Source organism: Bombina bombina, chromosome 8 (genome assembly GCF_027579735.1).
Source record: "Bombina bombina isolate aBomBom1 chromosome 8, aBomBom1.pri, whole genome shotgun sequence".
NCBI classification, from domain to species: domain Eukaryota; kingdom Metazoa; phylum Chordata; class Amphibia; order Anura; family Bombinatoridae; genus Bombina; species Bombina bombina.
This window is the reverse complement of record NC_069506.1, coordinates 40563227-40631517: the sequence shown is the minus strand read 5'-3', so window position 1 is coordinate 40631517 and position 68291 is coordinate 40563227. Positions and strand designations below refer to the sequence as shown.

Below are 68291 nucleotides of genomic sequence, written 5' to 3'. Positions count from 1 at the left end.
TAATAAATTGGCCCCTAAGAATACACAATGTCCAGCATGGGGGAAAACATGCTACAAATCTGTGTGCAGTATTGGAACTTTGTTGTGAGAGAAACGTGATGTTAAACCCAGGTAAAATGCAAATCGGTGTTACCCAAGTTAAAGGGATATGAAACCTAAATTTTTTCTTTTGTGGTTCAGACAAAGCATTCCATTTTTAAAAAGTTTCCAATTTACTTCTAGAGGCCCATTTATCAAGCTCCGTATGAAGCTTGTGGGCCTGCGTTTCTGGCGAGTCTTCAGACTCTAAAGACCGCTGCTTCGTAACCCTGTCCGCCTTCTCTGATGAGGCGGACAGGAATCGCCACAATTCAACCCGATCGAGTACGATCGGGTTGATTGACACCCCCCTGCTGGCGGCCCATTGGCCGCGAGTCTGCAGGGGGCGGCGTTGCACCAGCAGCTCTTGTGAGCTGCTGGTGCAATGCTGAATACGGAGAGCGGATTGCTCTCCGCATTCAGCGGTCTGTCGGACCTGATCCGCACTGTCGGATAATGATAATTCGGCCTCATATTATCAAATTTGCTTTGTTCCAATGATATTTTATTAGTGTACAGCACCTCCCCCTCAGGAATATTTAATCCTCAAGAGTATCACACAATACTCTTTAATTACATACTAGATAGGGAACTACTCCCAGATAGCTTTTCCTAGTTGGGAATATGGAGCACTATATGGCAAGCAGTAGTGCTGCCATTTAGTGCTCTTGCAAATGGATAACATTCTTTCTAAACTGCTACCATATAGTGCTCCAGAAATGGGCCAGCTCCTAAGCATATATCCAAGCTTTTCAACAAAAACAAATTGGTAATAGAAAGAAATTAGAAAGATGATTAAAATTGCATGCTCTATCTGTATCACGAAAGAAAAAAAAAAATGAGCTTCATATCCCTTTAAATATTTTGGTCACATTCTGTCACAAGATGGGCTTGTAGTAGACCCAAAGAAAATAGCAGCAATACAACATCTGGATCCTCCTAGCTCGAAGAAGGGATTAGAAACCATTCTGGGTATAACATCTGGTTGCTCGTACCTTTTAAGAAGGGATTAGAAACCATTCTGGGTATAACATCTGGATGCTCGTACCTTTTAAGAAGGGATTAGCAACCATTCTGGGAATAACATCTGGATGCTCGTACCTTTTAAGAAGGGATTAGAAACCATTCTGGGTATAACATCTGGATGCTCGTACCTTTTAAGAAGGGATTAGAAACCATTCTGGGTATAACATCTGGTTGCTCGTACCTTTTAAGAAGGGATTAGAAACCATTCTGGGTATAACATCTGGATGCTCGTACCTTTTAAGAAGGAATTAGAAACCATTCTGGGTATAACATCTGGATGCTCTTACCTTTTAAGAAGGAATTAGAAACCATTATGGGTATAACATCTGGATGCTCGTAACTTTTAAGAAGGAATTAGAAACCATTCTGGGTATAACATCTGGATGCTCGTACCTTTTTAGAAGGAATTAGAAACCATTCTGGGTATAGCATCTGGATGCTCGTACCTTTTAAGAAGGGATTAGAAACCATTCTGGGTATAACATCTTGATGCTCGTACCTTTTAAGAAGGGATTAGAAACCATTCTGGGTATGTTTATTTATCTGTTTTATCATTAAGCAGTTTTAGGTTGGCCAACCTGTATGATAATGAATTATAACATTTCATCTTGGATTTTTGATATTTTATTGAGTTCTATTTTTTAATGTTTAATATCATCATTTTTTTTATTGTAAGCATATAGACATCTAATACATTTGTATGTAGTTTTTTTATTGTAGATATTCCATATGTGACTGATTTTTTTTCAACAAAGTTCTGTGAGGTTTAAGTTTTAACTTTTAGTGCTCCTATTTTATTGCTTTCTTTTTTATGGTGTATCTTAGGGAAAGAACCACTAAATAAGGAGTTTACCTCTTGAGTGCAAAACAAGAGCATGTTTAATGACCTGTCAAGTAGACATGTGCAATTCGTTTCAGCCGAATTTAGTTTTCGAACGAATCTGGCCGATTCGGAGATTCGAATGAACCAGAATTTCTGAATTGGCACCATAACTAAAATTCTGAAAATGAATAAATCAGTTTCCAAATTTTCGGATCCATTCTTTATTCATATTCTGAATTTTTCATTGTTCTAATCTAAACCACAGTTCCCCGATATCGCTGACACTAACTAAACCTATTAACCCACAAAAACCGCCATTCCACCAACATCGTCGACATTTACTAAAACACTAAATAAAGCTATTAACCTCTAAACCACCGTTCCCAAACATCGCCAACACAAACTAAACCTATTAACCTCAAATCCACCGTTCCAAAATATTGCCGACACTAACTAACCCTATTAACCTCTAATAGGCAGTTCCCAAACATCACCAACACTAACTAAACCTATTAACCCCTAAACCACAGTACACCCACATCGCCAACACTAACTAAACCTATTAACTCCTAAACCACTGTCCCCACATTGCAACTACCAAATTTAAACTATATCAACCCCTAAACATAACACCCCCCTAACTTTAAGATAATTAAAATAGACCTAAATTAAAGTTACAATTATTAACTAACTACCTATTTAAAAATAAATACAAACTTACCTGTGAAATAAAAATTAAACCTAAGCTAGCTACAATATAACTATTTACTAACTACCTAGTTAAAATAAATACAAACTTACCTGTGAAATAAAAATAAAACCCAAGCTTAAACTAATAAAACCTAACATTACTAAAAATAAAAAAACTAACATTACAAAAAAAATTAAACTACAATTACAGAAAATAATAAACACTAAAATTACAAAAAATAAAAAAACTACCATTACAAAAAATAACAAACAAAATTATCCAAAATAGTAAAAATTATTCCTATTCTATTAAAAAAAAAAAACCCACTTCCAAATAAAAAAACCTAATCTATAATAAACTATCATTAGCCGTTAAAAGGGCCTTTTGTAGGGCATTGCCCTAAAGTTAACAGCTCTTTTGCAAAAAATTAAAACAAACACCCCCTAACATTACAAACCCCCATGCCCCCAAACTCACAATAATGATAATGAAAAATAAAAAAAACTAATCTACCCATTGTCCTCCAAGGTACAGAGTCCTTCAATGGTTAAACAGCGAGTGGAATAATTAAAAAACAGGCAGGAACAGTACTATGATCGGGAGCCTAGCTTTCTAAAACCTTGAGAACTTGGCGATAGAGTAAGGGTAAAAAATGTAGAAGAAAAGTGGAAACCTGCAGTAGTAACCAAAGTAACACGTGCTCCATGCTCATCCATTGTGCGTTCCGAAAATGGCAAAGATTATTGTCACAGCAAAAATACATCTGTGTCATAACATAAGTACAAATACAGGAGACACATATTCCAGATGCAGAGTTTTATGTACCATCAAGTATTTCACACAGTGATATAAATGAGACTGTGGGGTATATTTATCAATGTGCGAGCAGACATGATACGAAGTATATGCTGTCGGCATTTATCAGTGCACCAGCAGTTCTTGTGAACTGCTGGTGCAATGCTGCTCCCCTGCAGATTTGCGGCCAATCAACCGGATCATATTCGATTGGGTTGATTTCTGTCCGCCGCCTCAGAGCAGGGGGACAAGTTATGGAGCAGTGGTCTTTAGACCGCTGTTTTATAACGTCTGTTTCCGGTGAGCCAAACAAGGGGCCTCAAGCTCCATACAGATAAATATGCCCCTCAAAGTTCAAATGATGCCTCAGATGTGAGCAGATGGATATCTAAAGTGCCAAATTCCTACCACACAAGCTCCTCCCAAAAGCAAGATCTCTCAACCAGATCTGAAAAAATGGAAACAGAATATAGGCAATGGAGGAGCACTAATGGTAGCCCCTGGAAGGGGGCTAGTTAGCTAAAGGTGGGATCTATAAAGGTTGGACCCAATTGGAATAATGTTTTTTTTATTTTGAACAAGGGTCAACATTATGTTAAATATGTAGTTAGAAATAATCTTCTATATCATGATAAAATACAAATATTGATACAAATGGAAATCAGATACAGATGGAAATACCATGGATTGAACAATATCAATACAATAGAACTGAATCAAATCTCTCTCTAAAGGCTATAACTGTAGTAACTATACAGGTTGTAGCTGTATGACCTATAGTGATCCTCAAGGGGTATAAAAATAACTCAGGCTCCTTATAGGACCAAAATTGTTACACACATATGAGATGAAATCACTGAGTGAAAGTTAAAGGTGATAAAAGTCAATGGTGATTAAGAGTCAAATACAAAGATAATAACAAAATCAAATGTCCAAATGAAAATCCCAAGTGAAAATCAAAATCCATGTCTCAGTGTCCAATGTGAAAAATATGTAAAAATATATATGAAGTAAAAAAAAAAAATGCAAAATATAAAAAATGTATAAAAAAATAAAAAAATAAGAATAAAAATGAATGTATAAAAGTATCCCAAGAAATAATCTATGGGATAATTGTGAGCAAATTGGATTAGGTGTACACCTAGTGAAGTGAAAATAATTTGACTGAAAAAATATTGAGTGAAAAAAATATATATTGGTGTTTATATATCCAATCATAGGTGGTGAAAAATAAAGTCTTGTATGTAATTATCCTAAAATGGTTTGTGTCCTGATTACGATTATCCTCAAAATATTTGTAAGTGTTGATCCTCAATAGATGATAGAAGATCTTCTAAGCAATGTATAACGGTTTCCTATAAGAAATAACATACATAGTGCAATAACGCTACTAATCTCATTAAGGATAAGTATTATGCTTACCAGTATAAGATGAACCTGAGCCGTTATATCAGCGTTTTTCTACGCGTTTCGGTCCTAAACAGGACCTTTCTCAAGACTGAGAAAGGTCCTGTTTAGGATTGAAATGCATATATATTTATATATTTTTTCACATTGGAGACTGAGACGGATTTTGATTTTCACTTGGGATTTTCATTTGGACATTTGATTTTGTTATTATCTTTGTATTTGACTTTTAATCACCATTGACTTTTATCACCTTTAACTTTCACTCAGTGATTTCATCTCATATGTGTGTAACAATTTTGGTCCTATAAGGAGCCTGAGTTATTTTTATCCCCCTTGAGGATTACTATAGGTCATACAGCTACAACCTGTATAGTTACTACAGTTATAGCCTTTAGAGATTTGATTCAATTCTATTGTATTGATATTGTTCAATCCACTGTATTTCCATCTGTATCTGATTTCCATTTGTATCGATATTTTGTATTTTTTCATTTTATCATGATATAGAAGATTATTTCTGACTACATTTTTAACATAATTGTTCAAAATAAAAAAAAACATTATTCTAATTGGGTCCAACTTTTTATAGATCCCACCTTTAGCTAACTAGCCCCCTTCCAGGGGCTACCATTAGTGCTCCTCCATTGCCTATTTTCTGATGCCTCAGATGTGGACATACAGGAGACTCAGCAAGAGGAACAGTTATTAAGTACAACACCAACATCACAACACTCTGAACAAAGCTCCCATGTGATTCTTCTTAGCAGGACAGAAACAGCACAAGTTGAGCCACCAAGTAGATTCACCAGACATGGACAGAGAATCAAGCCTAATTCTTTGGAATATTATGATACTACATACATTTTGGGTTTATTATTTGTATTTCTTCATAACCAATGTATATAGTATTTTATAGTATTTTATTTTATTTTTAATAAGGGAGATGGAATGATTATCCAGTTGTTTTTGTGTATGCTATATTCTGAACTGAGGACAAGTGTGAGCTATTACAAGAGCGAGCTATTACTATTAATAAAAAGTTCTTGAATTTGAACAATAGTGGATTTGTGAGTTATGTGCATCCTATAACAGAAGACTATTACAAAACATACAAAAAGTGTCAAAACTCTGAATCTAACCTGATTTTGGTCATTTTAAGGTTTAGCCCTCTTTTATTTGCTACAGTAAAATCTGTTTTTATAACAAAGGAGAGTATTTTGAATTGGGTTCACTCTTAGGGCTAGATTACAAGCGGGGCACTATTTATTTAGTGCTCCCGTTCGAGCGTAAACATAGAAGTAATCTTTTTGCATGCATGGGTTTTTGCACGTATACCCACTTTAATAAATCGGCCCCTAAGAGTGCTAACAGAATGCTGCCGTCAATGTGTAAGATTTACTGGGACATTTGTACACTTTTTGAAAATAACAGGTGATGGACTAGTTTTGTTTGCAAGATAACGACTCAATGGCCAGTAGAACTAGGATGCCACTTTGGGTAGCTCAAGATATTCTTCAAAGTGGTCATAGAAGACCTGTTTCACTGTGTACCAATGACTATGTGTTATGAGACACACTCTTTTATATAGTCATGAAAACTATAACCATGAATTATATACTGAATCTAAATACTACATAGGAAGATCCATTACTGATCTATTCCAACCCATTCAGATGCTCATAAACCCAAATGAAATCAACACCTTTATTAAGCTAAATTAAATAATTAAATAAATACATCATTTTGGTAAATGGCCAATAGCTTTCTTTCATATAGGGAGTATTTAGCTTCCAAAAAAGGTGTGAATGTATTGGCAACCATTATAGTATATACTATCTCTCTATATAAGAATTTCACTGCTATTCATTGACCTTTCCCCTCTACCTTCTTTCTCCCTTCCGTTTTCTTTAGTTTGGGTTGTTGATGTTAGAACTTTCCCTTGTTATCTCTTGAAACATTTGGTATGGATGTTGAGCTAAATATTCTGTGCTATATATATACAGTATATATATATATATATATATATATATATATAAATATATACATTAATATTATTGCTAGTTTATATACATACATCTGTTTTTTATTGGATGTTCTCACTTTTCTGTATATATTTAAACAAAGTTGCAGATCCACAGAGTAGCTCTGATAGCATCTATAAAGTTCACTTGACAACCTCCCAAAATCTTACACACGTTTGCTAGAAAATATTTATAGGGACACTAAAGTCAAAATTAAACGTTTATGATTCAAATAGAACATGCCGTTTCAAGAGACTTTCCATTATCAAATAGAGCACAATCTTTTTATATACACACTGTCTGAGGTATACAAGTCTGTAATTGACTGATGGCAGTCACATGACACAGGGGGCCGGTAAATTAAAGGAGATTTTGAAATTCTATTGTTCATTTTTGAATTCAGAGTAAAAGCTATTGCATTGTATTTTTATAATGCATGTGTTTTTTATTATGCAATTCTACTGTATTTAATAGTCCTTAATAGTATGTAAGGCAGGACATAGAAAATTGCATTTAGATATCCTCTTTGTGAATATTTGTTGTATTCCATTACAGCATATAACTTAAAAACTATTATGCACATTATAATTAATTTTCTTATCTCTTACTGATGTTTTTTAGTTAGTTTAGTTTTGTTTTGTTCTTTTCTATGTTAAATATTCACTTTTTTTGTTGTGAACCAGGTATAATGAGTAACATTGGAACTGTTTTTGTGATTCAAAAAAAGAAAAAAAAAAGAAAAAGTATTTTTCTGCTAATTAAATTTTATTGATAGAAAACTCTCCAGTTATACAAGTTGCTAAGCAAAAATTAACTTTATATCTTTTTTCTTCCCATAGTAATATCGATAAGGAGAGGGACAGAATTAAATCCAAGTTGCTCCTTAATTGCTTGCAATTTTCTGGAAAAAAACAAAACATTAAATCAAATATAAAAGATATTTCAGCTCAGACATAAAGATAGCAGACTGGGTATAAAGAACTATAACTGGTCATGATCATTCATGTGTAATGTACCATTTATTTTATATTTCCCTTTACATGAGCAGCAAAACTTAATAACATTTCTCTTAACAAACTATAAAATGTAAGTTGCGGTACTGTATACTAAGCTTATCAACTGTGTATCATTTTTTACTCACCTGGTTGATCCAGTCAATATAAGCAGAGACGCGGGTGAACACTGTAGGCTTCTTGGCATAATTACACCTCAATCCAGATCCAAAACTAACAACTCCATGTACTGACCAACTTCCATCACTTGCCTGGCAGTTCAGAGGGCCGCCAGAATCTCCCTGCATTGACAAAGAGATTATGCATGAGGTCAGCGCATTTTAATGGGACAGGTCAATGTGTGTTTAATTTCTTTAATTTCATTCTATTGTTTAGAAGAAAAAAATGCTTAATTTACAAGTTTTTATGGTCATTTTTTTAGTTGTGTTGTAATTTTTTTTTTGACTTTATGAATATATTCAGCATTCTGATTCAATAATGTCTTAACCCAACAATTTAAACAAATTACTTCAGCAAAAAATTAATATAAGCGGACCTTCTTCAGACAATTCATAAAAAATAAAATTTAAAAAAAATCTAAGCTATAGTGGACTCCACTTTAGGGAATCTCATCCTTACCGAGGGTTAGATTTTTGATAAAAAAATATTCATATTAAAAATCCTTTTAAAAGACGAAGTTTTATTAAAAATCACCCAATGTGTTGTTATATTGAGTTTTAATCTTGTAGACATTTCTGGAGACCACATCTCAAAAAGGTATTAACATTCTTGATATTGTTCAATTTTAGGCTACAAAAATGATGCATATTCTAAAATTAAAACCTAAAAGCAAATGATTCAAGTGCTTTATAGGTATAGAGTAGAGAAGAATAGAGAGATGAAATGATAGAAATCTTCAAGTACATAAAATGTATTAATATGTGGGTGACTTTATCATAAGAAAAAAAAAGTTCTCTAGTTGTAGGGTGGTAGGTTCAGGAGTAATTTGTAGAAGCAAAGGTGGTTGATTCATGGACTAGACTTCCAGTAGAAGTGGTAAGAACAAATACTGTAAGTAAATTTAAGAAAATACGGATTATGTATAAGGCTATCAAAAATAGTGAATTAAGTGTATACTCGGAAAACAATAAACACACTCATTGGGCCTTCTGGCTATTATCTGTTATCCAAGATGGAAAAACTAAAACGCTTTTTCAGAAGCCAAAAGACATTTTAAAAAGCAAATTGTGATATCAGGGAGCAGTTACGCAGACTGAGATTGTAAACCTAAAATATGTCAAACTTGGTGAAATATTATGAAGCATAGAACCCGTAAGAGAAAACTTTGCGAAATACTATGAAGCATAGAACCCGTAAGATAAAACTTGGTTTCTTACATTGCAGCCAGAAACAATTCCGTCACCACCAGCGCAAACCATGGTTGCCTTAACTTGGGTTCCCCACCAGTCGCGCTGAGAGCAAGTTGCGTGATCGACCACTGGGAGAAGAGCTTGCTGCAAGTTGTCAGCAATAGGTCCGTTGGCTGAAACACATCATGTTTGTCATTTAGGATGTCTATATAGATCTGTGTGATCAGAGCTGTCTCATGCTGCATATTAGTGTTTATATTAGCAGTGTGCATATCATTAGGTAATGGTATTAATAATAATTAATCTTGTGATGGATTGACCCTGCAGGCTAATTAAAGGGCCAGTGATAAATGGACTAGATTAGCAATGTACTGAAATAGCTCATTTTAACTTGATTGACATTTTGTTTTGTTCCACTTCTAAATATTTAAAATTAATAGATGGGGAAAGAACCAACTTGTATGTTGATTCAATGGAATTTTTCTAAGTGTTCAATGGATCCATTTTGAGTTGTGATGTATAGCATTAATGGGAGCCCAGGGAGGCGTAAAACAAAGTATTTCTATTGTTGTGTTGTATTGTTGTGACAATGGGAGTCACATAATAAAATTGCAATATAAAGAAAGAAGTTAGATCTTGTGCTGTGGGAGACTCTGTAGCAACTGTAGTTATTTCCTGAACAAAAAATGTACAACATTGTTTAAATTATATATACAAAGCATAAATGAATGCAAGAATGAAGAGCAATAACTCTTATGGCAAATTGACACTTTAGTTGTAGACCCTGATTCTGTATGCATAAAATGTTTGACTCTGACAACTAAATTATTACAGCAAACAGAAAAAAGTGACATCCATATCAATTTGTTCTCTTACTATACAGACGTCCCCATCCGGTCACATAGCAAGGGTAGTTGTTGGCAAGCAATTCTCCATCAGCGGGCAAGCAGGCAGCTTGGATTTTGTCACTAAAGACCACAGGCTGTGACAGTTTGATCAAGGCAATGTCATTGCTATAACAATCAGATGAATGAAATTGTAATTCCAGCAAACGAATAGTAAATAGTAACTCTAGTATAATACTGTGTGATGTTAATAGCATATTCAATATTGTAAATAAAATCTGCATGGGTACATTAAATGCTAAAGAGGGTCCAACAATGCACAGCAAGCTACTCAGGAAGCCAGCAGGTTTACATATGTTTTTATAGGCTGGGCAGGGGCATTTTCTGGGCGAGGGTTTGGGTACAGCAGTATCTATGGCAGCACACAAACTAAATGCACTAATTTTGACTTGACAATAAAGGGACTTGCATAATCCCAAGTACAAAATACAACCATGAAAAGGCTTAGAAAAATTAATGACCAATGTCACTTCATCAGAGATTCAATTTAACGAATAGCTGCAAATGTTTACAAATATTTGATATCAGAGACAATATACAGCAAATTAGATTCTTTGCTCCAATCAATGAAATGTAAAGTGCACAAGAAATCTATTAGATTTGAGCATCAATTTTGCAATTTGTCTCCCAGTTTTACTTACACAATGAGGAAGGAATTCCAGCTTTCATGTACAATAATTGTTTCAGGAGAGATAATAACAGATCCTTCCTCTTCAGTCTGCAGACTGTTTTTACCCAGGACCACTCTGTAGGTGCGGCTGGAGCTGGGGGAGAAAATCAATAAAGTAAGTTTTAACCCTATACAAATAAATGGAATTTAAAAACGTACTCCATCGCTGCACGATTTACCCCCTTCCCTGCGCTAGGTTCTCATGCCATGTGTCACAGCATGAGAATGAGGCTCCCATTGGAGCCTCTGAAAGCACGCTCTGGTGAGGGCAATACTTCCCAGCAATACAAACGCGAGCTTGTGTTTGCATTGAGCTTAACTTGTAAAACCAGCGCACATTAGCGTGCGCTGGTATTACTCAGTGGAGCGCTAATATCGCTTGCACGCAAGCAATATTTAGCACTACACTTGTGATCTAGGCCTAGGTCTTTTAAGGAACAGGGACTGTGATTTTAGTAGATACTCATTAAAGAAGAAATATTGAATGTGGTGGCACTGTGTATCCTCAGGGGATGCAAGCTGCTCTTTTCCTCTTTGAAACCTACCTTTTTGCACTTCCAAAATAAAAGCTCACAATGGTGTAGCACGTTTCCAATAAAATGGTAGGCACACAAACAGGTCATACTCACAGGATATAAGTTTTAAATCAGCCTTTTATCAAAGCCATCACAAGGGTATCTACAGATGCAGCTTCAGATTTTATTAAAATATAGCTCAACGCGTTTCGGCAAAAACAAGCCTTTCTCAAGAGCATAAAATCAATATATGTCAAAGGAGATATTCTTCATAAATAAAATAAAGTTAAAGGGACAGTCTAGTCAAAATTAAACTTTTATTATTCAAATAGGATATGTAATTTTAATCAACTTTCCAAATTACTTTTATCATCAAATTTGCTTTTTTCTCTTAGTATTCTTAGTTGAAACTAAACTTAGGCAGACTCATATGCTAATTTCTAAACCCTTGAGGGCTTCCTCTTATCACATGCTTTTTAAATTCCTTTTCAACACAAAGAGACTGAAAGTACACGTAGGCCATATAGATAACACTGTGTACAGGCGCAGGGAGTTATTTAAGATTTAGCCCAACACAATGCTAACTGCAGGACAATAGATAATAAACAGTCACAGTCATGTGATCAGGGCACTGGAAGAGGGTTCTTAGATACAAGGTAATCACAGAGGTAAAACATGTATTAATATAACAGAGTTGGTTATGCAAAATGGGGAATGGGTAATAAAGGGATTATCTATCTTTTAAAACAATAACAATTCTATGGTAGACTGTCCCTTTAAGTGAGGACTGAGGATACCTGATACAGTGAGCAGCTGTCAGGACCCAGTTGGAAGCAATGAGAGTTCCTCCGCAGGTGTGTCCCCAAGCACTGGTTCCCTGGTACTGCAGTGAGATCTACAAATACAGAGAGTCACAGTTACCTATTGCACACCTGGGTCTTGCTGTGCATCTTCTGAGACAAGCAGCGTATCCCCTTACCTGCCATGGCCAACTGTTTGCCCTCACATCATGTCCTCCAACCACTCTGGACAGAATGGGCTGGTATGTGGGAACACCACAGCTGTGGGCTAAAATATGGAATCAACAGCTCAGTATCAAATCAGAAATAAGTTTAAAGGGATAGGAAAGTTGAAGTAAATTTGCATGATTCAGATAGAGAATGTCATTTTAAGACAATTTTAAATTCACTTCTATTTTCAAATATATTTTGTTCTCTTGGTATCCATTGTTTAAAAAGAATATATACATACTGTTGGGTGAGTGGTAAGAACACTATAAAACTATACATATCTTATTCATCTTTCATATTTCATTTATTTGAAATAAAAGCTCTTATTAAACTCTGTACTGTAATATCACAGATTTTCATTAAGTTCTGAATCCGACATGACCCAGACCCCCCTCTCTATACTCAGATACACATAACAAACCTGATGTCTCAGAGTACAAAAGAAGAAACATTTGTTTAGATAGAAATATATGTCGCTTCAAAGGACCTTTTGATCTCTGTCTAAGAGATATACATCCTACCAGAGATAGGATGCCCCCTGTAATGAGGAAGACAGCCAGTCTGCAGTGTAGGAGAGATTCCAGGATAACAACCAAATTTAAATACTCATTTAAGTGTTAATTAATTCAGGCTGAGTCAAATACACAGATACCCAGACTTGATGGCAGCTTCAAATAATCTTAATATTAGAGGGGGAAGTTAAATGTTTATATGAAATAAATTGTTCATATAATTTGAAAACATATTCAATAAACCGAGACTTATGAATGTGCCAATATATGGGTCTCGGATATATGTCTAATGCCATATACTACATTAGATAAGTGTCTGCTATACAGAATAAATAACTGTATTGCTGCATTTAAAATGTTTGACAAACTATTTCAGAATAAACAACATTTTCTTTATTTCAGAAATATGATGTACCAATATTTACAGAGGTTCTGAACGGATAATACATACTAAATAAGTTGTCCTATGAATTATATCATAATTGTGTTTTATGCACTAAAAATAAGAATGAATGATGAAATAAGATCTATATTATATAAATAATAATAATGCTTTTATATATATATATATATATATATATATATATATATATATATATATATATATATACCTGTATGTTTATATATATATATATATATATATATATATATATATATATATAAAAATATATATCTGTCATGATTTAATTACTACAGAATTATATTGCATGTATGTGTAAAATAGCCAGAAAATGTAACAATATAACAGCAGAATATGAAATGAAATATTAAATTTCCTGAAAAATAATTATGTATGACATAAAATATTGAATTAAAATTCCAAAGTCCCCAAAAAGAAATATGACTCTTAAACTCATCCCTTGAGCTATACTATAAATGAGAATTGTGTGGAAAATACACATCAGATAGTTATATTTGTATTATATATTGACAGATATCAAATTATACCCATGTTTAGTCTTAAAAATACATGTCCAAAAGTGGATAAATAAGCTACTGTATATATTGAATCGGTTAATATTCCTGGCTAATTATAAATTGTTGTAGTAAAATTCAAGTGGGATTTTGAGTTAAGGTAGATTTATAGATTGTATTGTGTCCATAATACAGAGGTACCAGATGATTTAATTGAATATCAGTTTATCTAAAAGTTTTTATAGCATGTTAAATTACTTTAATATTGTAATAATCAATTGATATAGATATCTAGTCCATAGGTGATATTCAGTTTACTACATAAATATAATCTCTGTGTTCATAAAAATTAACTGGTGTTATTGAAAATTAATATCAATAATTGACAATATTATTATTATTAATTATTAATATTCATAATCAAACATACTAACATGCTTGGAGGACACTCCTGAGATGTACTAATATTATTAGAATACATTGCTGAGATATTCTAATAGAAAAAATTATATAATATTACTGGAGGTTACTGCTGAAATCAATATAAATAAATAATAAATAATATTGTAACCTAGATTAAATATACTAAAATAATCCTACACTAGTGGGAGCTAGTTGGATATTGGTGCCTGCAAACATTTGTCTCTTGTAATTGGCTGACTAGATGTGTTCAGCTAGCTCTCAGTAGAGCATATCTGCTTCTTCAACAAAGAATATCAAGGGAATTAGGCAGATTTGATATTAGAAGTACATTGTAAAGTTCTTTAATTTGGATGTTCTATCTGAATCATGAATTAAAAAAATGGCTTTCATGTCCTTTTAAGGTAACAGTAATGTATTATCTGAAATTTTAAAGGGGCAGTAAGTATTGTAATACATAGATGTTGAATAGCATAATGAGACTTTAAAGGGACCTAAAAGTATGTGTTATGCACTACTGCACATCTAGTGAGCCGGTAACAAGAAGCATATCTGCGTATCCACTATTTTGACTTTCCTATTTCTTTAAATATTGTGTTAGTAAACCCCTTGCTTCAGCTGCTCTTTTTGGGACAGACCAGTTGCACAGAAAGAATATCACCACAAAATGAACAGCTAGTTAAAAGTTTTGCTGTAATGGTATTTTCCAGTTCTCTCTAAGAATATTTACACATTTTAAGGGCCTGTATAGTCAAATTTAAACTTTCAAAAACAAACGAAAAGTAATATAAATATATTCTAATTTTATACTAAATATTTTTTATCCATTACAGTAGGTGTAAACTTACCATAGCCCAGGAAGATCGCAAGAACAACCAAATTGAACATTTTGCTTTGTTGGACTGATCTAGTAAAGTCTGTGACTTATATATACAAAGTCATATCTGTCACCTTCTATGATTAAAGGCAGTTTGATAAGAATAGTCCAAGAGAGCGCTGCCAATTCTGATAGGAGGACATCATGCGATTTGGTTCCGTATCCAATTTATCAGTTTTTCTAGTTTGGCATATAGGTGACGATGTGCAATAGTAGCCAGAAAAGACAGCTGTGACTTTCTCCACCAAACTTGTTAAATTAACCTTCAACTTGAAATATTTCAAATTTTAAGGCAGAAGTTGGCTAAGGTTCAAAAGAAAGGATATTATGTATTGCAGCTCTCTCTGGTAGTCAACAGTCTAAAGCAGGGGTTCTTAACTGGGGGCATCTATATTCCATGGGTGTATGGAAAGGATGCCAAGGGACAGGAGTATGGGACAGGATCTCTGAATAATTGAAAAAAAATGTTGCTACATTAGATTAACTTTATTATTATCAATACCTCAGATCAATGATTTGATTTCACAAAAACCACAATAAAAATGTCACTAGTTAAAGCTAGTTGCGTACTTGGGATTTGTTGTTTTTATAGAAGTAAATAATAGCTGTTCTGTGCCTAGCTATCCATATGTAAAATAAAACCAAGCTATTGACATACTGGTCATACTGGTACCTAATAAGACTAGTGATGTTGACAATTTCAACAGTCTGTTGAAAGGGCTATGGGGACATTTTAAGCAAACCATCAAGGGGCTTAAATCATAAAAAAAAAATTAAGAACCCTTGGTCTAAAATAAAAAAAACTAAATTGCAGCTCCACCAGTAATGAGTTCAATATTTATTGAAGTGCAACAAAAATAAGTGCAACATTTTGGACAGTGTTGTCCTTAATCATGCATACTTTGATACTAACACATCTCTCTTAAATACCCATCACATAGCTCCACCCTTAGTGACATCATAGTTTTCAAACCAGCATGTTAGGACATTTTCTTATATTTAAAGTGACAGTACATATTTATAAAAACATAGTCAAATTCTAGTCCTTGTTCATTCCATTAGGGGCCCTAGTTTCTAATTTATAAATCCAAAAGGATTCCATTTGTTTGAGTTTGTTCTCTCTATCACATCCACGTCTGTCTACTGAAATATGCTCAATGATCTGAAATCTTAGCTGGCTAATTTAATGACCTGCATCTTTAAAGTATCATGCTACTGGGGATTTCTCATATTGGTTCCCAATGTTGGACTTATGTTCTGTGATGCGGTCGCAGACACTTCTTGTCGTTTCCCCTACATATAACATAGCACACGGACGTTTAAGTATATAGATTACAAACTTTGTGTTGCAGGTAAAAAAAACATTTATACAAAATCTCTTTCCATTGCGTGGCTGGAAAAAATTGGAGCCCTTTTTAAGACTGTTGCAATTTGCAAAACCTAGGCATGGAAAACCCCCATTCTTTTTGGTGCCTAAAAAGTTTTACTAATTCTCTCTTGGCCAATATCTGATCTAATCAATTGATCCTTCAAGATTTTAGATCTCTTAAAAGCTGCCATTGGCGGCTTCTGAAACTCTACTACGTCAGAGTTTACTATGTTTCACAATATTCCAATGTTTATTAACAATTTGTACAATTTTCTTACTTTGTCTATTACACTTAGATACAAAACTACTCTGTCAAAGACCTCTTTTTTCCTTGTTTTATTGAACTGCAATCAAGTTTCTTTTGTTGTCTTTAATGCCAATTTTTTCTGATTCTTAATTAATATCTCCGGGTACCCTCTATCTTTAAATAGACCAGCCATTTCATCAAGTTTCTTTTGTAGAAGATTAGTATTAGATACTATTCTGCATACTCTTAGAAATTGGCTCTTTTTAAGTAAATGTTTCAGAAAAACTGGATGTGAACACTCATAGTAAAGTAAGTTATTCCTAACTATCTCCTTCCTATATAGGTCTGTTTGTAAACCACCATTTCCTCTATACACTCTAGTGTCCAGAAAGTTAATACTTTCCTCACTATATTCTAATGTAAATGTTATATTTTTTGTAGCTCCATTAAGAGTAGAGACAAAATCCAAAGGGTCCCAATGTTGTCCAGCCACACACCAAAGACAACATCAATATAGCACCACTATGTGGCGCCTTATTGGATAAACAAAGTATTTTCGTATACAAAATGTTCTTCAAATGCATTCATAAATATATTTGCGTGTGTGGGGCCACATTGGAACCCATAGCAGTACCTTTCAACAGTAAATATAATTGGTCTTGAAACATAAAAAAAAATATAATAAAGAATAATCTCCAAAAGATCTATTATGAATCCTACTTTGTTGTTGCTCGCATTACTACTCTGGCTTGTGGAGCAAGGGACTTTCTAAAAATCTCAGCTACAGTCACAGTGAGTAGTAAATATGATAATTGGCCAATTTCAATTATATTAGCTGCATGCATGCTCGCTCGCTCGCTCGACTTTAATGACTAATAACCAAGAACACTGTGAAAAATTTAAATACATTTTAAATAAATGTTCCTTTGACTTAATGGTCCTTACCGTTGAATATCTTTAGAAGAAACTGACCAACATGGATGTAGAGTTGGCAAAGATGGAATTGGAGTTGCGATCTGGCTTGTCAGTAGAAGAAATGGATACATTTCTGAAAGATGTGAATAAAACCATTGCTGACTTGAAGGTTACGATCCAGGAACGGAAACGTTCTAATTTCCAACGGGATGAACATGATTACACGGTGGGGGAAGTATACTGGTGGTGCACCAATAATACTGTCTTCACAATACTTCCGGTTTTAGGCAGAGAAGGAACCGGCATTCTGGTAGGAGCAGAGATGCATCTGAAACCACCTCGGATTCCTCAATGAGAGAATTGAAACTCGAACCCACTCCAGGTGAGGGGGAGAAGGTACAGAAAATATGCCAACAGAAGAAGCCAATTACAAACGGGCCAGTCGGCCCAGACACGGCCAGAGGAAACACTTGTGGTAAATATTTCTGATTATGACAACCCCTGATAAGACGAATGTGTTGGAAAAGGGACTTTCTTTGGGCCCAGAGACTAACTGTGACTGTTTTGCACTACAACAGGAATTATTTCAACTGTTTAGAACTTTGAAACTTAAATCTTTATTTTCTATAACATCCTCTGGAGAATATGGAAATAGTAGAGGTGAAATTAAACAAGCTAAAATATCAAATGATATGGATAATTTATCTATCAAATGATTAGGCTTAAGAAATAAAAGCACATTTCTGCCTTCTTGATATAACCCAAGTATTGATGTTTTTATGAAATTAGTTATTAATGATGTAGAACGGTTAAGAAAAAGTGTACAAGTGTCAGAAAGATCCCCAGACAATAAAAGCAACTTTACCAAAAAAACAGGATGGCCATGGATAGCTTGCATAAAAACAATAACATTTTACTGAAAGAGACTGACAAGGGAGGGGCTACTGTAATTTTGAACAGGGACTACTATGTGAATGAAATTAAAAAGCAATTAGCTGATGAAGAGGTATATTTACCCCTAGATAGTAGTCCCATGTTCAAAATACAGCATGAAATAAAGGTATGTATTGCCAAAGCAACAAAATCTGCTATTATTACTAACAAAACATGTTCAAAATACAACATGAAATAAAGGTATGTATTGCCAAAGCCACAAAATATGGTATTATTACTAACGAAACAGCCACATTTCTAATGGTCACGAATCCTAGGATAACTATTTTTTACACCTTACCCAAGGTGCATAAAAAACTAAAGGAACCCCCGGGAAGGTCCATTGTGGGGTCTATCTTTTCAAGCATTGCAGTATACTTGGACAATCTTTTAGACCATTTGTAGAAAAATCCAATTCCTATATCCAGGATACAAATGACTTTCTAAATAGACTACAATTGCTTGACCTACCCTCAGGAAAGTTCATTCTTTTCAGCTTAGATGTGTCTAGCTTATATACATCCATTCCTCATTCCAGTGGAGTGGGAGCTATAAAGACAGTATTAACAAAATCTGAACAATATTCACAACAACAAATAGGATTAATGATAGATCTTTTGAAGATTATTCTTTATCATAATTTTTTTATGTTTCAAGAACAATTTTATTTACTGTTGAAAGGTACTGCTATGGATTCCAACGCCACATATGCAAATATATTTATGAATGCATTTGAAGAACATTTTGTATAAGAAAATACTTTATTTATCCAATATGGCGCCACATGGTGGCGCTATATTGATGATGTCTTTGGTGTGTGGCTATGCAACGTTGGAACCCTTTTGGATTTTGTCTATATTCTAAATGGAGCTACAAAATATATAAAATTTACATTAGAATATATTGAGGAAAGCATTAACTTTCTGGACACTAGAGTGTATAGAGGAAATGGTGGTTTATAAAAAGAAATACATGTAGCCCTCAGTTTACACCGGGGTTAGGTTCCAGAGGGAATGGTTGTAAATCGAAACCGTCGTAAATTGAATCCCAGTTTATAATGTAAGTCAATGGGAAGTGAGGGAGATAGGTTCCAGGCCCCTCTCAAAATTGTCATAAGTAACACCAAATACATTATTTTTAAAGCTTTGAAATGAAGACTTTAAATGCTAAACAGCATTATAAACCTAATAAAATAATCACACAACACAGAATATATAATTAAACTAAGTTAAATGAACAAAACATTTGCTAAACAGCATTATAAACCTAATAAAATAATCACACAACACAGACTTCACTTGCATTTTTCTGCAAACAGTTCTTTCTATGCATTCCAATCTGGACTGATTTATAGACAGGAAGATCTTGTTCCTTTGAAATCTGCTCGATAGCACAGGTCTGGTTAAACTGATTAATTTCAGCTTGCTTGGCTTTGCTGCAACACAAGTGGACAGCTCCACCTACTGGCTATTTTAATAAATGCACTGCTTCTCAATGCTTTTCAATAGCAGTCACATGACTGGAAAAAAGGTTGTTATTCTGAAACGGTGTAAATTGAACCGTTGTAAAACGAGGGTCACCTGTATATAGGATGGAGATAGATAGGAATAACTAACTTCACTCTGAGAGTTCACATCCAGTCTCTCTGAAAAATTCACTTCCAAAGAGCCAATTTCTAATAATATGCAAAATAGTATCTAATAAGAATCTTCTACAAAAGATACTTGATGAAATGGCTGGTCTATTTAAAGATAGAGGGTATCCGGAGGTATTAATCGCAAATGAGAAAAAATTGGTATTACAGACACCAAAAGAAACTTTATTGAAGTTTAAAACAACAACAAAAAAAGAGGTCTCTGACAGAGTAGTTTTTGTTTCTAAGTTTAATAGACAAAGTAAGAAAATTGTACAAATTGTTAATCAACAATGAAATATTGTAAAACATAGTAAACTCTGACGTAGTAGAATTTCAGAAGCCACCAATGGCAGCTTTTAAGAGATCTAAAAGCTTGAGGGATCAATTGATTAGATCAGATATTGGCCCGGAGAGAATTAGTAGACAAACTTTTAAAGGCAACAAAAGGAATGGGGGTTTTCCATGCCTAGGTTGTGCTCCTATTTTTTCCATCCACACACTGGAAAGAGATTTTCTATAAATGTTTTTGTTTTGTTTTTTTACCTGCAACACAGAGTTTGTAATCAATATACTTAAATGTCTGTGTGCTATGTTATATGTAGGGGAAATGACAAGAAGGATTCACGACTGAATCACAGAACATAAGTCCAACATTAGAAACCAATATGAGAAATCCCCAGTAGCATGTCACTTTAAAGATGCAGGTCATTCAATTAGCCAGCTAAGATTTCAGATCATTGAGCATATTCCAGTAGACAGACGTGGAGGTGATAGGGAGAAAAAACTCAAACAAAGGGAATCCTTTTGGTTTTATACATTAGAAACTAGGGCCCCTAATGGAACGAACTAAGACTGGGATTTGACTATGTTTTTATAAATATGTACTGTCACTTTAAATATAAGAAAATGTCCTAGCATGCTGGTTTGAAAGCTATGATGTCACTAGGAGTAGAGCTATGTGATGGGTATTTAAGAGAGCTGTGTTAGGATCAATGTATGCATGATTAAGGACAACACTGTCCGAAACATTGCACTTATTTTTGTTGCACTTCAATAAATATTTAACTCATTACTGGTGCTGCTGCAATTTTTGTTTTGTTATTATGTTTGGGGCTTTGGTGTGAAGCCTAGCAGCTAGCACATAAGACACTGGTGCTGAATTATTTATTTATTTTATTTATTTATAAAATATTTTACCAGGAAGGATACATTGAGATTTCTCTCGTTTTCAAGTACCTTATTTTCATCTAAAGTAAAAAAAAACAGCAGGTATAAAGGCAAGATAAACTGGCTGATGTTGTGGGTTATTTTAATGAGTGAACAAAAATAACCCTCTCTCTCTTTCTCTTTTTCTCTCTCTTTCTCTCTCTCTCTCTCTCTCTCTCTCTTCCATGATTTCCTACCTTCTTTCCTTTCCTTTCCTTCCTTCCTTTCCTACCTTCTTTCCTTTCCGTTCCTTCCTACCTTTCTTCCATCCCTTTGTTCCATCTTTTCTATCCTTCCTCCAAATTCCTCCCTTCCCTTCCTTCTTTGCCTTCCTTCCATCCCTTCATTCCTTCCATCCTTCCCTTCCCCTTCCTTCCTTCCCTCCTGCCTTTCCTTCCTTCCGTCCTTTCCATCCCTTCCTTCCATACATCCTACCTTCCCCTTCTTTCCTCCCATCCTTCTTCTCTCTCTCCCTACCATCCTTTCTCCTTTTTAAATTTAATTTCAACACCCTATACTTTAATTACCAGCACAGGGAACACTGGGGCACTATAAGCACTCTAAATACAAACTACAAAATATCACTAAAAATTATGCATACCAAAACACATGAAAATATATTAAAATAAAGTATTTCACTTATATTTATACATATTAAATGTAACACAAAGGTTTATTATTTAAAAACATTTTAACACTGATTTAAAGGGATATGGCATATAATAGGCTGTATCTTCCTTCCTTCCCTTTTTTCCATCCTTCCTTCCTTCCATCAATCTTTCCTACCATCCTTTCCTTCCTTCCTTCCATCAATCCTTCCTTCCTTCCCTTCCTTCCTCCAATCAAAAGTTGCTTAAAATTGTATGCTCTATCGGGGGGCGGAGCCAACTACCACAGAAGCAGGGTGCATATCTTGGGAGCTCCTAACATATACCATAATTTTATCAGATTATACTATCGATAACTCCCTCTTATGTCTTTATTTTGGAGATTCATATTGACAACTACCTCTTGGGTATTGTTGGAGGAACCTTGCAGCACTAAAAATCTGAAATTTTTTAATCCTTGCTCTCTACCCTCCATGGTGATACCGAATGTATGAAAACATGGCCGTGCTCCTTCTAACTCAGCTTAAGGATCTACTAGACCGGCACAATGAATCTCTTTTGGAGGCAATAACTGAGGATTTTAGACCTCTCAATATCCACACTAATGCTTCGGCTGTTCTAACTGCATGCGAGGAGCCGTGCGCAGCAGTCACAGTTAATACACAGCAGCCGCCATCTTTACTCCCCGCACCGGGATTTCTCTCACTGCCCGATAACAAAAAAGAGCTTGAGAGGCGAGAGGCTGATGGAGAGCTAGATTTCGTCTCTATACTACATGACCCACAGCTGAACGCGCTCTGCAGCGACTTAGAAGAGGCACCGGTGATAGATACTCACCACCGCATGGCTTCCATCTGCCAACTGGTATGCCGACACCTCTTCGTGATACATGACACAGTCCACGCTATTGACCCAGGGCTAAAAGGTCCTACAATATGTATGCCGCAAACCTGCGGAGTCCTCTGGTACCCGGTCGCTGGTGGTAATTACCCACCATTGTTGAAGCTGCTGCAGCAGGTGAGGGGAACTCCTGGTGATTTCAGAGAGGGGATTGGCTAACCTGGACATTGGCTACCTGGTTTGAGCTTGTTAATATGGTGTCCTATTCTACTAAGATGTCAAGGGACTTTGAATCTTACACTATCTTTTAGGACTATGCAGTGTAAGTTGATGTGGGCACGTGCAGTTACTTTCATGTACAAGCTAGACATTTATCCCAGTCCTAATAACTGAACATTGGCAACGCTTTCTCACTGTCCCTATAACTTTTCAAACACTTCCCCTGGATTCCCACTACGGTGTAATCCCTCTAACAGGAACCCTATATGAAGACTTTACGGTCTGAAGTTTTAGAGTATTGACTCTGTTCCTGAGATCAAACGCTTACGACAATCGCCATTACTAATGAGGATTTTCATACTTTAGTTTATCCAAAGTTTTGTGTATCTCTCTGAATGATTGCTTGCTATTGATTGAATCTGCTATCATCACGTTATATCTCAGATAGGCATTGCACTATCTCCCTATATGCACTCCTAAATGTTGAGTATGTCACATATTCCTCTGTGTTAGCCAGTTGTTTATTGTACCTTCAATCTACAGTGGCCCTAACTTCTATGTTTAACTGCTTTAAATTCTAGTCATAACCTGTCAAATATGTAGAGGGTGTCCCCCTCAATGCAATGAACTATATATTAGGACAAGACCTGTTTCACTGTTCACATAATATGTGGAACGAGGGACATTTCACATCTCAGTACTTCTGTTTAAATGCTTTCTTGCTAATACCTACTCTAAATGTTATACTAATTGTATGCTTTCAATGTTCTCTGCTCAATTACCATGGGTTATTTCTTATATAGACAATGAGAGTAAATTTTTATAATGTATATATTTCAGTACACCCCTCTCAGTTCTAAGCTCTGATTGTTTGTAGCACTCTCTTAAAAACTTAGATGGTGTTTGCTTTCAGATATCACTGTGGTTGCATTAACATCTCGGCAACCTTAAGATCTGGACACTAACAGGTCCTCGCTCATATATGTTTATTGATTTAAACTCACAGGTTGCTTGCACTCTAGTCACGCACTCTGTGAGATAAATGGCATTTTTACATAGCGATATCTTTATTTCACTCCCATGTTTACTTGGGTAAGGCTGGACCTTTGCCCTTCCATGTACTTCCCAATTCTATAGAGATCTCTACTGTAATAGTTACACTTCTGGAGCCATGGTGCTGCCTCTGATTTGGACACACTACTGCTAGCGGCCGGAGCAGTGGGTGCCAGTTTTTTTGCAGGTGAGTGGCTTTACAGAAGAACTTTAGTTCTAGCTACAAGCTGCCATTAATGCATGTTTAACTGCTACACAACCAGAGCAAATGTATATGATTAACACATTTCCATATTCCATTCTTGATAAGCTGACAGATACTGAAGACCCCCGTCCATATAATCAAACTCGGTTTGTCCCGCTAAGTGCTTGCTATACCCCTTTATTATGGATAGTCTCCCCTACCTTATTTTGGTACATACCCTTGAAACACAGTTCACCCTAGCCCATATTAAGTGTCTACAGGTTCTTATTATAAGTGGAGCTATACATCTTTATTACTATTTGCTTTTATCAAATATTTTAATAATGTGAAGTTTATTTTATCATACTTCCCATACTTAAATGCCCACCTCCCCCCCCCCCCATAATAATACGCCTCCTAATTTAGGAGATTTAACTACACGGCTTATCTTACCTATGCCGTATCCTGCTTATCTCTATTTACTTATTTTATCATGCTAGTTATACCAGTTCTACCACTCGTTAAGTTATATCCTTAAACACAACCTATTCATATACTCAATTACAATAACTATCTATATCACATATCCCATTAGACGCAACGTAACTATACTCTCTCATTCATCCCTACTCATCACAACTCACTATCTATAGAAAAAAGAGGTTTGTTTTGTGACCCTGAGGAGGTCTTTTTCCCCCCATACTAACCTTCGCTAGCTGTTTTTCTTTGCTGATGTTTAGGGTCCAAGAGAGGCCTCTTGAGTTAATCAGAAGGCCTTCATTTTAATAGGCAAATCACAACCGCACAATTGAATTGTTCATTACTGCTTGTTCTCCTTCCTAGATGTTTGTATACATTTAACATTGTAATGTATTTGACATTTTTCGCAATGATTACTTGTGCATATTGTTTTCCAGTTTCATTTTGTGATTTGCTTTTTGAAACCTCAATAAAAGAAAATATTTTTTTTTAAAAATTGTATGCTCTATCTGAATCACAAGAAAAAAAATGTGTTAAATGTTTCTTTAAAAAGGTCTTTCATTTGTGTAAAAAATGTGCCAAGGCTCCCTAGAGAACTTCAAAATTCTGCAAATTGCCTAAACCAGTTATTTAATTTTCAGCATTTTCAGGTTATAGAATTAGCTTTTTGGAAGTGTATAATGTGCTCCTAAAGTCTTATACATAACATACTGCACTCCACACCATTTAAATATACCTAGATGAGTGCTTACAGAATGCTGCCGTCAATTTGTAACATTTACTAGGACATTTGTACACTTTTTGAAAATAACCAGTGGTGTCTGGTGAACTAATTCTGGTTGCAAGGTAACAACTCAATGGCCAGTAGAGCTAGGATGTTACTTTGGGTAGCTCAAGATATTCTACAAAGAGGTTACAGTGAGTACAAATGACTATGTGTTATGAGACAAACTCTTTTATATAGTCATGAAAACTATAACCATGAATCATATACTGAACCTAAATAGTACAGGAAGATCCATTACTTAAAGTGAATGTAAATTTTGATGCTAAAGTGCCCAGCTTTTAAAACTTTGATTAAAAACAGGGTCACTTTAATTCATCAAAATTTACATTTCACTCCTGTTGTGAAAAAAAAATTACCTTTTAAACTTCACAGCAGTTCCAGCTTCCTCCAGTCTCACAAGCCATTTTTGATGTCAGAAATGATTGATAGGTCATCCTCCAATCACAGCTTCCCCCCCGGGGGAATCAGTGTCTTATTCAATGCTGTGATTGGAGGAAGCCGGATGCCTCATTTTAGACCCAGAAATAGGCTTTGCTATGGGTGGAGGAAGCTGGAGCTGCTGTGAAGATTAAAAGGTAAGTTTTTTTCACAACATGAGTGAAATGTAAATGTTGATGAATTAAAGTGCCCCTGTTTTTAATCAAAGTTTTAAAAACCGGGCACTTTAGCATCTCAATTTACATTCACTTTAACTCTTCAAACCCATTCAGACACTCATAAATCCAAATTAAATCAACACCAGCTAAATAAAATAGATACTTTTGGTAAAGGACCAATAACTTTTTTTAATATAGTGAGTATTTAGCTTCCAAATAAAGGAGTGGATGTATTGGCAACTTTTATAGTATCTACTGGGCTAGATTACAAGTATATAGGGCTAGATTTATAGTATATACTGGGGTAGATTACAAGTATATAGGGCTAGATTTATAGTATACACTGGGCTAGATTACAAGTATATAGGGCTAGATTTATAGTATATACTGAGCTAGATTACAAGTATATAGGGCTAGATTTATAGTATATACTGGGCTCCACTTAAGTTGCGCTCACATTACAAGTTGGGCAAAATCGCAATTTACGCTACAATCGTTACATTACAAAGTACAGTTACACTCATATTACAAAGTACAGTTACACTCATATTAACACTATCTTATAAAAACTATATTAAAAATGATTGGCTAATGGCAGTCACATGATACAGGGGCCAGTAAATTAAAGGACATTTTGAAATTTGTTAGAAAACATTCTATTGCTTATAGTAAGTGCTATTGCATTGTATTTTTATAATCCATGTGTTTTTTATTAAAGGGACACAGAACTCAAATTTTTTTTCTTTCGTGATTCAGATAGAGCATGTAATTTTAAGCAACTTTCTAATTTACTCCTATTATAAAATGTTCTTCATTCTCTTGCTATCTTTATTTGAAAAGCAAAAATGTATGTTTAGATGCCGGCCCATTTTTAGTGAACAACCTGGGTTGTCCTTGCTGATTGGACAGCACCAATAAATAAGTGCTGGCCAATGTCCTGAACCAAAAATTGGCTGACTCCTTACCTTAGATGTCTTCTTTTTCAAATAAAGATAGCAAGAGAACGAAGAAAATTGATAATAGGAGAAAATTAGAAAGTTGCTTAAAATTGCATGCTCTATCTGAATCACAAAAGAAAAAAATTGGGTTCAGTGTCCCTTTAAGCAATTCTACTGTATTTAATGGTCATTAAAGGGACACTCCAGACAAAATTGGAATCCACATGAATGCATTTCAGTTTTGAATTGAAGCATTTTTGTAATATACATGTATTAGCAAAAATGCTTCTATCACAAGCTATAGCTGTTTCAAAAGCCTTCAGAGTGCCTTAGGTGCTTGTACCATCTGGTAATGACTACATTTGTTAATTACTGACATGATACAGGCCCCACTGGTGCCCTGAGCATCTGCAATATTTAAAATGCTGGTGCGCTAAGAAGCTATGCTTCACATGCACGTGCAGAAAAAAATGCTAACACTGAAACAGTGATAAGGTTTACTAGAAGCATTTTTGCCAATACATGTATATTGCAAATATGTTTCTATTCAAAGAAGTAATTCATCTATGCGCATTTAAATGTTGACCGGGATGTCCCTTTAATAGTATGTAAGGCAAGACATAATAAATTGCATTTAGATATCATCTTTGTGAATATTTGTTGTGTTTATTAAAGTATTCCATTACAGCATATAACTTAAAAACCATTCTGCACATTATAATTTATTTTCCTATCTCTTTCTAACGTTTTTTTTAGTTATTTTAGTTTTGTTTTGCTTTTTCTGTTATGTTAAATATTCACTTTTTTATGTTGTGAACCAGGTATAATGAATAACATTGTGAGTGTTTGTGAGTGTTTCCAAATAATAATAAAAAAAAAAGACAAAATATTTTTCTGCTAATTCATTTTTATTGATAGAAAACTCCCCAGTTATACAAGTTGCTAAGCAAAGTTGATATGTTTTTTCTTCCCATAGTAATAACGATAAGGAGAGGGACAGAATGAAATCCAAGTTGCTCCTTAATTGCTTGCAATTTTCTGGAGAAAAAAAAAAACATTACATCAAATTACATCAAATATAAAAGATATTTCAGCTCAGACATAAAGATAGCATAAAGGTATATATATTTATATATATATTTATATATATATATACACACGTATAAATAAAGAACTTATGGGTGAAAAGAGATCTATAACTGGTGATGATCACTCAGACATAAAGATAGCATAAAGGTATATATATTTATATATATATATATATATATATACACACGTATAAATAAAGAACTTATGGGTGAAAAGAGATCTATAACTGGTGATGATCACTGATGTGTAATTTACAATTTATTTTATATTACCCTTAACATGAGCAGAAAAACCTAATAACATTTCTCTCAACAAACCATAAAATCTCAGTTGTGGTGCTGTAGAGTAAGCTTATGAACTGTGTATCATTTTCTACTCACCTGGTTGATCCAGTCAATGTAAGCAGAGACGCGGGTGAACACTGTAGGCTTCTTGGCATAATTACACCTCAATCCAGATCCGAAACTAACAACTCCATGTACTGACCAACTTCCATCACTTGCCTGGCAGTTCAGAGGGCCACCAGAATCTCCCTGCATTGACCAAGAGATTATGCATGAGGTCAGCGCATTTTAATGGGACAGGTCAATGTGTGTTTAATTTCATTAATTTTATTCTATTGTTCAGAAAAAGAAAATACTTCACTTACAGGTTTTTTTTTAAAAAAAATTTAAACTGAAAAAATTTTTTTTAGTTGTGCAATGTGTTGTTAAAAAAAATTGACTTTTTGAACAGCATTCAAATTCAATATTGTCTTAACCTAACAATTCAAACAAATTAATTCAGTAAAACATTAATATAAGACCTTCCTAAGACAATTCATAAAAAAAAAAATCTAAGCAGAAGTGGAGTCCACCTTAGGGAATATCATCCTTACTGAGGGTTGGATTTTAGATAAAAAGATTCGTATTAAAAATCCTTTTAAAAGACAAAAAATTGTCAAAAACGTGTCCAATCTTATAGACATTTCTGGAGACCATATCTCAAAAAGGTATTAACATTCTTGATACTGTTCAATTTTTGGCTACAAAAATGATGCATATTCTAAAATTAAAACATTCAAGCAAATGCTTAATAGGTATAGATTAGAGAAGAATAGAGAGAAGAAATGATAGAAATCTTCAAGTACATAAAAGGAATTAATATGTGGGTGACATCAAGACTTCAGGCTCGCTGGAAACAGCAGTTATGAAGCAGCGGTCTAAAGACCGCTGCTCCATAACTTGTCCGCTGCCTCTGAGGCTGCGGTCTTCAATCCGCCCGATCCTATACGATCGGGCTGATTGACACCCCCAGCATATGTTGGCGGCATTCAGCGATGTCTGGCAGACATGATACGCTACAGTGCACCATGGCGGACAGAGATTGGTAAATATACCCCATGTTCTCTTGTTGCAGGGTAGTAGGTTAAGGAGTAATTTGTAGAAGCAAAGGTGGTTGATTCATGGACTAGACTTCCAGTAGAAGTGGTAAGAACAAATACTGTAAGTAAATTTAAGAAAAACTGGATTATGGATCAGGTTATACAAACAGTGAATTAAGTGTATACTCAGAAAACAATAAACACACTCATTGGGCCTTCTCGCTATTATCATCTAAGATAGAAAAACTAAAATGCTTTTTCAGAAGTCAAAATATATTTTAAAAAAGCAAATTATGATATCAGGGAGCAGTTACGTAGACTGAGATTGTAAACCTAAAATATGTCAAACTTGGTGAAATACTGTAAAGCATAGAACCCTTGGTTTCTTACGTTGCAGCCAGAAACAATTCCGTCACCACCAGCGCAAACCATGGTTGCCTTAACTTGGGTTCCCCACCAGTCGCGCTGAGAGCAAGTTGCGTGATCGACCACTGGGAGAAGAGCTTGCTGCAAGTTGTCAGCAATAGGTCCGTTGGCTGAAACACAACATCATGTTTGTCATATAGGATGTCTATATAGATCTGTGTGATCAGAGCTGTCACATACTGCATATTAGTGTTTATATTAGCAGTGTGCATATCATTAGGTAATGGTATTAATAATAACTAATCTTGTAATGGATCCTATAGGCTAATTAAAGGGACAATGATACATGGACTAGATTAGCAATGCAATGAAATAGCTCATTTTAACTTGATTGACATTTTTGTTTTGTTCCACTAATAAATAATTAAAATTAAGAGATTGGGAAAGACCCAACTCTCGGGTTGCTTTAATGGAATTTTTCTAAGTGTTCAATTGATCCATTTAGAGTTGTGATATATAGCATTAATGGGAGCCCAGGGAGGCGTAAAACAAAATATATTTCTATTAATGTGTTTTTTTATTGTGAAAATGTGAGTCACATAATGAAATTACAATATAAAGAAAGAAGTTAATTCTTGTGCTGTGGGAGACTCTGTAGCAACTGTAGTTATTTCCTGAAGAAAAAATATACAACATTGTTTACAGTATATATACTGCATAAATGAATGCAAGAGCAATAACTCTTATAGCAAATTGACACTTTAGATGTAGACCCTGATTCTGTATGCATAAAATGTTTGATTTTGACAACTAAATTATTAGAGAAAACATAGAAATAAGTGACACCCATATTAATTTGTTCTCTTACTGTATAGACGTCCCCATCCGGTCACATAGCAAGGGTAGTTGTTGGCAAGCAATTCTCCATCAGCGGGCAGACAGGCAGCTTGGATTTTGTCACTAAAGACCACAGGCTGTGACAGTTTGATCAATGCAATGTCATTGCTATAACAAACAGATTAATGAAATTGTAATTCCAGTGAATAATAACTCTAGTATAATATTATGTTAAAGGGACATTAAACACTTTGAGATGGTGATATGCAATGATAAATTATATCTCTTAAAAAAACTCTGCAATATACTTTCATTATTTATTTTGTCCCCCTTTTCCTGTAATTACATTTTGAAACTGTGAGCTTTTCAGTTCCTGTTAGAAATTGAAGTGCAGAACACTTTTATATTCCCCACAGCCATTGGCTGCACACTCTAGTGACCTATTTATAACTGTTTCTAATTGGCTGCAGCAGAGAAGGTAACCTAAGTTACAACATGGCAGCTCCCATTGCTTTATAAACACTAAAACTTTACACTTATTTTGTCAATATTTAAACAACTAATGAAACTTTAAAAAATACACCTGCATGTTATTCTCAGACTAATCTTTTCTTTGAATGTGTCATTCTATCTAGCATTTGTTTAGTGTTTAATGTCCCTTTAATAGCATATTCAATGCTGTAAATAAAATGTGCATGGGTACATTAAATGCTAAAGAGGGTCCAACAATTCACTGCAGGCTACTCAGGAAGCCAGCAGGTTTACATATATATTTATAGGCTGGGCAGGGGCATTTTCTGGGCAAGGGTTTGGGCACAGCAGTGCCTATGACTGCACACAAACTAAATGCACTAATTTTGACTTGGCAATAAAGGGACTTGCCTAATCCCAAGTACAAAATACAACCAACAAAAGGATTAGAAAAATTAATGACCAATGTTACTTCATCAAAGATCCAATTAAAATAATAGCTACAAATGTTTACAAATAAATATTTGTAAATATTTGACATCAGAGACAATATACAGCAAATTAACTAAGAGTTAGATTCTTTGCTCCAATCAATGAAATGTGAAGTGCACAAGAATTAATTTGGTTCCCAGTTTTACTTACACAATGAGGAAGGAATTCCAGCTTTCATGTACAATAATTGTTTCAGGAGAGATAATAACAGATCCTTCCTCTTCAGTCTGCAGACTGTTTTTCCCCAGGACCACTCTGTAGGTACGGCTGGAGCTGGGGGGAAAATCAATAAAGTAAGTTTCAACCCTATACAAATAAATGGAATTTAAAAACGTACTCCATCGCTGCACGACTTACCCCCTTCACTGTGCTAGGTTCTCATGCCATGTGTCACAGCATGAGAATGAGGCTCCCATTGGAGCCTATGAAAGCACGCTCTGGTGAGCGCAATGCTTCCTAGCAATGCAAATGCAAGTTTGCGTTTGTATTGAGGTTAACTTGTAAAACCAGCGCACATTAGGGTGCGCTGGTATTACTCAGTGGAGTGCTAATATCGCTTTCACACAAGCGATATTTAGTGCTCCACTTGTAATCTAGGTCCAGGTCTTTGCAGGAACAGGGACTGTGATTTTAGTAGATACTCATTAAAAGAGATATTCTTCATAAATAAAATAAAGTAGACTGTCCCTTTAAGTGAGGATACCTGATACAGTGAGCAGCTGTCAGGACCCAGTTGGAAGCAATGAGAGTTCCTCCGCAGGTGTGTCCCCAAGCACTGGTTCCCTGATACTGCAGTGAGATCTACAAATACAGAAAGTCACAGTTACGTATTGTGCACCTGGGTCTTGCTGTGCATCCTCTGAGACAAGCAGAGTATCCCCTTACCTGCCATGGCCAACTGTTTGCCCTCACATCATGTCCTCCAACCACTCTGGACAGAATGGGCTGGTATGTGGGAACGCCACAGCTGTGGGCTAAAATATGGAATCAACAGCTCAGTATCAAATCAGAAATAAGTTTAAAGGGATAGGAAAATCAAATTAAATTTGCATGATTCAGATAGAGAATGTCATTTTAAAGGGCCAGTAAACCTAAAAAATAATGTTATATAATTCTGCACATAGTGGGTTTTCCAGACACGCCCTCTGTGCTCTACTGAGCGGGTCTGTTTTTTCTTCAGAGCGCATCGGGCCAGCTGTTTAGTCAGAGCCCGGCGCGACCGCGCCATAACATTCAATGCAGCTCGCTCCTGCTCTTCTCCATTTATACTTCTTCGCTGGGTAAACTTATCAACAGTTATGGCTTCAAATATCACCTCTATGCTGATGACACCCAAATCTACCTCTCCACCCCTGCTCTATCTCCCTCTGTCCTTTCTCATGTCAGCGACTGCTTATCTGGCATTTCTTCCTGGATGGCCTTTTCACCACCTAAAGATTAACGTGTCAAAGACTGAGCTCCTTCTTATCCCCCCCCCCCCCCCCAAGCTCTACACCGACTTCTAACTTCTCTATCCCTGTTGGTGGCATCGCCATTTCCCCATCGCCCCAAGTCCGCTGCCTCAGAGTTACACTTGACTCAAATCTATCCTTGTCCCCCATATCCAATCGCTTTCTACATCCTGCCACAACCATCTACGCAATATTTCCAAGATTCGCCCTTTTCTGAGCGCTAACACCACAAAGCAAATAATCCACACCCTTGTTATTTCCCGACTTGACTACTGCAATAACCTACTTACTGGCCTTCCTCTTTCCTCCCTCTCCCCCCTTCAATCCATCCTAAATGCCTCTGCCAGGCTGATCCACCTTTCCTGTCGCTCTGTATCTGCTGCACCTCTCTGCGAGTCTCTTCATTGGCTCCCCATTCACAGCAGAATTAAATTCAAAATTCTCACCCTTACATACAAAGCTCTCACCAGCGCCACTCCCCTCTACCTATCCTCTCTAATACACAAGTATACTCCAGCCCGCCCACTAAGATCCAACAATGACCTGCTCCTTGCATCCGCGACTATCACCTCTTCTCATACTAGACTGCAGGACTTCTGTTGTGCAGCACCTACCCTCTGGAACACTCTCCCTCGTGCTGTCCGGCATTGCCCTAATTTTTCTTCCTTTGAATGCTCCCTTAAGACTTTTCTGTTCAGGGAAGCCTACCACCCAACTCAATAATAAATGACTTTCACTTACCTTAAATTTCCCTCATCTAACTCTGCATTAACATCTTTCTCAATCTTGCAGTCCTCATCTCTTGTTTCTCAACCTCCTAGCCTTCTAGATTGTAAGTTCCCAGGGGAATAGGGCTCTCAATTCCTCCTGTAGGTGTTTGTAAATTTTGTCCTGTCTCTTACAAGTTTTATATCATTGTTTTATTTAAATGAATTGTATCCATGGACAGCGCTGCGGAATATGTTGGCGCTTCATAAATAAAGTATAATAATAATAATAATAATATGTATGTTCTATGACTGAAACTTGGATGATTATATTCTATACAACTGGTGGCTGTTTGTGTAATTATAGGCACGATATATAAGGGACACTATCTAAAGATCTGTAAAGATAGAAGCCAGTAAAGACAAAGGGACCAATTTATCAAGGGCAGAATGGCCCCTGATGCCCCTGTTTCCGTGCAAGCCTTTAGGCTCGCCATTAACAGCAGTTATGAAGCAGCGGTCTTAAGACCTCTGCTTCTTAACTGGTCTGCCTGCTCTGAGGCTGCAGACATCAATCCACCTGATCTCATACAATCAGGCTGATTGACACCCCCTGCTAGCGGCCGATTGGCCACAAATCTGCAGGGGGCGGCATTGCACAAGCAGTTCACCAGAACTGCTTGTGCAATGATAAATGAAGACAGCGTATGCTGTCGGCAATCATCGATTTCTGCCGGACATGATCCGCTAGCGGATCATGTCAGACAGACCGATGATAAATCGGCCCCAAAATATAATATCGGGCCACTAGGTTTTGTCTTCATCATTTTTTTCATTGTAAGGTAGTCTATCATTTCTTCATTGTATACAATTTGATTAAATAAGAGTTAAAACTTATATATTCATGAATTTAGAGTCATGAGATTCTATTTTAGACAAAAATCTCAGCAATTATATCACGATAATTAGTAGTTTATATATATATATATATATATATATATACTGTATATGTGTGTGTGTGTATAGATAGATTGATAGATAGATAGATAGATAGATAGATAGATAGATAGATAGATAGACAGACAGAGAGATAAATATATGCTATGAAATTAATTTTAAAAAATAATATTTTTTAATGTATAAAAATGAGTTCTGTAAATCTTGATTTTAATTCACAAGTAAAGGCATTCACAGAAATCCATGAGATGTGGGTGTGTCATTGCAACCATAGTCTATGCTAAAAACCCATAGGTTGGCTGTCCAGATCTAGACTGTGATTGGCTGCACATGATACAACCATATGAGTTTCACAAGATCCTTAGATCTCAGATTATAATCTGAAACTATATGTACTTTTAAAGCACTAATTATTCATGAATAACAACAAAAACAAAAGAAAAGTAATATAAATATATTCTCATTTAATCCTAAATAGTTTTTATCCATTGAAGTAGGTGTAAACTTACCATAGCCCAGGAAGATCGCAAGAAAAACCAACTTGAACATTTTGCTTTGTTAGACTGATCCAGTAAAGTCTGTGACTTATATATACAACGTTATGTCTGTCACCTTTTATGATTAAAGGCAGTTTGATAAGAATAGTCCAAGAGAGCGCTGCCAATTCTGATAGGAGGACATCATGCGATTTGGTTCTGTATCTAAATTATCAGTTTTTCTAGCTTGGCATATAGGTGACGATGTGCAATAGTAGCCAGAAAAGACAGCTGCGACTTTTTCCACCAAACTTGTTAAATTAACCTTCAACTTTAAATATTTAAAATTTTAAGGTAGAAGTTGGCTAAGGCTCAAAAGAAAGGATATTGTGTATTGCAGCTCTCTCTTGTAGACAACAGTCTAAAGCAGGGGTCTAAAGCAGGGGTTCTTAACTGGGGGCATCTATATTCCATGGGTGTATGGAAAGGAAGCCAAGGAACAGAAGTATGGGACAGGATCTCTGAATAATTGAAAACAAATTGTTGTTACATTAGATTAACTTTACTATTATCAATACCTCAAATTAATGCTTTGATTTTACAAAAACAACAATAAAAATGTCACTAGTTATAGCTAGTTTGTGTACTTGGGATTCGTTGTTTTTATAGAAGTAAATAAGAGCTATGTGCCTAGTTATCCATATGTAAAATAAAACCAAGCTATTGACATCTATTGAACTCGTACTGGTACCTAATAGGACTAATGATGCTGACAATTTTAACAGTCTGGTAAAAGGGCTATAGGGCATATTAAGCAAACCATTGAGGTCTTAAATCATAAAAAATGTTAAGAACCCTTGGTCTAAAGTAAAAACCAGCAGGAGTAAAGGCAAGATAAACTAGACTGGCTGATTCTGTGGGTTATTTTAATGAGTGAACAAATATAACTTTTACTTCCTTCCTCTCTTTCTCCCCTTCCTTCCTTCTTTCTTTCCAGTCTTTCTTCCCCTTCCTTACTCTTCCTTTCTTCTTTCCTTCCATTCTTTCTTACTTTCCTTCCATCTTTCCTTTCTTCCTTCCCTTCCTTCCTTCCTTGCTTGCTTCATTCCATTCCTTCATTTCCTTCCTTCCATCTCTTCCTTCCTTCCATAATTTCCTACCTTCCATCCTTCCCCTTCCTTCCCCCCTTTCTTTCATTTCCTTCCCTTCCATTCCATTCCTTCCTTCCTTCTTTCCTTCCTTCCTTCCCTTTCCCTTCCTTCCATCTATCCTTCTACTTCCTTTCCTACCTTCCCTTCCTTCCTTTCCTTCCTTGCTTCAATCAAACCTTCCCTTCCCTTCCTAACCTCCCTCCTTCTTTCCTTCCCTTCCTTCCATCCATTTGTTCCATCCATTCTTCCCTTCCTTCCCTCCTTCCTTTCTTCCCTTTCCTTTCCTTCCTTCCCCTTCCTTCCTTCCATCAATCCTTTCTTTTCTTTCTTCCATCCTTTCTTCCTTACCATCATCCCTTCCTTCCCTTCATTCCTTCCTTCATTTTATCAATCCTTCTTTTTCTTCCTTCCATCAATCCTTCCTTCACCTCCTTCATTCCTTCCTTCAATCCATCCTTCTCTTCCTTCCTTCCTTCGATCAATCCTGCCTTCACTTATATTTATACATATTAAATATAACACAAAGGTTTATTATTTAAAAACATATTAAGACTGATTTAAAAGGGATATGGCATATGACAAGATGTATATTCCTTCCCTTTCTTTCTTCCCTTCCTTCCCCTTCCTTCCCTCCTTCCTTTTCCTTTCCTTCCCTTCCATTCCTTCCTTTCCTTCCCTTCCATATTAAGACTGATTTAAAAGGGATATGGCATATGACAAGATGTATATTCCTTCCCTTTCTTCCCTTCCTTCCCTCCTTCTTTTTCCTTTCCTTTCCTTCCCTTCCATTCCTTCCTTCTTTCTTTCCATCCTTCCTTCCCTTTCTTCCTTCCTTCCATCCTTCCCCTTTCTTTCTTTCCTTTCTTCCTTCCTTACCTTCCTTCAATCAAACCTTCCCTCCCTCCTTCCTTCCATCCCTTTGTTCCTTCCATTCTTTTCCTTCCTTCCCCTTCTTTCCTTCCTTCCTTCCTTCCTTCCATCAATCCTTCCTTCCCTTCCTTCCATCCTTCCTTCCTTCCTTCCCTTCCTTCCTTCATTCCATCAATGCTTCTTTCTCTTTCTTCCATCAATCCTTCCTTCCCTCCCTTCCCCTCCTTCATTCCTTCCATCAAGCCTTCCTTCTCTTCCTTCAATCAATCCTTCTTTCACTTATATTTATAGCTATTAAATGTAACACAAAGGTTTATTATTTAAAATCATATTAACACTGATTTAAAAGGTATATGGCATATGACAAGATGTATATTCCTTCCTTCCTTTCCTTCCTTCCTTCCATCAATCCTTCCTCCCATCCTTTCCTTACTTCCTTCTGTCAATCCTTCCTTCCATTCTTTCCTTCTTTCCTTCCGTCAATCCTTCTTCTTTCCTTCCTCCCTCCCTTCCCTCCTTCCTTTCCTTCCTTCCTGTCTTCCTTCCTTCCTCCCTTCCTTCCTTCCTTCCTTCCATCCTTTCCTTCCTTCCATCCTTCCACCCTTCTTTACATTCTATGCTTTCCTTCCGTCCATCCTTCACTTCCTTCCTTTCTTCTTTCCTTCCTTCCTTCCATCCATACTTCCCTTCCCTCATTCCTTCCTTCCTTCTATCCTTCCTTTCATCCATCCATCCTTTACTTCCTTCCCTTCCTTCTTTCCTTCCTTCTATCCTTCCTTTCCTTGCTTCCTCATTTCCTTCCATCCCTTCCTTCCTTCCATCCTTTCCTTCCTTCCATCCTTTACTTCATTCCTTCTTTCCTTCCATCCTCCCTTCCTTCCTTCCTTTCTTCCCTTCCTTCTTTCTTTCCTTCATCCCTTCCTTCCGTCCATCCTTTCCTTCCTTCCTTCTATCCTTCCTTTCTTCCCTTCCTTCCATCCTTACCTTCCATCCATTCCTTCCTTCCATCCATCCTTTCCTTCCTTACCTTCCTTCATTTCTTCTTTCTTCCTTCCTTCCTTCCTTCCTTCCTTTACTTCCTTCCTACTTTCCTTTCCTTTTTTCATTCCCTTCCTTCTTTCCCTACCTTCCTTCTTTCCTTCCAATCATTTCCTTCCATCCCTTCCTTCTTTCCTTCCATCCTTCCCTCCCTTCATTCCTTCCTGCCTTCCTTCCTTCATACTTTACTTCCTTCCTCCTTCCCTTTCATCCTTCCTTCCCTTCCTTCCTTCCTTCCTTCCTTCCTTTCTTCCCTTCCTTTTTTCTTTCCTTCCTACATTTCCTCCCTCCCTTTCTTTCCTTTCTTTCCATCCTCCTTCATTTTCCTTCCCTCCCTTCCTTTGTTTCTTCCTTCCACCCTTCCTTCAATCTATCTTTCCTTCTTTCCATCCTTCCCTTCCTTCATTCCTTCTATCCTTCCTTTCTTTCCTTCTTTCAGTCCTGTCTTCCTTCATTCCTTCCTTCCTCGTTCTATTCTTCCTTATTTCTTTCCTTCCTGCTATCCTTCCTACCTTCCTTCCTTCTTTCCTTCCAATCCTTCCCTTCCATCCCTTCCTTCCATCTTTTCCATCCTTTCTTTCTTTCTTTCTTTCTTCCTTCCTTCCATCCCTCCCTTCCATCCTTTCCTTCTTTCATTTTCTTACTTCATTCCTTTCTTTCTTTCTAATCTTTTACTTCCTTTCAATCATTTCCTTCCATCCTTCCTTCTTTCCTTCCATACCTTTCTTCCTTCCATACTTCACTTCCTTCCTTCTTTCTTGTTACCTTCTATCTTTCACTTCCTTCCTTTCTTCCCTTCCTTCTTTCTATCCTTCATTCCTTCCTCCCTTTCCTTCCTTCTTTACTACCTCCCTTTCCTTCCTTCCTTCCTTCCTTCCACCCATCCATTAATCTAACCTTCCTTCCATCCTTCTATCATTCCTTCCATCCTTTCCTTGCTTCCCTTCCTTCCTTCTATCCTTCCTTTCTTACCTTCCTCCTTTCCTTCCAATCCTTTACTTCCATTCTTTCCCTAATTTTCATCCTTCCTTCCATACTTCCATACTTCATTCCTTCCTTCCTTCCTTTGCCTTCCATCCTTTCCTTCCTTCCATCCTTTCCTTTCATCTCTTCCTTCCCTCCTTTCCTCCCTTCCTTCATTCCTTCCATCCTTTCCTTACTTCCTTCCCTTCCTTCATTCCTTCTTTTCTTCCTTCCTTCCTTCCCTTCCTTCCTTCCATCCATCCCTTCCTTCCTTCTTGCCTTCCTTCTTTCCTTCTATATTTTCCTTCCTTCCCTTACTTCATTCCTTCCTTACTTCTTTCCTTTCTTCTAGCCTTCCTTTCCTACCTTCCTTCTTTCCTTCCAATCCTTTCCTTCCATCCCTTCCTTCCTTCAACCCTTTCTTTCATTCTATCATTTACTTCATTCCTTCCTCCCATCCTTTCCTTCCTTTTTTCTTTCTTTCCCTTCTTTCCTTCCTTCCTTCCATCCTTTCTATCCTTCCTTCCAATCATTTCCTTCCATCCTTCTATCCCTTCCTACCTTCTATCCTGTCCTTCCTTCCATTCTTTATTCCTTCCATACTTCCCTTCCGTCCTTCTTTACTACTTCCTTTCCTTCCTTCTCTCCTTCCTTCCTTCCCTTTCCTTCCTCCTCCCTTTCCTCCCTTCCTTCCTTACCTCCCTTACCTTCCTTCCCTCCCTTTGTTCCTTCCTTCCTCCATTTTCTTCCTTCCTTCCTTCCTTCCTTCCACCCTTCCTTCTATACTTCCTTCCTTCTATCCTTCCTACCTTCCTTCCCTACCTTTCTTCCTTCCTTTCATTCTTTCATTCCCTTACTTCATTCCTTCCTTCCTTCCCTACCTTCCTTCTTTCCTTCCAATCCTTTCCTTCCTTCCAATCCTTTCCTTCCATCCCTTCCTTCCTTCTTTCCTTATATCCCTTCCTTTCCTTCCTTCTCTCCTTCCTTCCCTTTCCTTCCTCCTCCCCTTTCTCCATCCCTTCCTTCCTTACCTCCCTTACCTTCCTTCCCTCCCTTTGTTCCTTCCTTCCTCCCTTTCCTTCCTTCCTTCCAGCCTTCCTTCCTTCTATCCTTCCTTCCCTTCCTTCCTTCTATCCTTCCTACCTTCCTTCCCTACAAAGCTTTCCTTCCTTCTTTCATGCCCTTCCTTCATTCCTTCCTGCCTTCCTTCCTTCCATACTTCCCTTCCTTCCCTTCCTTCTTTCTTCCCTTTGTTGCTTTCTCCCTTTCCTTCCTTCTTTCCTTCCTTTCTCGCTTTCCTTCCTTCCATCCTTCCTTCCTCCCTTTCCTTACTTCCTTCCATTCCTTCATTCCTTCTTTTCTTCCTTCTATCCTTCCTTCCCTTCCTTCCATCCCTTCCTTCTGGCCTTCCTTCTTTCCTTCTATCTTTTCCTTCCTTCCCTTACTTCATTCCTTCCTTACTTCTTTCCTTTCTTCTATCCTTTCTTTCCTACCTTCCTTCTTTCCTTCCAATCCTTTCCTTCCTTCCCTTCCTTCCTTCCTCCCTTTCCTTCCTTCTATTATTTACTTCATTCCTTCCTTCCATCCTTTCCTTCCTTTTTTCTTTCTTTCCCATCTTCCCTTCCTTCCTTCCATCCTTTCCATCCTTCCTTCCAATCATTTCCTTCCATCCTTCTATCCCTTCCTACCTTCTATACTGTCCTTCCTTCCATCTTTTATTCCTTCCATACTTCCCTTCCGTCCTTCTTTACTTCTTCCTTTCCTTCCTTCTCTCCTTCCTTCCTTCCCTTTCCTACCTTCTTTCCTTCCTCCTCCCTTTCCTCCCTCCCTTTGTTCCTTCCTTCCTCCCTTTCCTTCCTTCCTTCCTTCCTTCCACCCTTCCTTCTATACTTCCTTCCTTCCACCCTTCCCTACCTTTCTTCCTTTCATTCTTTCATTCCCTTACTTCATTCCTTCCTTCCCTACCTTCCAATCCTTTCCTTCCTTCCAATCCTTTCCTTCCATCCCTTCCTTCCTTCATTCCTTATATCCCTTCCTTTCCTTACTTCTCTCCTTCCTTCCCTTTCCTTCCTCCTCCCTTTTCTCCCTCCCTTCCTTCCTTACCTCCCTTACCTTCTTTCCCTCCCTTTGTTCCTTCCTTCCTCCCTTTCCTTACTTCCTTCCAGCCTTCCTTCCTTCCTTCTATCCTTCCTACCTTCCTTCCCTACAATGCTTTCCTTCCTTTCCTCCTTTCATGCCCTTCCTTCATTCCTTCCTGCCTTCCTTCCTTCCATACTTCCCTTCCTTCCCTTCCTTCTTTCTTCCCTTCATTCCTTTCTCCCTTTCCTTCCTTCTTTCCTTCCTCCTCCCTTTCCTCCCTCCCTTCCTTCCTTACCTCCCTTACCTTCATTCCCTCCCTTTGTTCCTCCCTTCCTCCCTTTCCTTCCTTCCTTCCTTCCTTCCACCCTTCCTTCTATACTTTCTTCCTTCTATCCTACCTTCCTTCCCTACCTTTCTTCCTTCCTTTCATTCTTTCATTCCCTTACTTCATTCCTTCCTTCCCTACCTTCCTTCCAATCCTTTCCTTCCTTCCAATCCTTTCCTTCCATCCCTTCCTTCCTTCATTCCTTATATCCCTTCCTTTCCTTCCTTCTCTCCTTCCTTCCCTTTCCTTCCTTCTCCCTTTTCTCCCTCCCTTCCTTCCTTACCTCCCTTACCTTCCTTCCCTCCCTTTGTTCCTTCCTTCCTCCCTTTCCTTCCTTCCTTCCAGCCTTCTATCCTTCCTTCTATCCTTCCTACCTTCCTTCCCTATAATGCTTTCCTTCCTTTCCTCCTTTCATGCCCTTCCTTCATTCCTTCCTTCCTTCCATACTTCCCTTCCTTCCTTCCCTTCCTTCCTTTTGTTCCCTTCGTTCCTTTCTCCCATTCCTTCCTTCTTTCCTTCCTTCCTTCCTTCCTCCCTTTCCTTCCTTCCTTCCTTTCCTTCCTTCCACCCTTCCTTCCATCTATCCTTCCTTCCTTCCTTTTTTCAATCCTTCTATTCTCCCTTCCATCCTTTCCTTCCTTCCTTCTATCCTTTCTTTCCTACCTTCCTTCCTTCCGTTTCTTCCTTCCATCCTCTCCTTCCTTCTTTCCTTTACTACCACCCTTCCTTCCTTCTATCCTTCCTTCCCTTTTTCCCTTCCTTACTTCTTTTAATCCCTTCCTTCCATCCTTTCCTTCCTTCTTTCCCTCCCTTTCTTAATTCATTCCTTCTTTAATTCTATCCATCCTTCCCTTTCTTCCATCCCTTCCATCTTTTCCTTCCTTCCATCCTTCCTTCCATTCATCCTTTTCTTCCTTCCTTCCCTTCCTTTCTTCATTCCTTCTTTCTTTCTTTCTTTCTTTCTTTCTTCCTTCTTGTATTCTTTCTATCCTTCCATCGTTCCCTTCCCTTCATTCCTTCTTTCTTTTTTCCTTCCTTCTTTCCTTCCTTCTACCCTTCTATCCATCCTTTCCTACCTTCCTTCCATCCTTTACTTCCTTCCTTCCATCCATTCCCTCCTTTCATCCCTTCAATCATTTCCTTCCTTCTTTCCACCCTTCCTTCATTCTATCTTTCCCTTTCTTGCTCCCTTCCTTCCATCTCTTCACTTTTTCCATCCTTTTCTTCCATCCTTTCCTTCCTTATATCATTCCTTTCCTAACTTCATTCTTTCCTTCCAATCCATTTATTCCATCCCTTCCTTCCATCATTTACTTCATTCCTTCCTTCAATCCTTCCCCGTCTTCCTTCCATCCTTTCCTTCATTTCTTCCTTCTTTCTTTCCTTCCCTTCTTTCCTTCCTTCCATCCTCTACTTCCTTCTTTCCTTCTTTTCATCCTTTCCTTCCTTCCATCCTTCCATCCCCTCCTACCTTCTATCCTTCCCTTCCTTCATTCCTTCCTTCTTTCCTTCCATACTTCCCTTCCATCCTTCTTTCTTTCCATCCTTCCCTCCCTCCCTTCCTTCCCTTCCTTTGTTCCCTCCTTCCTCCCTTTATTTCCTCCCTTTCCTTGCTTACTTCCTTCCCTTCCTTCCTTTCTCCCTTTCCTTCCTTCGTTCCTTCCCTCCCTCCCTTTTCCGTCCTTTCTCCATTTCCTTCTTTCTTTCCTTCCTTCCTTCCTTCCTTCCTTCCTTCTTCCCTTCCTTCTATCCTTTCTACCTTCCTTGCTTTCCTACCTTCATTCTTTCCTTCTAATCCTTTCCATTCCTTCTTCCATCCTTTCTCTTCTTTCATTCCCTTCCTTCATTCGTTCCTTCCTTCCTTCTTTCCTTCCCTCCAATCCATTTCTTTCATCCCTTCATTCCTTCCTTTTTCGTTCAATCCCTTCCTTCCTTCCATCCTTTCTTTCCTTCCTTCCTTCCATCCTTCCTTCCATCCCTTCCTTCCTTCCATCCTTTCCTTCCTTCCCTTTCTTCATTCCCTCCTACCTTCTTTCCTCCCTTCCTTCTATCCTTCCTTCCTTCTGTACCTTCCTTCCTTTCAATCCCTTCCTTCCATCCTTTACTTCCTTCATTCCTTCCATCCATCCTTTCCTTTCTTCCCTTCCATAAATCCTTCTTTCCATCCTTGCCTTCCTTCCCTTCCATCCTTCTTTCTTCTTTCCTTTCTTCCCTTCCTTTCTTCTTTCCTTCCTTCCTTTCTCCCTTTCCTTCCTTCCCTTCCTTCCTTCCATTCTCCCTTCCTTTGTACCTTCCATCCTCCCTTTCCTTCCCTTCCTTCCTTCGTTCCTTCCTCCCTCCCTTTATTTTCTTCCCTCCCTTCCTTTGTTCCTTCTTTCCTTCCTTCTACCGTTCCTTCCTTCTATCTCTTCCTTTTTTCCATCCTTTTCTTCCTTCCTTGCCTTCCTTCATTCCCAGTGTTACACTGTCTAGAAAGGCCAAAAAAAATAACAAAATCTGTTAGAATAGTTTTTCAAAATAGTGCAAATTACCTTAACCAACTAAGTTTATTTGCAATGTTTGCAAGTTACGTTTTCTTTTTGCCTTCTCTAGGGAGAGTGAGACAAAGTAATTTTTTTACCAAAAGCGATAGGTCTTTAAAGCCCTTTTAATGTCCCATTAAATAATTCAAGTCGAATTTCAACAATGTTTAAACATAAAGGATAGAGCTGCAGAGCAATTATGGGTTTTTATTACTGGTTTTTATTATTATTTATTTGTAAAGCTCCACAATGTTTGGCAGAACTGAAAACATCATCATTAGAGTATAACATTTCCCAGAGGATTTGTGGGACAGGGAGGTGAGAGGGAACTTGGGTGTGCTCTGGGGGGGGGGGTTGGTGTGTCATGGGCATAGTTGGGCAGGCTTGGGCACCTTGTGGGTGGAGCCAAGAGGTCTCTGGAAACCAGAACATTAGCCCTGATGAGGGAAGCTAGAGGAGGTACAGTGAGCAGACCTTCCAACCCGTGAAAATCCCGTAATATCCGGGACAGCTGGCAGATATACAATTTGATTTATACTTGAGAAGTTTAATTGCAAAATATATACATTAAAGTAACATCATACCATCTTGTCACCAAGATTACAAGCAGCCCGTTATGAGTTTTCCGCGCACGATGTGGTCTTTTCACAATCAATTTCTATTGCGCAGATATTACAAGTCTTGAAAAGAAAAAGATTGCGTGCATGCATTCGCCTTTTACGCACGCTGGTAGAGCTGTAGTTAACAGTTTTGCGCAACATAAAAGTTTCACAAAATACTTCAGAAATACATTACAATGTGCAGTTACACTCATATTAACACTATCTAATAAAAAAATATTTTAAATAAAATATTGCACACAAAAGTTCTCAAAGATACAAGATCTCGGGTGTAAGAAGAAAAAAAAGCAGACGTAGGGATTTTACATTGACATACATAGAGAAACATGGATTGATATGTATAGACATATGTGTAACTATGGAGATAATGAAAATATTTCACATTACAGTCTTATGCACATTGACATTAAACAATATCTCAGAAGGATTTTCAATGCGATATTCGCATATAGATCTTGAGATATCTAGATATATATATATATATATATATATATATATATATATATATATAATCATATAATATCTCTTCCAAATATCATCAAATATATAGAGAAATATTTATTTATAAATAAATAGAACGTATTCCGTTGCAAAAACATTTTCATGTACACTTTTCAAGGAGAATACGTCATGGGCTTTGCGCAACATATTAGGGTTTTGTTTTTGTTTTTCTCCATTGACTTCTATGGGGAATACGTGAACACACACGCAATTTCGCTGTTTGCATTACGTGGCTTAATGCGCGCGCAAAATAAGTTGTTTTGCAACTTGTAATAGCTGCGCAAATCCCAAATGCTAAAAAGTCATAACGCGCGTGGAGTTTTTGCAACTGATTTGCCGCACGACTTGTAATCTTGCTCTGTATGAGCTACGATTTAACATTCCAGTTCTGCTGATGGTGTTCTTAAAAAATAGTGTTCCGCTGTAAATATCTCAAGGACACAAATAAATTCAGATAACTAGGTATTGCGTCACATTCCCGGACTAATTTCTCATACAGCTACTAGTTACATTTTGCATGATGAAATAACACACATAGTTGAAGAAATCTTTGCAGTTATTTTAAAGAAAAAAATCAATATTGCGTATTAACATTTGTATCACATTTTGTTAGTTATTAAGAGACATCAAACTCAAAACTGAATTAACCATGAAAGGCTAAATTGCAAGTGGAGTGCAAAAATATTAGTGCTATTCCGCATTAACATAGTTCAAGCACAATCAATGCCGCTTCTATTTTTTTCGCTCAGTCCAAAGTTATTTTTTTACCGCTTGAGTGATAGTATAGTAAGAGTAAACCTAGCTAGGCTCATAGTAGCTCAGGAGCGTGCACGTGTTTTAAGCATTCCATGGCTGCCATGTAAGCAATAATGTACAACATTTCTACAGACAATGTTAAAAAACACTGCTGCCATATAATACTAAACACATGCTGTTTGGGTAAGGATTTATTTGTACCACCTAGGCATGAAAACTACACTCAAGATCTGCCTCTCCTGAATATAGTATAGACCTATGTTTTTGTAGATCTTGTATTATATGGTGGCCATTTTTGGGGCGGTACACTTGTTAGAACATCAGCTAATGATGTTGTATTATTCTGATTACAGACCTTCTTAAACACTGGTACATTGAAAATATCAGATTTAGCTAAAACACATTATTGCATAGCGTCTGGACTGGAGTCACCCCATGGGGGAGGATCAGAGCGCCATAAACTGCAGGGCGTGGCTTAGCATCTGCTGTTGCTAGAGGGTCTCTCCTCTCCTGACTTTATCCTTTGTTTGTAATGATGTACAGGGGGTCTGTCTGATTATTCATTTGTCCATCCTCCGTTGTCCAATCCTGCAATAGTATTACTAATAACTGATGTTAGGGATAGCCAGTCAGGTACTAAATGTTGGATTTTAGTCATACTGCAGTTGTATGTTCTTTTAATTGTTCGGATCCTATAATGTAAGGTTTTTGTTAATATTAGTTGTCTTTCACCTAGATTACGAGTTTTGTGCTAAACAGGGTGCGAAACTAACGCCAAAAAGTTGCGTTATTTCACCCTCCATAGCGCTGCCATTACGAGTTACTGAAAAGCCTCCTTGTGCTGTGCGTTATGGTGCGTTAAGCTCCGTACCACACAAAATCCAAATAAACCTATTAACCCCTAAACCGCCGGCCCCCCACATTGCAAAACACTAAATTAAACTATTAACCCCTAAACCTAACACCCTCCTAACTTTAAATTAAAATTACAATATAACTATCTAAAAATAAATAAAAACTTACCTGTGAAAAAAAAAATAAACCTAACATTAAACTATAAATTAACCTGACCTTACTATTCTAATAAAATACAAAATACTACCAATTAAAAATCGAAATTACAAATTTAAAAAACCTAACACTACGAAAAATAAAAAAATATAAAATTACAAAAAATAAAAAACACTAAGCTTACAAAAAATAATAAACTAAATTATCAAAAATAAAAACAATTACACCTAATCTAATAGCCCTATAAAAATAAAAAAGCCCCCCCCAAATAAAAACACTCCTAGCCTACAATAGACTACCAATAGCCCTGAAAATGGCCTTTTGTTGGGCATTGCCCTAAGTTAAACAGCTCTTTTACCTGTAAAAAAAAATCCAAAGTCCTCCCATCAGTAAAACCCACCACCCAACCAACCCCCCAAAATAAAAAACCTAACTCTAAAAAAAACAACTCAGGCACTCAGCTCTTTTTCATTGCCCTTAGGGGCATTTAGCTCTTTTTCAAAAGCCCAAACCCTAATCTGAAAAAAACAAAACACCCCAAAAAATTAAAAAATCCCTAACACTAACCCCAGAATATCTACTCATGGTTGCTGAAGTCCGGACATCCAGTCGGCGAGAAGTCTTTATCCAGGCGGCAACATCATCATCCATCTCAGAGGGTGTCTTCTATCTTCATTCCGGTGGCGCGGAGAGGTGCAGACATCCAGCGCGGAGCGTCCTCTTCTTACGGACCCCACCATACACTAAAGCTTCAATGCAAGGTAGCAGTTTCAAAATGGCATACCTTGCATTCCTATTGGCTGATTTGATTCTTCAAATTCAAATCAGCCAATAGGATGAGAGCTCCTAAAATCCTATTGACTGTTCAAAACAGATGGGGATCGTATGAAGAAGACGCGCCGCTGGAATGAAGATAGAAGACGCCCCCGCAATGGATGAAGATGTCGCCGCCTGGATAAAGACTTCTCGCCACCTGGATGTCCGGACTTCAGCAACCGTGAGTAGATATTCTGGGGTTAGTGTTAGATATTTATTTATTTTTTTTGGTGATTTTTTTTTCAGATTAGGGTTTGGGCTTTTGAAAAAAGAGCTAAATACCCATACAAATGCCTCTTTAGTGGCAATGAGTATCTTGGGTTTTTATTAGAGTTAGGTTTTTTATTTTGGGGGGTTGGTTGGGTGGTGGGTTTTACTGTTGGGGGATTTTTTTTGTATTTTTTTTACAGGTAAAAGCTGTTTAATTTAGGGCAATGCCCTAAAACGGCCCTTTTAAGGTATTTTATTGTAGGCTTGGGGGGTGTTTTTATGTTGGGGGGGCTTTTTTATTTTTATAGGGCTATTAGATTAGGTGTAATTGTTTTTATTTTTGATAATTTCATTTATAATTTTTTGCAAGCTTAGTGTTTTTTATTTTTCGTAATTTAGTGTTCATTATTTTTTGTCATTTTAGATTTTTTATTTTTTTTCGTAGTGTTAGGGTTTTTAAATTTGTAATTTAGATTTTTTAATTGGCAGTATTTTTTATTTTATTAGAATAGTAAGGTTAGGTTAATTTATAGTTTAATGTTAGGTTTATTTTTTTTTCACAGGTAAGTTTTTATTTATTTTAAGATAGTTATATTGCAATTTTAATTTAAAGTTAGGAGGGTGTTAGGTTTAGGGGTTAATAGTTTTATTTAGTGTTTTGCGATGTGGGGGGCTGACAGTTTAGGGGTTAATAGGTTTATTTAGTTGCAGAGATGTGGGAGGCCGGCGGTTTAAGGGTTAATAGGTTTCTTTAGTGGCGGAGATGTGGGAGGCCGGAGCTTTAGGAGTTAATAAATTTATTATATTGTCTGCGATGTCGGGGAGCGGCGAAATTGGGGTTAATAACTTTATTATAATGGCGGGGATGTCGGGGAGTGGCGGAATTGGGGTTAATAATTTTTATTAGTGTCAGCGATGTCGGGAGCGGCAGATTAGGGGTTAATAAATGTATTTAATAGTTGCGATGTGGGTGGGCGGCAGATTAGGGGTTAATAAGTTTAATATAGTGTTTGCGATGCGGGAGGGAGGCGGTTTAGAGGTTAATAGGTAGTTTATGGGTGTTAGTGTACTTTGTAACACTTTAGTTATGAGTTTTGGTCTCAGATGGCGGTATGTATCATGTCGGTATAGGCTGTAACGCAAGCTTTTTAGCCTCACCGCACAACCTGTAATACTGGTGCTATGAAAATCCCACGCAAAAATATAATTTTTTTGAGTGCGGAATGAATGTTGTGTTACAGGCTAAAATGCATGCGGTATAGCTATACCGACACGACTCGTAATAGCTGTGTTACTGGCATTACGCTGAAATTGCCATTTTTGCCGTAACGCAAAACTCGTAATCTACCTGTATATTAGCTGTTCCTATGGGAAATAACATTAACAGACCTGAATCCAATATTTGCCTGAAACAATTTCCCAAATGGATGAAATTCTGCCAAACTGAAGCTTGAAAAAATCCAAAACAAATTTTTCACTTGTGCACATTTCTATAAGTTACAGTGTTGGTATATTTTCATTAAAGGGACATGAAACCCAATATTTTTCTTTATGATTCAGATAGAACACATCATTTTAAATAACTTCTATTATCTAATATGCTTCATTAACTTAGTATCATTTGTTGAAGGAGCAGCAATGCACTACTGGGAGTTAGCTGAATACCAATAAAAAGGCATATACAGTATGTGCAGCCACCAATCAGCATATTCTAATCAGTCTAATTTGGTATACATTTCAACAAAGGATGCTAAGAGAACAAAAAATATTAGAAATAAAATTGAAAGTTATTTAAAATCACATGCTCTATCTGAAACTTGTTTCATATCCCTTTAAGAAAACAGTTATAAGGGATTCAATTTTGAGTTCATTTCCTCTTTAACTTCCTTAAAGTAGATTAAAAAGTTGTATTGTTGCTCTTTTACTTGAATGTTTTCATTACTGTCCTGTACCTTTAAGATGCATAAATTAGACTTAAAGGGACATGAAACACAATTTTTTTCTTTCATGATTTAGAAAGAGCTTGTCATTTTAAACAACTTTCTAATTGACTTCTATTATCTAATTTGCTTCATTCTTTTGATATCCTTTGCTGAAAAGCATATCTAGATAGGCCCAGTAGTTGCTGATTGGTTGCTTCACATAGATTCCCCATGTGATTGGCTGACTCATGTGCATAGCTATTTCTTCATCAAAGGATATCTAAAGAATTAAGCAAATTAGATAATAGAAGTAAATAGGAATGTTGCTTAAAATTGTATTCTCTATCTGAATCATAAAAGAAAAATTTGGGGTTTAGTGTCCCTTTAAATGGTTCTGCTTAATTGGAGCACAGCCTTTCACCTACATTTTACAGATCTGTCTATCTAGAGAAGACCTACAGCTGTTTAGTGTGAAGAAAACAGATGTAGCTTGTTAGTTTACCCTTGAAACTGAACAAAATTGTTTTCCAATCAGTAGATTTTTTTACTGGATCGCTAAGGGATTGTGCCTTGTTTATGCTCTATGCATGCTGTTACAGACAGACAGACAGACAGATAGATGATAGTACATTTCAATTTTAAATAAAAACATTTTTGCAATATACTTCTAGAAAAGTTATTAGCTTTTGTCAGTGGCATACGGACGTATGCTGTGAGCACCTGTGCAACAGTATTCAACCTCAAAGAGCTGGCAGTGGTTTATACTGTGTAAGTGAAGGCACTGCTGACTCTATAAGAAGGTGTGCACAGGCCTTCACAGCATATGTGCGTATGCTGATACAAAATAGCAATAACTTTTACTAGAAGCATGTTTTAAATTGGTACAATATTGCAAAAATGCTTCTATTTAAAAGTGAAACGCACACATACACATTTCAATTTTGACTTTTCCATCACTTTAATTTTTGCATTAGTCTGAAAATGTTTAATGGCAAGGTATTTACTTTACACAAATATTCACTTCTTGGTAATTTCACTCTTAATTTAAAGTGAATGTCAACTTTCAAGAATGAGTGCCCGGTTTTTAAAAATACTATTAAAAACAGGGGCACTTTCATTCATGAAACTTTACAATGCAGTGTTTTTTTTAAAATACTTACCTTTTCTACTTGAAGCCGGAGAAGCGATTCCCCACCCGCATCTCATCTCTTCTTATGTAAGCAATGACGAGTACGGCATCCACCAATCACAGCTCCCCCCCCAGGGGAATCATTGCTGTGATTGGAGGAAGCCGGATTCATAATTGCAGACATGTGAAGTGACGAGCGGCAGGAGGGGGAATCGCTGCTCCGGCTTCAAGAAGAAAGGGTATTTTAACAAAGCGGGTGAAATGTAAACTTTCGTGAATGAAAGAGCGCCTGATTTTAATAGGATTTTTAAAAACCGGGCACTCATTCACTTTAAACAGTTTTTACTAGCATATCAAGGTAGGTATAATGTGCACCAGTTTGGAGCACTATTTTGCAGTAATGCTTTAAACAATGTTATCTACTTTTGATTACTAGTTGACAGCAGTGTTTTCACAATGTATAACATTATAAAAAGCATTCTTGCAAAACTTCTGCCATATAGTGTTCCAGACCGGTGCACTTTACCTACCTAAGCATTCTCTTCAACAAAGGATACAATGAGCACAAAGCAAATTGTAAAGGTCTTTTTAATGGGACAGCAAAGTCAAAATGAAACTGATAGAGCATGACATTTTCTAAACAACTTTTCAATTTATTTCTATCAATTTTGCTTTGTTCTCTTTGGATTGGCATTCTTCGTTATCGAAGCCTCCCCAACAGGCCAGGTTTTCAGGATTACCTTGGATGAGAGCAGGTAAAATAACCATGGTTACTAATCAGCTGATTATTTCACCTGTGCTGCAGTTCAGATATCCACAAAATCTGGCCCGTTAGGGAGGTCTGAGGACAAGTTTGAAAACCAGTGATATAGAATAATCCTAGGTGAGCTCAGGAGCGTGCATGTGTCATTAGCCATCTTATAAACACACTGCTGCCATAGAATACGTAAGACACACGCACGCTCCTGAGATCCTATCAGCCTACCTATGCTTTACTTTTTAACAAAGGATACCAAAAGAACAAAGCAAATGCGATCATAGACGCAAATTGGAAAGCTGTTTAAAATGTTATGCTCTATCTGAATCATATGTTTAACATTAACTTTACTGTCCCTTTAAATTCTATGCTCTATCTGAATCATGTATCTTTAGCATTGACTTTACTGTCCCTTTAAATTCTATGCTCAATCTGTATCATGAAAGAAAATAAAGCCCACTTGAAACATGAAAAACAAAACAAATTGGACTTTACTTCAGGTATTTAAAATGTGGAACTAGCTGGGTCCAGTGTGCTGTTATTTTATTTATTTTTTTCCCTAAAAATGTGTATGCTTAAAAAAAAAAGTTTAAATACATTTAATAGATTTGGATATAAAACCAGATCTAGTTCTCTGGCAAGAACATAAACCCTGCTATGTAATTACAAATGAACACGCTGCTGCAGATGGTTCATTCGCACGCAGCAGGTGCGTCATTTCCCAGTTCTCAGCATCAAGAGCAGAAATGACAAATAAACAAAGAGTACGTGGACTGTGAGAATACAGTGGAACCGACAACAAAGTATACACAGTGTGGAATGGCTTCAAAAAAGACTGAATGAAACTTTAAAAGGGACAGTGAAGTCAAATTTAAACTCTCATGCAATTTTAAGCAACTTTTTAATTTACTCATATATCACTTTTCTTTGTTCTCTTAGTATCTTTATTTGAAAAAGCAGGAATGTAAAGCTTAGGTGGCGGCCCATCTTTGGTTCAGCACCTGGGTACAGCTTGCTGATTGGTTGTTAAATGTACCCACAAATCAGCAAGTGCTATCCAGGGTGCTGATCCAATAATGGCTCGTAAGCATACATTCCTGCTTTTTCAAATAAAGATATATCAAGAGAACAAATTTTTTTTTATAGAAAAAGGTGCTTAAAATTGCATGCTCTATCCGAATCATGAAAGGAAAAATTAGGCTTCAGTGTCCCTTTAAAGTTCCAAGCTCTATCCATTTAAAGGGACATGAAACCCAAAAATATTTTTTCATGATTCATAGACAATACAATTTTGAATGTTTTAATAAACTTCTTTTATCGAATGTGCTTCATTCTCTTGGTATCCTTTGCTGAATGAGCAGTAAAGCACTACTGGGAGCTAGCTGAGCACATCAGGTGGACCAATAATATGAGACATATGTGCAGCAACCAATCAGCAGCTCCTAAGCCTATCTAGGTCTTGTTTCCAATAAACAATACAAAGAAAATAAACAAAAAATAGATAAAAAAAACAAAATTGGAAAATGGTTTAAGATCACATGATCTATCTGAATCATGAAAGAACAAAAAATAGGGTTTCATGCTCCTTTAAGTTTCATTTTGACTTTTCTGTCCCTTTAATGGGATATTAAAGGAACATGAAACACAAATCTTTCTTTCATGATTAAGACAGAGCATACAATTTTAAACAACTTTCCAGTTTACTTCTATTATCAATTTTACTTCATTCTCTTGATATCCTTTATTGAAAGAGCAGCAATACAGTACTGGGTGCTAAACACATCTGTAAGCCAGTGGCAAGAGGTATATATGTGCAGCCACCAATCAGCAGCTAGCTTCTAGCACTTGAGCATACCTAAGCATTCTTTTCAACAAAGGATACTAATAGAACAAAGCAAATTAGATAATAGACGTAAACTGGAAAGTTGTTTAAAATTGTATTATGCAAAATAAGTGGTTGCTAATAATCTTGTGCTGGTTTTCAGCAGATCATTTCTGATCAGCTGATATTGTCAGTGTGATTTTTGCAGAGATCACATCCTGCTGATATCTCTCAATCACAAAATCATTATCTCTTGAAAACAACACAAAATCAATATGTGTCCCTTTAATCTCCTGGTATCTTAATTTAACCCCTTGGATGTGCATGATGACCCATGCATCTATTCCCCTGTGTAGTCATCCTGGGGGGGGTCTCCCTTCCTTTGTAGATCCTGGGGACGCCCTGCAGCTGGGAAAGGAGACTGCAGTCTCCCATTGCTGTCTTATTGTCACAGGCCCTGTGAGGTTACCATAAGCACACATGGGGGCCGAATTATCAAGCTCCGAATGGAGTTTGATGCCCCTTGTTTCCGCCAAGCCTTCAGGCTCGCCGCAAACAGAAGTTATGAAGTAGAGGTCTAAACAATCTGCAGGGGACAGTATTGCACAAGCAGTTGTGGTGAACTGCTTGTGCAATTGTAAATGCTGACAGCGTATGTTGTCGGCAATTATCGATGTGCAGCGGACATGATATGCTACATCGTATCACGTCACAAGGAGCAAATGCAGGAAGTTATGGATACTGAGGCAGACGGGGCTTTGTAAGCCCATAGCTTAGCCCCAGGCCCCTTACACAGACAAGTGACACCTCATTTGAAAGAGGTGAGTTTGTCCTTTTAAAAAAATGTTGATTACCTGAAGAAACGTCTAAAATGAACTTTAACACGAGGGAGGCACGGGCTCTAATGGGGCCCCTATCTCTCCTCTTGTTTGTGGTTGAGGGACAAGTGACCCCTAATTTGTCCCTCTAGCAAAAACAGGAAGATATGAGTTTTGTTACAACCCACCTCCCTCAGGTTTAGAAATAGTAATCACCTACCTAATGTATTAACAGTATGGGGGGGGGCAGTTGCTCCTTTTTCACATGAAAGGTGAATTTACCCAATTTTCAAATGAGGGGTAACATGTCCCTTTAGATAGTAGATGACAGTAAAATAAATATCAATCACCTGTTTTCTAGGTGGCTTTTACTAAGTTCTGACCTTTCTCACCAAAAAAGCACTGCAGTGAGACAAGTGACCCCTCTTGTAAAAAAGGAGAAGCCCCTCTTGACCAGGTAGCTATGAGCTGATGACCATTGTATCAGTGGTCACCTGACAGAACCATAGACATATTGAACTACATCAAGCCGGTAAGGTATGTCCTAAGCTGCCCACTACAATACATAGATACATTTGCCCTTTTTAATGGCCGTTATGCTACCAGCAAGAATGTAAGCTTAGGAGCTTATATGGCAGCAATTTTGCAAACGTTAGCTATTTGAAAGAGCACTAGAGGGCAGCACTATTTCCGGTCGTGTAGTGTTCCAGAAGCCTACCTAGGTATCTCTCTTTAAAGGGACAGTCAACACCAGAATTTTTGTTCTTTAAAAAGAAAGATAATCCCTTTATTAACCATTCCCGAGTTTTGCATAACCAACACAGTTATAATAATACACATTTTACCTCTGTAATTATCTTGTATCTAAGATTCTGCTGACTGCCCCCATATTTCAGTTCTTTTGACAGACATGCAGTTTAGCCAATCAGTGCTCACTCCTAAGTCACTTTACGTGCATGAGCTCAATGTTATCTATATGAAACACATTAACTAATGCCCTCTAGTGGTCAAAATGTATACAGATTAGAGGCAGTCTTCAAGGTCTAAGAAATTAGCATATTAACCTCCTAGTTTTAGCTTTCAACTAAGAATACTAAGAGAACAAAGCAAAATTGGTGATAAAAGTAAATTGGGAAGTTGTTTAAAATTGCATGCCTTATTTAAAACATAAAAGTTTTTTTGGACTTGAATGTCCCTTTAACACAGAATATAATGTGAACGAAGCAAATTTGATAATAGAAGTACATAGGAAACTTTTTTAAATGGTATGTTCTGTCTGAATCATAAAATAACATTTTTTGGGTTTCATATCCCTTTAAGGATTCTAAAATATTAATCTGTGACCCCATACGTTAAGTAGATGGTCGGTGCTGTGTTAGAGTAAATGTAACATTTTAAACAGCTTTTACTTTTTTTTTTCAGGCGAAAAATTTCAAGTACTAATCTCCATATGCGTAACAAACTTTTCAAAGTAGTTTCCAATTTAAAGGGGCATAAAGCCCCAATTTTTTTCTTTTATGATTTAGATAGAATATGTAATTTTAAACAACTTTTTTAAATTACAAATGTGGAAAAGAGAAAATTCCCACTCTAGAATATGCACAACAGCCCTGACTACTCATAGGGAGAATAGAAAACGGAAATGTTAAAATGTAACTTTTATTAATATGTACACATACAAATAGGGTAAGATTTAAATAAAAACAACGAAAGAAAAAGGAGGTAGCATAATAAACCCTGGTTTATAGTAAATTATAGGCCTTTGTGGTTCTTAAGTAATCTTTCCAAGGACAATGAATATGGAGCAGTTATGTAACGCTTACGGTAAATAAGGCCGCTAACCGTATACGTTTCTCTAGATCAAATATCCATCTACGAAACTTCTAGCTGCATATAATCCATACAGTTCCCTTATAATAAATAGGGCCTTAAATATGGCCGTACATATAAGTATAGCTAGGATGTATATATAAGGGAACTGCATGAATCATATGCAGCTAGAAGTTTCGTAGGTGGATATTTGATCTAGAGAAACTTATACGGTTAGCGGCCTTATTTACCGTAAGCGTAACATAACTGTTCCATATTCATTAACCCTGGATAGATTACTTAAGAACCACAAAGGCCTATAATTTACTATTAACCAGGGTTTATTAAGCTCTTTTCTTTCGTTGTTTTAATTTCAATCTTACCCTATTTTTATGTGTACATATTAATAAAAGTTACATTTTAACATTTCCGTTTTCTATTCTGCCTCTGAGTAGTCAGGGCTGTTGTGCATTCTAGAGTGGGAATTTTCTCTCTTTTCCACATTTGTTTTAGTTAATTCTTGCTAAGCAACACTCCCTTTGTGTAACAAATATTAAAGTAATATTTACACTGAGATAAAAGGGGAGATTGCCGTATGTAGTGCCATCGCTTACTCTTTAGTGGTAACTTTCTAAATTACTTCTATTATCAAATTTGAATTTGTTCTCTTGGTATCCTTTGTTGAAAAGCAGGGGGCGTAAGCTCAGGAGCGTGCACGTGTCTGGAACACTATATGACAGCAGTTTTGCAACAATGTTATCCATTTGCAAGAACACTAAATGGCAGAACCGAATCCTGTCCTCTAGTACTCCAGACGCCTACCTAGGTATCTCTTCAACAAAGAATACAAAGTAAATTTAATTGCAAACTTTCTAAAAATGGTATGTTCTGTCTGAATCTCAATGTTTTTTTGTGGGGGGGGTTATTTTCCTTTAATGTTTGATACAGGTGAATTATAAACATATCTAGCCCTAGAAGAAATACAACAATAGTGGGGTAAAAAAAAGTAAAACATTTCACTAAACATATACAGTATTTGTTATGTTCTTGACTTAAAGGGACATGAAACTAAAAAAATAAAAATAATGTATTTTGTGATTCTGATAGAGTTGAAGATAGAAATCTATCTATTCAGATATACTTTAAACAACTTTACAATTTACTTCCATTATCTTATTTGATTTGTTCTCTTGGTGTCCTTTGTAGGTGTCCTAGGTAGGCTCAGGAGCTGGGAGCTAGATGCCGATTGGTGGCTGCACAAACATACCTTTTATGATTGGTTCACCTGATGTGTTGAGCTAACTTGCAGTAGTGTATTACTTCTTCAATAAAGGATACCAAAAGAACAAAGCAAATTAGATAATAGAAGTAAAATGGAGAGTGGTTTTCATGTCCCTTTTTATTTTATAGTCGGTGTTCCCAACCTATAAATGTGCATCAAAGAAAAACAACTACAGATAAGTAGAAAATATTTAATAGAAAATATAAAATAAAAAGAAAATTTCAGTTTTGGTGTCTCCAGCCAACCAGACATTAAGTGCGTAAACTCAGAATACAGTATTTATTACATGGAAAACATTTAAAATGGCACAAATTTCAGCTTCTTTAATTGATTCATCCAAAATGGTAGCCAACGTATCTCAAGTAGCGGAGGATATCATTTATCTTATTGATTAAACCCCTTCTTTGGGGCGACATCTGCATGAAAAGAAAGTCTATGGCTGGTCTCTAATTCGTTTTAAAGTAAAAACGTTTTCGAAGAAAGTTAAAGTATCCGGGGATCTGCTTATAGGTTCCTTTCGACGAAACTTCATTTGCCACCTGAATATTAATACAAAAATATACATTTTAATTTAAAACAACAATGTATAACACTGCAAAGTGCTCAGGACACATGCACAGTTCTGAGCATATCTAGATATGCTCTTTAACAATACGAATAATTGAAGTAAATAGGATTTTTTTTATTGTTTTGTTTTAAATTGCATTTTTTGTGCAAGTCTTACAGGTACATAAGTACAAATAGAAAATGCTTTAATGTATTACAGCCTGTTATTATTTTACTACTGCCTGCATATAACTATGTGTTTAACTCCTACAAAGGTGTTAAACACAAAGTTAAAGTCAGCTCAAGAGAAGCTAAGCACTACTGGGAGCTTTGCTGAATACATATGGTGATCTAATAAAAAGAGAGACATATGTGTGTAGTTATCAATCACCAGCTAATTCCCTCTAGTGCATTGCTACTCCTGAGCCTACCCAAGTATGCTTTTTAACAAAGGATACCAAGAAAATTAAGTCAATTTGATAGAATAAGTAAAATTGAAAAGTTTCTTAAAATTGCAAAAATGCTTCTAGTCAAACATATGCAGTAAGCCAGTTAGAAATGTAAGACGGAGCCATATACTTCCTCTTAAAGGGATAGAAAGGTCAAAAATGAGCTTGAATACTGGTGCACGGGCCCTCACAGCATATGTGCGTATGACACTAAAAACAATCAACTTTTACTAGAAGCATTTTTTTGCTAATGGAAGAATATTGCAAAAATGCTTCTATTTAAATGCCTTTCTATCCCTTTAAAGGTACGTTCTACACCAGAATTTTTATTGTTTTAAAAAAGATAGATAATGCCTTTACTACCCATTCCCTAGTTTTGCATAACCAACACAGTTATATAAATATACGTTTTACCTCTGTAATTACCTTGTAGCTAAGCCTCAGCAAACTGCTCCCTTATTTCAGTTCTTTTGACAGACTTGCAATTTAGCCAATAAGTGCTGACTCCTAGGTAACTCCACGGGTGTAAGCACAATGTTATCTATATGACACACATGAACTAACACCCTCTAGTGTCTTTAATTACAGCCTTTAGTCTGTTGGGATATGTCTCTACTAACTTTGCACATCTAGACTGTGCAATATTTGCCCACTCTTCTTTGCAGAACTGCTCCAGTTCCGTTACATTTGATGGTGACCATTTGTGGACTGCAGTCTTCAAATCATGCCACAGATATTCAATGGGGTTTAAGTCTTGGCTCTGACTAGGCCATACAAGGACATTCACCTTTTTCTCCTTCAACCACTGTGTGGTCATTTTTGCTGTGTGCTTTGGGTCATTGTCAAGTTGGAAGGTAAAACTTCTTCCCATTGACAACTTCCTGGCAGAGGGCAGCAGATTTTTCTCAAGAATTTAATGGTATTTTGCCCCAGTCATTATCCCTTCTATCCTGAGAAGTGCTCCAGTGCCTGCTGCCGAGAAACACCCCCATAACAGGATATTACCACCTCCATGCTTTACTGTAGGTATGGTGTTATTTGGATGGTGAGCTGTATTGGATTTCTTCCAGACATATCGTTTGGTGTTGAGGCCAAATAATTCAATTTTAGTCTCATCTGACCATAACACCTTTTTCCATGTGGCATCAGAATCTCCTAGGTGTGTTATGGCAAAGCTCACTTGCGACTGCATGTAGCCTGTCTTGAGGAGTGGCTTTTCTTGCAACCCTCCCATACAAGCCACATTTGTGGAGAATTCATGATATTGTTACATGCACTCAATGACCACTCTTTGTTATAAATTCCTGTAACTGCTTCAGAGTTACTGTGGGCCTCTTGGTAGCCTCTCTGACCAGTTTCCTGCTAGCTCTGTCACCCAGTTTAGAGCGACGTCCTCATCCAGAGAGGGTCTGTGCTGTACCAAATACCTTCCACTTCTTAATAATAGACTCCACTGTGCTTTTAGGCATTGATAAAGTCTATGATATTTTCTTGTATCCATCTCTTGACTTGTGCCTGTCCACAACATTATCCCGGAGATCTTTTGACAGTGCCTTACCACCCATAGTGGATTGTTTGCTTCAGTTGCACTACCAGGGACTGAGATGCTGCAGGAAAGCTCTTTTCATGCTGAGCTAATCAATATGCCCACAGCTGATCACAGTTGAAGGTCAAATGGCTGTGTGCCATTGAGAAGGTGATTAGCTACACCTGATTGAGTTTACAAGTAATTTTAGGAAGGGGTGATCCTTTTTCCAACACTGATTCTGTTTTTGAATTGTCTTTATTTTTGACTGACATGTTGGTGTTATATCTTTCACTTGGATGTTATAAGTTGCACTAAGTAATTACAACTGGATAAACAAAAACTGTGTCTGTCTTTATTTCAGGCTGCAAAGCAACAAAATGTGATTATATTCAAGGGCGGTGATTCTTTTCAATACCCACTATACCAAAAGAACAGAGCAAAATTGGTGATAAAAGTAAATTGTAACGTTGTTTAAAATTACATGCCCTATCTGAATCATGAAAGTTTATTTTGGACTAGACTGTCCCCAATTTTGTTTTGTTCTCTTGTTATTCTTAGTTGAAAGCTAAAACTAGGAGGTTCATATGCTAATTTCTTAGACCTTGAAGACTGCCTCTAATCTGAATGCATTTTGACCACTAGAGGGTATTAGTTTATGTGTTTCATATAGATACCATTGAGCTCATGCACGTGAAGTGACCTAGGAGTGAGCACTGATTTGCTAAACTGCAAGTCTGTCAAAAGAACTGAAATAAGGGGGCAGTCAGCAGAAGCTTAGATACAAGGTAATTACAGAGGTAAAACGTGAATTATTATAACAGTGTTGGTTATGCAATGGGTAATAAAGGGATTATCTTTCTTTTTAAACAACAAAAATTCTGGTATTGACTGTCCCTTTAAATGTTTTAAAATATAATAAAATCTGTTGCAGCTTGTTACTCAGCCCTAAACCATTATGGCTTTTTCATGAAACGTTGCTTTGGATTTTTATTATAATTTGATAATGGTTTGAATAAAAAGGTTGTATTAGCTGTAATTTTTGTACTGCTCATAGTGGAAAGCCATGTGTTCAACCACTGCAAAAACCAAGGTAAAATCATGCACAGGAGCTGCATAGAACTGCTGATGCGAAAGCAGGTTACAGCCAGACAGCCAATTATTAGCCGCTATTATAGAATCTGCCAATCACTGGTTGTTCTGCTGGGGAGCTGCAGTGATCGTGGCTCCAGGACTATACCTCTGAGGAGTTTCATGCATGGAGTTCCACAGCTACTTAAAAATAAGCCCTAACAAATTTGAGCACATCATTTTTACAATACAATGTTATTTAAACTGTGAAAAGATGTTTTAATAATCACAGAATGTGCTGTGGCGTCTGGTAACTTTAGAGAACCAATACACGTTGTTACAAAACACGCAGTAAATAGCAATCTCAATCAAGTAGGTCTGCTTCAATTCATTGGCTATAATTGTAGTGCTTGGATATATAGATAATTTTAAAGAGAAAAAAATATATATATTTTTTTTCACATTTGGGCACACACTATCAAAAAAGATTTTGCCAGCCACGATAAAGGCTATTTGTTTAAAGGGACATGAAACCCAACATTTTTCTTTCATGACAACTTTTCAATTTGCTTCAATTATCTAAATTGCTTTATTCTCTTGGTATCCTTAGTTGAAAAGAGGAGGAGGGAGGAGGAGAAGGCAAAATTGATAAAATAAGTAAATTGGAAAGTTGTTTAAAATCACATTCTCCATTTGAATCATGAAATAGAAGAAAAAGCATACCCCTTTAATGATAATGCACTACATGGTGCCCTCTTGTGTTTATTTTGTCTTACTGCAATACTGATTTAACCCCTTAACGATTGACGTATCCTGTATGTCTGCTGTCGTTAATGGTTTAAATAGTGCAGCTTTGCCAACAGTGGCAAAGCTGTGAAAGTACCGCATTCCTCACTTCCAGAGGTCTGCAGATATAGCGTGGTCTTACCAACATCAGCAAGACCTTTACTTTCTTTGGCGCATGCATGGAGGTATGTGAACGACCGCAGATGTTCATTATGTGGTTAAAGGAAAAGTGCTCTTCCCAGGACCTATTTAATAGGTGTACCACTTGGCTGATTTTACTGACCATCCGGCTACATTTTTAGCCAATGTTAAGCTAAAATTAACTAATGTTAAATTATCGTTAAAAGGGATAGTTTAGTCAAAATTTAAAAGGGACACTGAACCCAAATTTTTTCTTTCGTGATTCAGATAGAGCATGCAATTTTAAGCAACTTTCTAATTTACTCCTATTATAACATTTTCTTCATTCTCCTGGTATCTTTATTTGAAAAGCAAGAATGTAAGTTTAGATGACGGCCCATTTTTGGTGAACAACCTGGGTTGTTTTTGCTGATTGGTGGATAAATTCACCCACCAATAAACAAGCGCTGCCCAGCGTCCTGAACCGAAAATTGGCTGGCTCCTTATCTTTATTTGAAAAAAGGCATCTAAGCTAACAAGAGAGCAAAGAAAAAATTGATAATAGGAGTAAATTAAAAAGTTGCTTAAAATTGCTCCTCTATCTGAATCACGAAAGAAAAAATATTGGTTCAGTGTCCCTTTACTTCCATAATTCATATAGAGCAGCAATTTTAAGCTACTTTCTAATTTACTTTTAGTATCAATTTTTCTTTGTTCTCTTGGTTTTCTGTGGAAAATTTGTTTCACATGCTTTTCTGCTTATCAATGCGTCAGTGTGAAAAAAATAGAAGTTACCTCACCCAGTAATCACCATATTTAGGTCCTGATGATCAAACTCTCTGGCAGGGAGAGAAATCTCGCAAAATTATTATTATTATTATTATTATTTTTTTTATTGCAATATAAGTGTCTCTCCTTCACATCCAGAACTCTTCATAGCCAGATAAACAGCCCTCAAGATAAAATGTGCCTTCCTAAAATTCTTTGAGGGGCGGATGAGACATCTCGCCAGAGCAGAGAGCTTTAGACCATTTCGCCAGAGCAGAGAGCTTTAGACCATTTCGCCAGAGCAGAGAGCTTTAGACCATTTCGCCAGAGCAGGGAGCTTTAGACCATTTCGCCAGAGCAGAGAGCTTTAGACCATTTCGCCAGAGCAGGGAGCTTTAGACCATTTCGCCAGAGCAGGGAGCTTTAGACCATTTCGCCAGAGCAGAGAGCTTTAGACCATTTCGCCAGAGCAGAGAGCTTTAGACCATTTCGCCAGAGCAGAGAGCTTTAGACCATTTCGCCAGAGCAGGGAGCTTTAGACCATTTCGCCAGAGCAGGGAGCTTTAGACCATTTCGCCAGAGCAGAGAGCTTTAGACCATTTCGCCAGAGCAGAGAGCTTTAGACCATTTCGCCAGAGCAGAGAGCTTTAGACCATTTCGCCAGAGCAGAGAGCTTTAGACCATTTCGCCAGAGCAGAGAGCTTTAGACCATTTCGCCAGAGCAGGGAGCTTTAGACCATTTCGCCAGAGCAGGGAGCTTTAGACCATTTCGCCAGAGCAGGGAGCTTTAGACCATTTCGCCAGAGCAGAGAGCTTTAGACCATTTCGCCAGAGCAGAGAGCTTTAGACCATTTCGCCAGAGCAGAGAGCTTTAGACCATTTCGCCAGAGCAGGGAGCTTTAGACCATTTCGCCAGAGCAGGGAGCTTTAGACCATTTCGCCAGAGCAGAGAGCTTTAGACCATTTCGCCAGAGCAGGGAGCTTTAGACCATTTCGCAAAAGCAGAGAGCTTTAGACCATTTCGCCAGAGCAGAGAGCTTTAGACCATTTCGCCAGAGCAGAGAGCTTTAGACCATTTCGCCAGAGCAGAGAGCTTTAGACCATTTCGCCAGAGCAGAGAGCTTTAGACCATTTCGCCAGAGCAGAGAGCTTTAGACCATTTCGCCAGAGCAGGGAGCTTTAGACCATTTCGCCAGAGCAGGGAGCTTTAGACCATTTCGCCAGAGCAGGGAGCTTTAGACCATTTCGCCAGAGCAGAGAGCTTTAGACCATTTCGCCAGAGCAGGGAGCTTTAGACCATTTTGCCAGAGCAGGGAGCTTTAGATCAACTCGCTAGAGCAGAGAGCTTTAGACCATCGGGCCCTTAAAATAAATTACGGAGGTCACAAAAGCTATGACTCTCTCTGGGCCTAAAATAAATTGATACAAAATAACTGCATTTAAAAAAGGGACAGATGAGACATCTTAGAATCATCTCTCCAGAGCAGAGAGCTTTAGATCACCTCGCTAGAGCAGAGAGCTTTAGATCATCTCGACAGGGCAGAGAGCTTTAGATCATCTCGACAGGGCAGAGAGCTTTAGATCATCTCGACAGGGCAGAGAGCTTTAGATCATCTCGACAGGGCAGAGAGCTTTAGATCATCTCGACAGGGCAGAGAGCTTTAGATCATCTCGACAGGGCAGAGAGCTTTAGATCATCTCGACAGGGCAGAGAGCTTTAGATCATCTCGACAGGGCAGAGAGCTTTAGATCATCTCGACAGGGCAGAGAGCTTTAGATCATCTCGACAGGGCAGAGAGCTTTAGATCATCTCGACAGGGCAGAGAGCTTTAGATCATCTCGACAGGGCAGAGAGCTTTAGATCATCTCGACAGGGCAGAGAGCTTTAGATCATCTCGACAGGGCAGAGAGCTTTAGATCACCTCGCTAGAGCAGAGAGTTTAGACCATCTGACCCTTAAAATAAATTACGGAGGTCACAGAAGCTATGACTCTCTCTGGGCCTAAAATAAATTGATACAAAATAACTGTGCATTTAAAAAGGTGAGAGGCACCTTCCGATATCACATAGTCATCGAAAAATGGTGAACACTTAAAATAAGTATTAAATGGAAGTAAATTGGAAAGTTTTATTTATAAAAAAAAAATTAAACTACATGCTCTATGTGAATCATGAAAATGTAATTTTCACTTTAGTGTCCCTTTAAGACACATTTCATTTTAACTTTGATATCCCTTTAATTTGCTAAATATTTCTTTAGAGATATAACATAAAATGGATTTCCTTTTTCAATGCATGATCAATTGTGCAAAAAGACAAATTCCTAGCCTGTGGAAGAAAACACAAGTGCCGACCTTTTCACAATGGGTTTGTTAAGTTGATCATGTATTATCAATATAAAAAAATACGTTATAGTTTTGCAGGGAAACAAGATTTTCTTAATATTAACTTTATTTGGGAACAAAAAACAATCACGTATTAGAGTTAAAGGGACAGTCAAGTCAAAATTAAACTTTCATGGATGAGATAGGGCATGCAAATTTAATCATCTTTCCAATGTACTTTTATCATCAAATTTGCTTTGTTATCTTGATATTCTTTGTTGAAAGCTAAACCTAGGTAGGCTCATATGCTCATTTCCAAGCATTTTGACAGTTTATTCACAGCAAGACAGTGCTAGTGTGCCATATAGACAGCATTGTGCTCACCCCTGTGGTGTTATTTATGAGTCAGCACTGATTGGCTAAAATGCAAGTCTGTCAAAAGAACTGAAATAAGGGGGCAGTTTGCAGAGGATTAGATACGATACAAGGTAATCACAGAGTGACGTGTATTAATATATGCAAAAGCCAAAACTAGGTAACTTTCTCTACGTAAATACACATATTGTTTATATCTTATAGGAGATGGTAGTAAGTTATTGCCTTTTTTCTTATTATTCTATTAATTCTTTCTTAACCTTTCAGCAGTGCTCCTTTTGAATAAGTTTACATATGAAACTAAAACCATAGAGACTAAGCTGTGTGTATATTTATACTGCTGACAACGTAGGCTTTGTTGTTATTCCTTTTGAAAATTCTTAATAAAGATATATAAAAAAGGATAATAAAATAAAATGGATTTGGAAGACTGAGATATTGATTTGATTTGTCTACATTGAAATAACTACAGCTGGGACCTTTTTTCCCCTACATGAAAATGACCTGTGAATGCACATCAGTTTAGTTTTCATTGGAGTAGAACTTTGGACTTCTATATGATTATTTAATATTTGTTTTAACTATGATAGACTACATATAGCTTTCATATAGAACGCTGCAAAACATACTAGCAACTTACCATCACAAGGAGTGTCTGGAGGTCTTCTGATCCTGCATGCTCACTAAGGATTTTGTCGAGAATCTCAACATACCAAGATCCAGTTACCTTATGTCTCCAGGACACATAACCTAATTGGGGAAAAAAGGAGAAAGGTGAGGATACTGGTCTGCCTTCTATTCCCTATAGAAGATATTATGGTTAGGAGATACACCTACTAGGTTTAGTTATTGTGCAGTCTAAAAGGCTAATTTTATTGCAAGCAGCTGTGAATTCAAAAGAAACCTCTTATGATGAGCTGTGTCCCAAGATTCAGCCCTTATTTATCTATAAGATACTGTGATGCTGCTTTTTATTCCAATTGAATTACATCACAATGAATAAAACAATATATGAGATGTTGCAAATAAAATAAAATGAAAATTGCAGTTATACAGACCTGGGAAAGTTGAATAGGAAACCAGAACATCACCAGCAGTTGGGAGACTTGCGACAGCGTCAGTTTCATCATCTGTATCCTTGTCTGCCCTGACTGGGGTTGCATCAGATTGAATGGAGTCCGAGGACTCACTCGATGGTGGCCCCTCTGCATCTACTTCAAAGCCTCTGTCTTTCTGGTCTACAAATAAAATAATTTCATTGTTAAGTCGAACCACAGTTGTTTTTTGGGGTTTAAACCCAGTATTTATGATGTTTCAAATATTAATTTACCAATGAGAGTCGTGGTAGCCATTTATATTTACTTTTAATGGGGCCATAAACTTATAAATATGAAACATCACTATTTACAAATGTTAAAGGGACAGTCTACACCAGAATTTTTATTGTTTTAAAAGATAATCACTTTATTACCCATTACCCAGTTTTGCATAATTAACACAGTTATATTAATATACTTTTTACCTTTGTGATTATCTTGTATCTAAGCCTCTGCAAACTGCCCCTTTATTTCAGTTAATTTGACAGACTTGCAGTTTAGCCAATCAGTGCCTGCTCCCAGATAACTTCACGTGCAGGAGCACAGTGTTATTTATATGAAATACATGAACTAACACCCTCTAGTGGTGAAAAACTGTTAAAATGCATTGTGAAAAGAGGTGGCCTTCAAGGTCTAAGAAATTAGCATATGAACCTCCTAGGTTAAGCTTTCAACTAAGAATACCAAGAGAACAAAGCAAAATTGGTGATAAAAGTAAATTGGAAAATTGTTTAAAATTACATGCTCTATCTGAATCATGAAAGTTTATTTTGGCCTAGACTGTCCCTTTAAAACATTTTTCGCATAAAATGGATAATGTGAAATATGTTAATTATTTTTATAATGAAGTTAAAGGGAAGCCTATACAGCCTAATGGAGTTGACCACAACCCTTTAGAATTTTTTACCTACAGATTTTTTAACAAAATTCACCATAAAAGTCTAGGGGATTATTGTAGATAAATCCCGATATGCTTTTTTAAAAGGATTTTGATTTATAGTTAAAGTGATGGTAAATTATACTTATCAGGGATGTGTTACTTGATGTTGCATAGCATGCCCATAAAATCTGCTAAAACAGATTTAAAAACGTTTTTAAATCTATCAAAACCACATGACACTGGGTTGTTTAATACTGTTGTTATGACTACCACTTGGCATTTTTTCTGCTCTAATTAGGGGTGGGGCTTGTGTTTTATTGGATATGTGTGTTATAAAAGTTTGTTAGACACTGTTTTTCACTGTCTGAGGAAGGGGATACGGTCCCTGAAACGTCACATTAAAAGACACATTTGTGGGGGCGTGTCCAAGCAGCAGACATGGAGGGACGCACTTCAAGGAAGCTCCTCAATTAATTTAATTCTCTCACTACCTATCTTCTTCATTATGCCCCATCTAGCTACATAAACTACGACAGTCATCTAGAAGAAGTCACGGAGCTTACAAAACTTAATATTGCTCTGTTCCTACAAGCAGAACACCTATTTTGACCTAGCAGAGAAAATTTGCGGCCTAATACTACCGGCTCGGCATACCCCACTGGCCAGTCCACGGATTCCCTAAACTCGTCTAGTTTTGTG

The 68291-nt window shown here is 36.9% G+C and overlaps 3 protein-coding genes across 3 annotated transcripts in view; all 3 read right to left on the bottom strand.

The window, feature by feature from the left end:
- Positions 1-7588: 7588 nt before the first annotated feature.
- On the bottom strand, positions 7589-15094 carry LOC128637977 (chymotrypsin-C). The gene is made up of 8 exons (XM_053689861.1): positions 15002-15094; positions 12276-12364; positions 12094-12191; positions 10753-10875; positions 10083-10219; positions 9234-9379; positions 7986-8138; positions 7589-7745 (listed from the first exon to the last, which is right to left on the bottom strand). The coding sequence occupies exons 1-8, from the start codon at positions 15039-15041 to the stop codon at positions 7728-7730; spliced, it is 804 nt and encodes a 267-aa protein (XP_053545836.1). The 5' UTR covers positions 15042-15094; the 3' UTR covers positions 7589-7727.
- A 12834-nt stretch (positions 15095-27928) lies between these two features.
- LOC128638397 (chymotrypsin-C) lies at positions 27929-35388 on the bottom strand. The gene is made up of 8 exons (XM_053690335.1): positions 35284-35388; positions 32545-32633; positions 32363-32460; positions 31810-31932; positions 30728-30864; positions 29884-30029; positions 28511-28663; positions 27929-28079 (listed from the first exon to the last, which is right to left on the bottom strand). The coding sequence occupies exons 1-8, from the start codon at positions 35321-35323 to the stop codon at positions 28062-28064; spliced, it is 804 nt and encodes a 267-aa protein (XP_053546310.1). The 5' UTR covers positions 35324-35388; the 3' UTR covers positions 27929-28061.
- A 22439-nt stretch (positions 35389-57827) lies between these two features.
- CASP9 (caspase 9) overlaps positions 57828-68291 on the bottom strand; it is a 42091-nt gene continuing 31627 nt past the window's right edge. Inside the window, exons 7-9 of the mRNA XM_053690334.1 lie at positions 66674-66853; positions 66256-66365; positions 57828-58190 (exon numbers count right to left, since the gene is read on the bottom strand). Coding sequence (XP_053546309.1) covers positions 58098-58190; positions 66256-66365; positions 66674-66853 — 383 coding nt within the window. The 3' untranslated portion in view covers positions 57828-58097. The remainder of the gene's footprint in view (positions 58191-66255; positions 66366-66673; positions 66854-68291) is intronic.

What these genes read in the sequence shown, in the direction of transcription:
- LOC128637977 (XM_053689861.1), bottom strand. Translation starts at nt 15,041, where the DNA reads ATGTTCAATTTGGTTGTTCTTGCGATCTTCCTGGGCTATG. An exon ending in ACAGCTGCTCACTGTATCAG is followed by an intron (nt 10,876 to 12,093) that starts GTATCCTCAGTC and finishes TTTCTCCCCCAG; the next exon opens with CTCCAGCCGCACCTACAGAG. An exon ending in CGGATGGGGACGTCTGTATA is followed by an intron (nt 9,380 to 10,082) that starts GTAAGAGAACAA and finishes GATGTGTTTCAG; the next exon opens with CCAACGGACCTATTGCTGAC.
- LOC128638397 (XM_053690335.1), bottom strand. Translation starts at nt 35,323, where the DNA reads ATGTTCAAGTTGGTTTTTCTTGCGATCTTCCTGGGCTATG. An exon ending in TGCGATCTTCCTGGGCTATG is followed by an intron (nt 32,634 to 35,283) that starts GTAAGTTTACAC and finishes TCCATATTTTAG; the next exon opens with CCCACAGCTGTGGCGTTCCC. An exon ending in CGGATGGGGACGTCTATACA is followed by an intron (nt 30,030 to 30,727) that starts GTAAGAGAACAA and finishes GTTGTGTTTCAG; the next exon opens with CCAACGGACCTATTGCTGAC.